Raw genomic sequence first — 72089 nt, 5'->3', positions numbered from 1 at the left:
AACCGGTTTGTCTTCACCGATCTCGACCGGTTCCGGTTCATTTTTAACACCGGTTTCTCTGTTCTCCGTCGAATTAGACTCGTTAAATGACCGGTTTTCGCGGTCTGACTCCTCGCTGGACACGGGCTTCCCGGTGGAATCCTCCGGCTTAACATCAGCACCGCTGTTTTTGTCGTTTTGCGATCTCTCTTCCTTTACATCCTCCAGATCTGGTTTCTGGCCATCGTCTAAACTCTGCGCCTTCAAACTCTGTTCTCTCTCTTCCTCCATTTTTTTCACTTTCAACTCCAACGACCTGTTCATATCACATCACAGATCAAAATCTCTCAGATCCAATTACTGAATTATTTTTTCCACGTAAAAAAAATTCACATACAACCGAAAAAATCAAAATTAAAAAAAAATAAAAAAATAAAAAAAAAGGAAACAGAGAGATTTTACTGGATCGAAAGATCGTAGCGTTGAACCTCTTGTTGAAGCTCAGCAACCCGTAGTTTTCTCAACTCCTCAATCCAAGGAATCGTTACATCTCCATTTCCATCTACATCCTGTTCTATGATTTTTTCATCATAACTATTGTTATAGCTATTCATGAAGCGGCGGCGGAGGTCCCTGTATTTCTCCTTACAAATTTGAGCGGTCAATAAAGCCGGTAACGATATACGATTTTGTAGTTCCATGGCTACAGATTCCCAGTCCTTTAGCCCATGCCTTTTCACAGCAGACGCTAACAAAAGCTCTTCCCATGTACTCCATATCGTCTTCTTCGTCGTCGTTGTAGCTGCTGCTGAGTCTTTTTCCATTCTATGTTCCTTTACACATAGACGCACACACATATATATAACAACATAAACATACGAAAAATGGGAGTTATAAATTAAAATTACAGGTAATTAAGCCTAGGGTTTGATTAGGTATTTTTATTTTTATTTTTTTTGTTAGGATTTTAGTTTTCGTCTTGATTAATTTTAGATACCCGTCTTTAATTTTATCTTTTTAGTATGTGTTTTGAGTTTTTTGTGTTGTGGGTTTTGAATGGGTAGACGAATTGAGGCATTTGGGCATTTATAGGTGTAGTAAGCCATGGGCCTTGATCTGAAGCAAGCAATTTTGATCTATTCAATTGACCATTTTGCCCTTTAATTTTAGATGAATTCCTCATTTGACCTTTCCTTCAAATTGTATCGGAAGCGGGTAGCACGTGCGACTTGCGGAATTGGTTTTTACTACTTTCGCGCTTTATTTATCGTTTAGATAAATTTTTTAATAATAAAATAATACTAAATCTTTTTCTTCTTTTTTTTTTGTCATGGAACAAATTAGATTTTGTCCTATTTTGATTCATTTTTAAAAATGGTTCTTTCATTCTTTTAACAATATATAAATATGTAACATGTTTAAGCTCATGAGATTTGTGAGATGATATACAAAATATTCAAGGACATGATTTAAATCATAGATTTCGCTATTATCCTTTGTAAAAGTATAATTATAACTTTGTGTTAGTGTAATTTATCTCATATAAATACTCCATCTGTTCCATATTAATTGAACTTGTGAGGTATTGCACAATGCACACTTATTAAGAAAAATATTCAAAGATATAATTTAAATATTTTCACTATTTCCCTTAGTGAAAAAATATATATATAACTTTTATCTTCTAAAAATACTCAAACTCATTAAAGGAAAGGGAAAATATGAAAAAAGAAAAGCAAATACTCATCTTAATTTTTAAATAATTTGATTATTTTCAATAAAAAAAATCAAAATTTTAGTTATATATTGAATAAAGGGGTATCAAACTTCTACAAAAGAAAGAGCAAATATGGAAAGAAAAAACAAAACACTCTTCTTGAATTTTAAATAATTGTTTTAAACTTAGTATTAAATTAAAATAGAATAAATATATTAATCTTGTGCTTTAATTGGACTACATCCCCAATTTTAAAGACCATACTCATCGCTTCTAACCTTGGACTGCTGTATTTATGTTGGCATTTATTTCAAGAAAATTGGTAAAAAGTAATTTTTGCATATCATATGGGTGACTTCGTCATCATAAAATTATATGATATATTTTGAATGGTAAAAAAAAAATCCCAACGAAAATTCTTATATTAACATATAATATAAATAATAAAGAAATAAAATAATTATGTTCTGTCTCTTTCGATATATAAAGGAGAACTAAGCTCCAACATCAACGCTAAAAGCATGAGTTGGGTATATTATCAAAATGAGTAGCTAACATAATTATTACAATAATTTTCAATTACAATCAATAATTTTCAATTACAAGACTATAAATAAAAATTATATTGAGACGGTAGAATTTACAAATTAACCATAAATAAATTTCAAATGTCGACCCACTCATTTATTCCTGAGGATTATATGACTACATTAGCATTTTCTCATCAAACAATAAATATGAAGAAATAAGAGTGTATAAAATCAAATTAAAAATTGAATCAAATTGTAAATCGAGAGTGGTTGGTTTGACTTGGTTTGATGTTAAAAAAATTTGATTATATTTGAGTTGGTTGGTTTTAACTAAAAAAAATTACCTGAGACCAAACCAACCCGACATAATATATATTATTTTAAAATTTTATTTTATACATAAAAATATTTACTTTGATATAATCTTTAAATATTTTTTTATACTTTTTCATAATTTTTATCTTTTAATATATTATTTTAAGTTTGAAACTTAGAATTTTGAACTGGTTCCGTAAAGAATTAAAGATTATAGTCCAAAAATATTGATTATCATAAAAGAACTTATATCAAAATCAAATTAATACTAATGCAAAAAGAAAACTAATTTAACCCTAAAAAATGACAATAATACTGAATATTTGTTCTTTAGTCTTGCATTTTAGACAATTAAAATACATAATATAATTTTAAATTTAGTCATATAACTAATACTTATTAAACTTATTTTAGCATGATTTTAGTACTTTTAATTATGATCATTTTCATTATGACTTGTTAATTTGTAATATTTATTTTAAGCGATTTCATTAATATTATATTTTTGTTGGATATTTTAGTGTCATTAATCATACGTTGTTTGTATTATATTCTTAAGAAACGGCTTAGTTAGTTGTATTATAATAGGACTGAAAAAATATTTGAAGTACAACTAAATTATATATTTGTATGAATACTTAAGTGTAACAATTCGAAAAAAAATCGAAAAACCCCGAGGTTGAAAAATTCAAATTTTATTGATTTGATTTGATTTATAGATTTAAAAATCCGATATAAATGATTTGATTTAATATTTGAAAAAATTAAACCAACCAGACCATGTACACTCCTATGAAGAAATATTGAAAGAATTATTATTATTATTATTATTCGTACGGCAAATTTACTAAAAGCAAATAATAATATTTTTTTTTTGACAGAATAGATCATGGCGAAATCTATTATATTATTTGAGTAAGACTGTATATATAAAAAGAAAATTATGTTTTGAAAAGAGAGCTTTGAAGATAAACGTCAAAAAAAATACCCAAGGAATTGTCATAGCAAAATAACTAACACTTGCTATAAAAAAAAAGGATTCACTAATTGAAGTCAATTAACTCATATATATACATAATATTTTTATGTAAAAAAATAATCTAAAAAGTCCTATTTTTTTAAATATATATATATATATATCTAAAAAGTCCTATTTTTTAAAATATATATATATATATATATATATATATATATATATTGATTTTATGTATTTTTAATAAATATAATGGACGAATCGTTCTTACGTCATATGTTTCGTATAGGAAAAAGGCTCAAATATGCCATCGAACTTTCAGAAAAGACTCATTTATGTCATCAGTTAAAAGTTTAGCTCGTTTATATCATTACGTTAAAGAAAAGGCTAATTCATGCTATTATTTTTTAACGTGATTTTACAAAATCATTTTTGATACGTGACCAATTATAATTTGGACACAGTCATCAATTTTTTTAATTAAAAGAAATTATAATTAGTTACGTGTAAAAAATGATTTTGCAAAACAAACGTTTAAAAATAGTGGCATGAATAAGCCTTTTTTTTTTTAACGATAATGACATAAACGAGCCAAACTTTTAACTAATGACATAAATGAGTTTTTTCTAAAAGTTTAGTGGCATATTTGAGTCTTTTTCCTTTCGTGTATTTATCTTTTAAGGAGTCTAAATTATTTTCAAATTTTAATTTATTTATCGAGTAAAAATGTAGAAAATATATATTTAAAGAAAAAAATTTAAAAATAACGTCAAATGTATGGACAAGATAATATAAAAGCGATTAACTAACATAATTGTCACCTTGATTTTCATTTTAAAAAAATTTCACGTTAACTACAATTATATTACGTTAACCTCATCCATCCATTTTGGTTCCTCATTGTACCTTATGGTACACTAACACAGACTACAAGATTGTCATTATAATTTTAATACCTTTCGTGTCCATTTTATATGTCATTATTTTTTATAAACAGATGAATCATAATATTTGTTATTTAGAAAATTTACCTTTAAATTACTATATTTTGTCTATTATATTCTTGACAGACTACTTAATTAATTTTGAAAATGTAATCACCATTTATTATAAAGTTGACTTAAGAAAATATTAAATAAAAATAAAAAAGTAAAAATAAATATTTTTTTAATATAAATATAAAATAAAAATGTGACATATAAAATGAAACAGAATGATCAGATACTTTCTATAAATTACTTGCTGAAGTATTGACATTCATTGAATTATATTTTAGAATGTTAATTATGAGGTTATGCGACTACACAGCCGTTTTTACTCATCAAAAAATGTAAACATATTTTCTAAATATATTTGTTTATTTCCCCGTAAAATCAAATATCTAGAAACCATGTTTAAAATTTAAAATTATAATTTCTTAACAGATGTTATACTATTTTTATTTTAATTATTACTTGATTCAACTTAATAAAATTGTTTATAGCAATATTGATATTATCAAATCAAGTTCTTTAGATATTAACTATATATCAGTTAGTTTATAGTCGATTTTTTTATGATTTACTATTAGGATAGAATCAATTGAAGAAAAAATATCGAACAAAATTAAAAGACGAACAAGATTCAAGTCAAAATTATATTTACAAATGATTTTGACATGATATTTCAAAATTAAAAAGGCATAGAAATATAATAAAAAATTAAAAATTACGTGATAAAGATATTAGTCTTTCATATTTACAGAAAACTAATTGTGAAAAATTGAAAGCTTCGCTCAATCATTGTGTGAGAGAGACACGTGATGAAATATAATAATGGATTAAAGGACAAATATATTTTTAAGTTATCGTAAATGATATGTAAATATCCTTTATTATATTTTTAGGATGTTGATGTCCTTACCATCCAAATTTTGAAGCATATATACATTTTTAACTAACGGCGGGACACATATCACAATATATTTTTTTTTATAACTAAAATATTCTCTAAAGTTAAATCACTAAGAAAAGTCTTAAGTCTCTAGATGGTTTTGAAAAATTACACTGTCCAATAAAAATTATTATCCAATAAAAATCACTGTCCAAAAAAACTTGTATTTATATTCACGTTAATATTTTATTCGCTCTCTTTCTTCTAATGATTTGATCTTTCATTATTTTTTATTATTCCATTTTTCTCCATTTTCAATATCTCACCATGTTCTTTTTAAGGAGAAAAAACAAGATATATTCATTAACTTTTAAAAATATTTTTTAGTGTAATATTTCCCAATTTATTGATTAATTAATGCCGCTACAAAATAAAAATATTTTATAATTTCAATAATTATATTCCACGTAAAGAATAGAACTACTAGTTTTCATGAAATTCAAAAAATTTCATCAATTCATTATTTTCTAGTTAAATTAATATTTTTAATAATATTTATTGTGGAGATGAAAAGAGAAAAAAATAATTAATTTTATTTTAATATGAGAATGGAGAAAGTATTGAATTGCAACATCAAAGAAATTTGAAAGCAAATTCCTCGTATAACCGATCATGTTTAAAGTTGCCTTGTAATATCACTTTTGTTTTTTTAGGATTACAATATTATTGAGTTATTTTTATTATCTTCAAAATATGAACCTCTTTACTAATAAAATGTCATGCCACTTTATTATTTTTAAGAATGGGATGAGAACATTTACCTCACTCTTGAATTTTATAAAAGTAATAAAAATTTAAATTTTTAATTCAATAATTTTTTAAAAATTGGTATGCAAATATTTTAAAAGTTAATTATATAGAAGTAATTATCTTATTAGTTGAGTACATTAATTTAATGTTGTTAGTAGAATTTTTTCGTTATAATATAAAAAATAATATATATATATATATATATATATATATATATATATATATATATATTGGACCTTTCTAATGTCATCATTCATGTTTATCGTTTTTCTCCTTTCTTGATATTTTTCTTTGTTTTTCCGTATTTTATTAATTAAAGTAAAATAACTGAATCTAATTAAAAGGAGAATGCATGACTGGAAACTGGAATTTAGTGTGACTTCTCAATTCTTCACTAATAAATATAATAACAATTAATATAATAACTTATACATAATAAATTAATATGATTGTTAAAAAAATCTAGTTTCATTAATCATTTTATTCAATTTTTTGACATTTTTCTTATTTCTTTTTATTTATACAATTTATTAGAAAGTTAAAAAATTATTTCTTGATATCCATTTAAATAAAAGAAGTTGATATTCATTTTCATAAAACTTCAAGGATTTGAATGAACTCTCTTGTGAAAATAATATTCATAAATCTAATGTCATGATCAATAATCTCGATCAAATTATCATAATAAAATAAATGTCAGTGGTCTATTAGATTATACAGGTGAAAATGATACATATATAGAGGTTCAGAGCTTAGACAATTTATGGATACCATCGAAAGAAAAAAAAATTCCAAAGTAATTGATAAACACGATGGATTAATGATTTATATCAAAGAGAGATGTTTAAAAATGTCAGCATCAGTTGATATAATATATACTGCAGTAATTTAACACGAGTTAGTTAATATAATAATTTATATAACCTGCTTAAAATAATTTTAACTATGATAAAATAATAGGAATAAATAAATACATGTTTTTTCAATAAATTATATAATGAGACATATATGTTACGTGAAATTTTGAGATTATACATAAAAAGAGAAATAAGCAAATTAGATACTTCAAAAAATATCCCTACAATTCAAAATAATGCCATAAAATTGAAAAGTCCGAAGAGAACCAAAGGAAATGACATGGCATGATTTTGAAATTGTTGAAAATTTTGTTCTTGAAGAGCTATCTCACTAGTTGCATTTCTTTTAAATTAAGCATTTTGAGAAAAATAATTATGATTGATATTGAAGCGAACATGTTAACTGCATTAGTGATTTTCCTAATAAGAGATCTACACAAGAATGTATAATATTTAGGACACAAATAAAAATAAAGGACGAAAAAATTATTGGTATAAACATGAGAGGGGAGAGAATCGAGAAGTGAATGAAATGAATAATGAAATAATGTGTATTTATTTATGTCATAGACTTATAATTTATAGTTTTTAGAAAAGTCATGTAACTTATGGAGGAAATTTACCACTTGAAAAAAAAATGAAGTTTAAAAATACAATTAATAGTTTTTAAAATAAAATATATATGAAATGATCATATTACGGTAGATTGTTCTCAACTTTTTAAATCAAACACATATTTAGATTAATATGTTTGAAATGAAGTAAAAGTACAAATTTAATTATATATTTTATTGAATAACTACTTTTTAGTTTACTTTGAATACAAATATATCATCCTATTCATTTTATTTATAAAGTTGCTTTTTAATATTTTTTAAAAATATTGAAATTAATTTTATTTAGTCTTTAATTTAAATCTAATATATATTATTAATTTTATTATACTTGTTTCTTTTCGGGTACATTACTTAGAGTCAAAACAAAGGTGAAAATAATTAACTATAGTAACAAACTTTAATGTTAAAGTAGACTTTTTTAGTAAGCATAATCAATATAAAAATATTAGGAATTAATTAAAATAATAATTAGATAGAGTAATGAAACTCATAAAAATAATGAAGTTAAAACAAAATGTGTTGATAGAAATAACATTAATCAAAGAACTATTTAGCTTCTTCTTATTATTCTTGGTAGATTTTTGTAAGTATGAAATTACATTTTTACCCTTGATTAACATTTACTTTCATATACAAAAAGATGTTTCTAGAATTATTTGTTTCTCTTGCTATCTTTATGAATAGATTTTTATAAGTATAAAATTATATTTTTACATTTGGTCGTCCTATCACTTCACTCTTTCTGTATAATAGAAATATTACGAAAGCGTTTGTTTTAAAATATGAAAAGACTGTATTTAGTATTACGTATATCACCTTTAACGTCATGGGTTAAACAACTTACTTTTGCTACAATTTGAAAAAAAATTAGGTTTGAAAAAGTCAAAGCTAGACATAATTTTAACTTGATTTGAATTGACTAGTAAATAATAACAAATCCTTATAAATAGTAATACTCCTAATCTGGAGTGTAAATTTATCTATAAAAATCTACTAATATTATAATAAATAATAGTTTCCACTGCAAACTTTACATAACACACATATATATATAATAAAGTGATTAAAAATGCTTTTAAACATAGTAAATATTATAAATATTCACAAGTAATAGAATCAAAACAGCACATTCATAAAAAGACGAAACACATGCTTAAGAAAATATCATTAAGGACTAAAGTCATAATTTGAAGGATTAGAAGTGATATTAACCCTTCTTTCGGTTTTATTATGTTTTAAAGTTTTAATAAATGGACTAATCACAAAAACACGTTAACTATAATGAAACTATCAATTACAGCTACGTAGGATCATGCGATGATCACTGAACATGATTCTTTTGGCTTTTTCTTTGTAATATATCTGAACATTTTTTGGTATGTAATAATATGCAAATTTATTTAGATATACTTGGTCAAAATAATAATAATAATAATAATAATACCCCCTCAGTTGTCTCTAGTTAATTTTTGATACTTTTTTTTTTTATATTAATTAGTATTTCACTTAAAAGTTGAATTTTGAATTATGAAATAATCTTTTTTCTCTACTAAATTAATTTTCTCTTGGCTCCGTTCGAATATACAATATGAAATGATTATGCTTCAAAATTATGATATTGATTAGAGTGATAGGAAGTTAAGTTTTTTTTTTAAAACATAAAACATGTTGTCGAAAAAGTATTAAAATTATCTCAATTCTTATACGATCTTATCAAAGAAGCAAACTACAATTCATTCGCAAAATGTCGTAACTCGTTAGGCGTATTAGCATATATCCATGTTCCTGTTATAAATAAATGTTAGTGATCATGGAAATCACAATTTTGAATCCCTCAATTATACTTTTTTGGGAATTCAAAATTTGAACCATGATCTCTAATCAAACATAAATCTAAAATTATAAATATTGTTGATAATATATGTAATATGGGAGTTTTTGTGGGACACTAAAGGCAGTGTGAGTGACCTTTTGCCAGCTCCTTTTTACTCCCTTATTCGAGGAAAGACAGTGGAAAATAGGCTCCACAACATTCATTTACAAATGAAATATAGAAAAATACAATCACTCTTTTTCTTTTCACTTTTATTTTCCCTCGTTCGCCTCGAATCCATCGTATTAATTCCACTTCCTATTCGCGGTATGCTCTTTATGATCTCGGCTTATGATTCAATTGCCATGTATCTACTCTTGAAAACGAGTGATTTTAAAATTTTTAATTTTTATTAGCCTTAGAAAACCGTAAAATTTATTAAACTTAAAGTTTTATCTATAAAATAAACGGAATCGAAAGTTGAACATCAATTACTATTTTTTTTTTAAGAATAAGTCTTATTTTGAGATTTTCAATCTTTATCACTCAAATTCATGATTTTAACTGTTGTCTCTTAACTGTTCTCTTAATAAACATTTGTGTGTCAAAGTATGTTTGATTATAATCTAAATTTCGTTGGGCAAATATTTTTTACCCTAAAACTCAAATTCAACAATTTCAAGAGAGAAAAGATGAATATCACCTAAATCACACAAATAATATATTAACTTTAGATCGCAAAATTAAAAAAATATATCAGAAATATATCAGAGAGGTGAATTCTATATGTATATCGATTAGATAATTGTATATTAAACATATGTATTTGTATATTTGGCGAATTATACATATATAAACGTGACTAATTATATAAACTCGAAGTCAACCTACATAATTAATGTATAATATTAATCGCGAATGATAATTATAGTAAATTATAGCAATATTGAGTGATTAAATACGTTATATAAATTTGCTTAACCGCGTAATTTTTCCTTTAAAATATGTACTTTTCCAAAGTGATTCTCGTGAATTACCCACATTTAATTTGGGAATGTTAAACTTAGTCCAGGCCCTGTTTGAGGAAACGAAATGTGAATCTACGTTTAGTTTGCATTTGTTTTCTTTTAGCCCATAAAAAACTTAACATATTATATTAATAAATAGAGTTTTTTTTATTTTTTCTCTGTAACAATGAAATTAGTAATTGCTATTCTTTTTAGGACGTTCACAAGATAATTTTTGCTTCGAAGTAATAATTTCGAGTTTCGAATCACATTGAAAAAGTAATTCATACTAGACAAATCTAATACAAATCCAAAGAATGACAAACCCCTTGTTGAGAAAATTATTCCCAAGTTGGTTATTACACAAAGGAAAATACTATCTCCTACGGCCATCATGCATCAATTTGTTAAAACAATTATTTTAAGTGAAATTTACATAAATATATTATAATAAAAAAATATTTATTATTTTATAGCAATAATATTTTTTTTATTTGATTATTTTTAATTCATTCATAATACAAGTTTAATACATATTACAAAGATAAATTTATTATTTAAATATAATACAAGTTTTAATGATAGATAATATATTTATCACACATTTTAATACACTTATAATACAATGTGACAATTTTTTATCAAACAAACATAATATATTTCAAAAATAATTATAATTCAAATATATTGCATACATAATTCATTTTAAATACATATTTCAGATTTATCACAATATTGCTATAAATGATAACAAATAATTTTTTTTGCTAAAATCAAAAATTATTTTAAAAAATATATTAATTCATATAATATTTCCTTATTTTTAATCCACTCTATACTTGCCAGTTGCCTCACCTTAAATTGCTTTAAACCCTCTCTACCCTACATAATTTAAAATCTCCATTCATTTGTTATCCCTATTTTTTTAATATAGACTATTAAAAATATTTAGGCTCAAAGAAAATTAGAGGTTTTCATCCTTAAAACAATCCTTTGATGTTGTAAATAGCTATAGGTAGGATTTAAGTTTCAAACCATAACTAGTATGTACACTTACTAACTTGTCTTTCTCCAAAACTTTAGTTTATTTATTTATTTTTTCCTAAACTCATTATAACTTTCACTCTCTCCATTTTTAAAAAAATGATCTAGTTTGATTTGGAATAGAATTTTTTTTTAATTTTTTTTAATCTTGTAGTTTTAAATTAAAGTTATGTCAAATGTACTAAAATATCTTTTAATCTTGTGGTTTTAAACATGTCACGTGAAAAGTTAAAGTTAAAGTGTTGCAAAAAGAAGAAGAAAGGGTCATTCTTTTTTAAATAAACTAAAAAAGAAATAGGGTTATTCTTTTTGAAACGGAGGAAGTAGAGCTGTCAATATGGGCTAGCCCACTCCATCCGGGCTAACCCATATAAGCTTCGACATTTACGGATCAGGTCGAGCTAGCCCATTTTTAGTGTGGGCTAGAAAATGGCCAACCCAACTCACAAGTATATTGGCTACAGACCACTTAATATTAAAATTATATTATTTTTAGAATTATTAAATTAAATTATAAATAATAATTTAAAAATATTATCATATATATCAACAAAACAATATTACATGATGTTAATGTTACTAATTTTTGATCAAATGCACAAATAAAATTACCTTTATAATATTTATTAAGTTTTTTTTTCAAGTAAAAGTATAAATATTTAAATAGAAATATTAACGTAATTGTTTTGAGTTTAACTCTCTTTAATTTTAAATTTTGATAGTATATTATATTTTTAAATTACTTTTTATCGACTCACGGACCGGTCCTACCGATGTTTCTCAAGCCTCACAAATCAACAGATTTATTCAGGCCGAACTAATTTTTTTCTTTCAAATGGACTTTAAAAATCATAATCCAACCTTATTAAATTTCGGATTAGATCAGACCGACTTAACAAGACTAGCCTATATTAACGGTTCTAGATGGGAGTATTATTTTTCTTAACCACGACGCAGTAAGCTTGATAGGAAATCGTGATTGCCACAAATTTACGGCTCATAATAAAATGATGGTATACTGTGCGACTGATCATTTATTAACTAGTTGTTATTTAAACACATAATTTCAAGGCATTAATCACAGAGTATTAACTGCACAATTCTTCTTAATCTCTCCACTGCTACCACGCTTTTCTACTTCTCTCTCTCTCTATTATTCTTCTCAATCTCGTCATCAATCTACCACCGGAGGCCGGTACTAGCTTCCCGGCGACATCTCCGATTTCATCTCCTCTAGTTCCTTCCACAGAGGCTCTTTCTCCGACTCCAAATTATCCAGCTCTTTCTTCACTGCCAAACACGCCCCAGCAAAGTCATCACCATCACCCCCCCGCGAATTTCGAACTATCCCCGCCTTATCCTTGCTCACGTGTTTGATTGCCAATGTGCTAACCGTCATGTACGGCATTTTCCCCATCGGAAAATCAGTCCCCGTCGCCGGAAACTTCAAACTCCATCCTACCTTCCCCACCACCTTATCCACTATCGGAAACACCGTTCTCGCGTGTACTTCCCCACCTAATAACCCCTACGCCGCAAACAAATTAGCCCAGGTCACTTTCCCGCTCTCATCCTTAGGGATAATATTGTTGCTCTGTACGTCGCCGTTTTGGATTTTGCTCGAATTAACCGAACTCCGGATTGAAAAATCACCCAATTGAGGTTTAAAGTGAAGGAAAAAGCTAGGGTTTCCATTACCTAGAAAATTTAACTCCGCACTCATTGTCATGGGTGCTTCAATAGGAGAACCAAGAGATCCGACTCTGATTTTGACAACCAAACCGAAAGGCCGGTGACTCATTGGGCCGGTAAAACAGCTTCAGAACTGGACCGGATTGGAAAAAGGTACTAAATCTCAAACGTAAATCTCTGTGTTTGACATCATTACTGCTAGTTTCAATACAAGACCGTAATGGAAAACCTAATGTGTTTAATGGGATTTTGACTTTCACAATTGGGTTTTGATTTTCTAGAAATTTCAATGAAGCTTTCATTATTTTTGCAAAGATGAATTCTCCTTTGAGAAATGTCGTAGAGCTTTAATGGAGGCTCTTGCCATTTCTTTTAAAGAAGCATCACACATAACTCATATCACTTCATTTTGATTTTATTTTATAATTGATTAGGAATAAGTTATTTCAAAATTATTATTTCGTTGAAGTAAAACAATACTAGAATAATATTTGAACAAATAAGTTTATGTTTTTTATCTCTCATATCAAATAAGTCCATAATTAATTATAAAAATTAATGACTAATGAGCATATATTTGTTGTCACAAAAATCTCGTAGGAAGCATATTCTCTAAGATTCGATTTGAAGATATACCCCTCTTTTATTATTTTTAGACGGATCTCTCGCTTAGAAAGAAGAATTGCACATAAGGGATTGGTGGTTAGTTTTGTTGGGTTGGGCTGAAAGTCTAAACCAATGTTTGTGGGCCGGGCTAATGCTAAAGTGATCACATTAGGAGATTTTTGTTCTAGAGAGGATTACATACATAGATATAATTTCTTTAAAAAAGGGTATACACAAATAATTTATCTCTGAATTGTTATTACACTTTCAATATAGAATAGGCATAATATCTTATCGGTTTTAAAAAATGACAGTTTTTCCTTTTAGTTTTTTTTATTAAAAAAATGACCTTTTTTCTCTTTTTAGGCAACGCTTTAATTCAGTTTTTGATATGACATTTCTAATGCCACAAGATTAAAGAACATTTTGATAAATTTAACATAAGTTTAACTGTTTAATTTATGATCACAAGATTGAAAAATCTTATTTATTTTCTTAAACTCCTTACCAAGTTAAACTAGGTCCATTCTTTTTTAAAATGAAAAAAGTACTACAATTTCAAAATAAGTTACCCTACAATTGTATTTGAATCAAAGGTGAATAAGTTTATATAGTTAACTAATTATAAATAAATTGACAATTTTTCATATTTGAATAATTTTTTTAATTCAGAATGAGCATATGTTTGATACACAAAAATCTCATAAGAAACACATAGAGGGTTTGGCTGTTGGTTTTGTTATAGGTTGGGCTGAAAGTTTAACTAATGTTTGTGGGCCAGGCTAATGCTAAAGTGATAACATATGACTTCTTTTCTAGAAAGGATTACGTAGATATACCTTTTTTTAAAAAGAAAAAGTAATAGCATAGTCTATCCGTCCACTTTTGTTTGTCATGTTATAATTTTTAAAAATTAATTTGATTAATTTTTAAACTTAAATTAAACTACATTAATTCGATGTTTAAACAAAAAATTTAGATATTCAAAGACTATAGAAAAGTACTATAAATTGCATTTTTTTTATTATCAATATAATGACCAAATGTATCTTAAAATATTAGTCAAAGTTCTTTAGTTTGATCCTAAAAATAGAAATCCTGACAAACAATAGTGGACGAAAGAAGTATTTATTTTTAAAAAAATTACATAAATACACAACTTAAGATAACATAATCTCTTAATTTTTCTATCATTTAAAAATTTACAAAAGTTCTCTCTAGCATACATTCATCCCATCCTCTCTCGGATGCACACCTCCAATCCTCTATTATGTAATGTATCATTTGTGATGTATCAAATATTTAAATAATATATCCGAGAGTAATACAAATTAAAATGACACTTATTTTAAAACAAATGAAGTATATAGATAAATCTTTATTAAAGATGAATTTATTTTTTAAACCACCAATCTAAATAGCATAATAAAAAAATAATTTCAATAGCACGGATGCACTTAATATTTTTATGCATTTTATCAAATAAATATGAGCATAATGTGCAATTTCAACAACATTCACATAAAATCGGAAAAGAAGAAGAAGCGAGGATTTGTTACTCCCTCTATTCAATTTTAAAGTATTCTAATTTTAATATTAATTATTTATTTTAAATTATATTGTATAATTATTAAATTTATATATTAATTGATATCACTGTTTACCCTAAAAAAGGCAATTGAATTTGTGAGTGAGGATGTTAAGAGAATTAAAGTGATCAAATACAGTAAAATAACAAATAATACTGAACGTAAAAAATAAAAATTAAGCTGAGACTAATGACTCTCATAAATACATCGTAGCTGACATGAGTTACTTGACAAGATAGAAATAGTAGATTTTTGATTTAGCAAAACAAATTTTATTATATATTCTGTAAGGACGTGTCCTTACATGGAAAATGTTGCATGATATATATACAAAATTTGCAACTATTTCGCGTATATTTCAACTTTAATCGCTTTATCAAGTTAATTTGTTGTTGAGTTCTGTTTAATTATTTCTGAAGCAATATCGTTTGTCTTTAATATCATATTGCATGATTTATATATAAAATTTGCTATTATTCGGTGCAATTTCGAACTTCAACCACTTTATCAAGTTAATTTATCGTCAAGTGTTATTTAGCTATTTTATTAATTAATATCGTTTGTCTTCCACGTGTTGTAATCTAATTTGCACAGATTTACACTACATTTATCCTATACATAAATATCATAGTAACATGTAAAATTCATTTGTTATTTTCTAACCAAAAAAAATATGACAAGTAAAAATAAATAGAAATATTATTTTATTAAATTATAATTATTTTATTTATTTCTCAGATTATAATTATATTCCAATTTAATTCTAAAATAGGTATTTGTCAAATCATCAAATCTTTTAGACCTTTATTGCTTACTATCAATCATTCATTTTGGGATTTTATTATTTTTGGCTTTGTGATATCTTTTGCATTATTAATCTAGTCATAATTTGTCTTAGTATCAAATAACTCTTTAAATAATTTAATTATGTATAACTTAGATTTTTTGGAGAACATATTATTTTTAATATATATCAAATCAGTTCTTAAATTAGAATAATATCAATATAACTAATATGTATTTCATTGATTTTTATATTAGTTGAGATATGAAATAACTAATGAGACGTGTTAGATATATATTATTTATTTATTTTATTTGGCTAAATTTCCTGCTTAATACGTATTGCACTATGATATTATAAGTTTATAACAAAGGCTATTATATATAAAAATAAACACGACTTAAGACAAATTATCTCTGATACACTAAAACAACAATACATATATACCAAAAAACATACTTCCTTTGTTTGAAAATAAGTGATTTATTAGACTTTTTTTCGTAGTTTAAAATAAATAAGTTGTTTAAAATTCAAGTTATTTTTTGCATTTATATTTTTAGGTCATAATTTCAAGAGAATAAATTGTTCACATTAATAAAAATAAATATTTTGAATTATTTATATTTTAATAATAATTTGGAAAATGGTATTTAATTTACTTGGTAAATCTTCATTGATTTACTAATTTATTAATTTTGAAATGGAGGAAGTATTTAATTACATATGATTAATTCTTGTCAATAGTCATTAGTAATACCTGTAGTTCACTAATTACAATTTGTTTTATTAGGTGTCAGTGAAGGAACAATTACAAATACGAAGAATACACATTCAGGTGCGGATCTAAAGCTGCAAAATTTTGAATCTCAAACTTTAATCGCCCAATTCTCTCTGCCCAAACCAAAACCCTAGCATTTTTCAGTGGTTTTGTTTTGGTTAAATTCTTTCATTTTTTGGGTGTATTTATCTGCTTCAATTTCACTCTGTAACGGCCGATAATGGAGTTTGGGAGGAAGAGAAGAGGTGGCGGTGCTTTCGGTAGCAGTGGAGGCATGAAGAAATCAAGAGATGGTTAGTTTTTTCTTTCTACGTCTACTTCATTTTCTCGAATTTTACGCCTTTTTGTTGTAAAAGCGACGAGTTTTTCATAAAAGTGATCATCTTTATAGTATTCAGAGTTGTTTAATGTTACAGTAAAGGTGAGGTGATTTTGGACTAAAATTGGGTTATTTGCAGCATTGTACTATGTGAAACTGTGAATAGTTGGATCTATTAAATATATTGGTAATTGCTAATGTCACCGGAAATTATGAACTAAAGAGAAATATTTAATCTTTTGTAACAGAATCAGAATCCTTTACGACTGGTGTAGGAAGCAAATCAAAGCCATGCATGAAGTTTTACAGGTTTCATGCTTCATCTATTAAAAACAAGTGTTTCTCAATTTGGTTCATTTATGTTATAATGTTTTGTAATGCTTGAAACCATAAAAAGCTTGTTATGGTAAAAGAAAAATCCAGATGTTGTTGGAGCACTACATATTATGTCATCATGAATGTAAAAACGAAGCCCCAGGGTTTAGTTCAAGTGGCAAAAATTGAGGGACTTGTGAGTTGTGATTTAGGTCACAGGTTTGAGCCTTGTGCCTGCAAACTAAACATGCTATTCAAGTGGAGAGGGCCTGTTATCCCCTGGTTTTGAAGGCTGCTGTTGGTCTTAACTGTTGGCCCTAGACTATTTCTCGCTCATAAAAATAAAAAGATAGGAAAAGGGAAAGAAATAAGCACTCTTTACCTCTGCGTCTCCTGATATTTTCAATCAGCTGTATTTACTCACAGGTTCCCTATAGAAAATTTCTATACCATTGATAAATGTCCAAGTCGAAGTGTTGGATCAAGCATTGTTCATCTAAGATATGTCGTGGGAAGATGTTTTTCAAGTTTGAGGTTGAGTGTGGATGTGTGTGAATAGAGCCTGAAATTGGTACTCGTCAAACTTCCCATATTTTCTATATAATTTCTGTTAAACCTAATCTTTATTCCTGTAATTCTCTAAGTCCCCATAGCTAGTATGCCTGTGTTGTGACATGCTAGGTTTTAGCTACTGGACTAAATTAGTGACAGTGTTCTCTAATAGAACCATAACTGTCTGGTAGCCAACTACACTGACAGTACTGGAAGTCATGAATACATCTGGTATTCTGGGGGTGGTATATGAACTTAGTACAATTGTTTTCCTTATTTTTAATTATTCAGTGATTGTAGTGTTTTGTATTGTTGGTTGAACTGATCAATTTTATTAATACCAAAACAAGTGCACATTACAAAAGCAAGTAAGTGCTGACCACATCTCATACTAAGATTATAGTGTTTTGGCTAACTGTTCTTTATCGTACAATAAGCATTAAAAATCCAACTTCTTCAATAACGACAAGAAGATCAAACACGAAACTTTCTTTTCGTAGCCAGCTAATACTGCTAACTGAAAAGTCCTTAAATGGTATATGGACAAAAAAGATTTTGTCGTTATAATGTTAACTTTATCAAAAAAAGAAGAAGAAATATTGTCGTTGTAGATATGGAGTCTATATGAAATGAGTGTAGGGTTTAATGGTCAACGGATGTAGGTAAGCTGAACTTTTGTCTGGTAAATACCATTATTTATATCATTCCAATATGGGGAACATTATTTTTATTAAACTTAATTAGGTCACGTATTTACAAAACTGCATGTCAATGTTGGACAAGTGTATTATGTTTAGAACCTCTTGTGTTACAAACCATTAGTTATCTTAAGTATTGAAATAAACTTGTTCTTTATGGAATTGATATAAAAGTCACATAGACAACCTTACCTCAACTATTTTTGAGGTTATGGTGTGGTCGACGTCATCATTGCTGCTAGTGTACCATATATAATAATTATCATCAAACATTTCTTAAATGTTACGTATATGCCAAACATGCAAACCTGGAAGCATCATAACTTTTTTTTTTGTGTGTGTGTGTTAGACTATTCTCATTTGAAATTGTAATTTTAACTCGCCTTTGTGAGTTGTGGTTAATAGATCTGATTGATGTTTTGAGATGGAGCTGTTTAGCATCAAGAATTCAATGTAGATGTAGAATGAACCCGGTAAATCTATCTATTTAGTTCAGGCTAAAGTTCCTCATGTACCTTCTCTTTCCAATTTCAAGTAATCAGAAAGCATTTGATCTATGAGCTGATTTACCTGGCATCTGGATTAATGATGCTGGTGTTAGTTTCTCTTGCATCATGCCATACAACTATGGAACAAGCTCATTTGATATTCATATGGTTATTGTTTAGTGAAAAATATTTTTAGCATTATTACTTGGTATATTAGTTTTCAATCATCTCTTGCAGTTCAGATAGTAATATTTTCTTTCTAGTGCCATGATATTCGTATATAGCAACCACTCTATGTAAGTAATAGTAGGTAGTGTTTGCTCAAACAATGTTATGAGCTTGTAAAGTAGGAAGGGAGAAAGCTAATACTTTAAACATGCTAGCGTTTAACAATATTCATCCCAGTGTGTTCTCTTTTCTTGGCTCCATTTGCCTGTCTCTTTGGTTGCTCAGCTGTGCATACACTAACATTCATTTTCTTGATGTGGTGTAGCACTTCTGGATGCTCATTTGGGGCGGGATGTCACTTTCTTCATTATGTTCCTGGCTACACTGCTATGAGCCAGCTATCAAACATGGGCTCAAACCCAGCACCTCCATTTGGAAGGAACAGTGCATCTTTTAGTGATGGTCCTGGCCCAGCTATGAAATCAAAGTTCTGCAGCAAGTTCAACACTGCAGAAGGGTGCAGGTTTGGTGATAGGTGCCACTTTGCTCATGGCGAGATGGAGATTGGGAAGCAAGTGCGTCCAGCGTACGATGATTTCCAAGCCAAAGGTCCTCCGAGTGGGTTCTCAGGTTACCTTGAACCGTCCCAACCTGGTCTAGCTGCTACAAACTTTGGAGCATCTGCAACAACTACCATTAGTGTAGATGCATCTCTTGCTGGAAACATCATAGGGAAGAGTGGTGTGAACTCAAAACACATATGTCTGGTTACTGGTGTCAAGCTCTTTATAAGGGAGCACGAAACGGACACTAACAAAAGAAATGTTGAACTCCAAGGAACCTTTGATCAGATTAACCAGGCGAGAGCCATGGTGAGGGAGCTCATATCGAATATCAGTACACCTACAGGCGGGCTGAAGAATGCTGCCCCATTTTCTCGAGGTCCTCCTGGCCCACTTAAAACAAAGATGTGTGCGAATTTTTCAAAAGGTTTGTGCACATTTGGAGAGAAATGCCATTTTGCTCATGGGCCCAGTGAGTTGCAGAAGCCATTGACTTGATTTCATGGCATTCATACTGTGTATTAGCAAAAATATTGCTTGCTTATAATAGGAGATAGTACAAGGATAAACGTTGAAAGGATACTGTCTGTTCTGTGTTAGTGTAATATGTATCCGTTTAGGATGAGGGTTGCCCAGGTATGTCATATCTGTATATTGGTGACTGGAAAACGCATGTCCTTAGATAGGATCTTGTTACTGCCGCTTTAGAATAATTGGGCTTCAAAATTGAGAAAATGTCAAAAGTGCTCAGTACAATCCTTTTTATCTCTCTTTTTAGCACCTAACCATGATGAATATTTTCCCCCTCTACTATTTGGGAAAATCAAGTTACTACAGTTTCCAAATATATGTTTGAATTATGAAACTATTTTGCGAAGTTAAACAGTTTGATTATTCGAAGGGAGTAATTCACTTTACGATGGTGGTCCTTCCTCCCTTTTAGTTCTGGATTTGCCGAGTCGCATGATACTATCTGAAAATCAATTATTGTATCGAACAAATAATAAGACAGAAAAAATTGCCAAATAATTTCAAGTTTTGGCTCATCAATGTAACATGTGAACACAAGTCACTGTTACCTTTATCCTGTCAAGCAATGTCCTAGGCTAATCTAATAAAGGATTTGCCTCATCATTTTTCAAGCTTTTATTTGTCAATACAACATTTAAAAGCTAAGTTTTAGGTGTGTTCTGACTCCTGCACTTCTCCACAGACACAAGGCGATTCAGACAAACTGATTTAACCTGCAATAGTTGAAGAGGGGAAATATCACCCTTGAGCTTTTTAATCCAAGTAAAATTGGAAGTAATTTGGAAAGTTAACGCACTTTTACCCCTTTTCAGTTCTACCACACAGCCTCAAGAGAAACATTAGTACTTACCATAAAACACGCGCCAACTTCCCTTTTCCCCAAGCTGGTCCCTTGAACGAAACAGCCTTAATCAGCGTATGGATAAGATGAGCTGCTAGATTTTGCTTGAAGCCTCACCCAACTCTTATCTTCTGTCCTTTGAAATATACGTGGCTTTTTGAAAGGGAATGTTTCCCTCCAATCTGGGTGTTGGATTAAATAGCCCCACTGCCTGTAGAAAGAATTTGTTAAAATGATGTCTCACGTGGCTGTCACGCTGACAAATCCGTGATCCTGGAAAGGGATTGAAGTGTCGTAATTGTGGAAATGCTGAAGTACCTTCTTTGGTTATCCACGAAATCTGGAGCCTCAGCAGAAGGAGAGGTGGAACACGTAAGAAGGATTTCCTGGTCAGTTAAATTCTGTAGCATAAAGGCAATATACATTTTGTGCATGCCCCTATGGTATAAAAAATGGAGTCCATTAGTAGATGAGTTTAAAACATCAAAGAGGCCTAGCTCAAGTGGCAAAGCAAAAATAAAAAAGTGTGTAACCAAGAGATCGTGGATTTGATGGCAACGTTTCTTTTTTAATACGAATTGTGCCAATTACCTAGGTTCTATAAGTTGATAGTTAATTCATATCCCTTTTTTTTTCCCCAATGAAGTTAGTTCAAGTTCTTGTAAGCCCACTAGTGTCGCTGTTACATGATTGTGTATCTTTAAATTGTTCTCACCATTCATCTAAATAAAATTGAAATAAACAGAAGAAATTTAGATGACAACTTCAATGAATTAAGACAATAAACTGAGAAATAACATGACACGATAATATATTTAAACACCCCGAGGTAATGCCAAAAGGAGTTAGTAAGAAATCCAAAGTAAGCAGTTTTACCAAGTGCATGGAGCAATCACGAATTGATCAGTCTGAGTATCATATGTCTCAAGTAATCTTCCTTTCCAACTTGGGTCCTCAAAAGATGCAGTCACTCGTATTCTCCTAACAACCTCGTCGGGACATCTTGTTGTTGCATCAAAGTTTGCCGGGATAATAGACCCAGTGGCAGTTTCCGCCTGAGCAAATGAATTTGAAAAAGAAAAAAGAATTAAGAATCTTTAACCAAGAAGATCTGTAGAATACTGAGAAAATTCTGCTCCAACAAATCGTTTCTGTTGATTGAGGCACACAGAGAATGGGTAGGTAAAACATAATAGCCTGCCTGTGTCCAACCGTACCATTAAGAAATGAAACGAAAACCCAATACCTCTTTCTCCTGGACACGGTAACTAATATTTACTTTCCATCTATACGTGTGTGCATTTTAAAACCAATGTAAGTAGTCGCAATTCTCTCCCTTTCATGCATCATGAATACCAACCACTAGATTGGCATCCATCCAGAATTAATGATCAAGAGTTTCTGTTATATACATCTGAGGACCCAATTTGAACAATGAGCCTTACTGGCCTAAGCCTGCAATCTCTTTGTCTGCTCCCACGTTTCCCTAATACTAAGCAGAATCACGTCAAAGACAGAAAGTAGGATGACAAGTAAAATGCAACCTCACACTTGTTACTTCACTGCAAATTTGTTAATTTAAGCATGCATTTCATCTAAGATAGATACACCACCAATCTCCAGTTCATTAGATAACAGACGTTATTTACAGTTGTGCCAAATGACAGGAATGTCAAACAGATTGATTGCTGATTACAGATATTAACGGTGAGCATCAAGCACCAATAGATATACAAAGCCAAAAGAATTCACAAGCAAGGAGCTCAACTTCAACCAATTCATCTCACCCTGCAGATGACCATTTGGTTTCAAGAATCCAATTGATATGACCGCCATAGAATTGGTGTACCAAAAGTCAAAAGTTCATTTATTCAAAGTAGAATCCAAAAGTCTTATATTCCTAGAGTGATGTAATACAAATCAATCAACATCTGTTGGGATGTTTAGTCAGCAGGTCAATTGTGAGTTATTGAGTCGATCACGTAATAAATGAGTTCCCCTCCCTCAATGAAAAATAATGTCACACTACTATGATTAGTCAAAGGAGATGAACGCTGATCTTCGCCAGCACAGACATTTAAGCAATATTTTTTTGAATAGGTAACTTTGACATTTAAGCTATATTTGCAACTAAATATGGTCTTATTTGGCATTTTCCAACTGGCTATTGTTTGTCTCTCACCTGGGTTAGCAGTCAGTAAGAAGTTCCAGGTGGTTCTCATATTTCCTTAAGGTTCACCATGAATAACCCCATCTCTCACTCTCAGTTCGTAGAATTAAGTAATTAACTAGAGCAACCTGTCCAATTAATGTAGAACAAAAAAAACTATCCAGATCTTTTATCTATGGTTCAAGCTCTATTCTTCTTTTATCTTATTCAGTTTCACATAATGGATATCAAAAACATGCTTCCACTGTTCCACGGCTTCCTATTAGTTTCAAATAATGGCACCAACTGGAATATGTATATTATGTTCCGTCCAAATTCAAAATCCACGTCTGGTTGTCATAGGCACTAACTCAAAAGTTGACTTCCCTTTCCAAAAGCTGGAGATCACTTTAGGATAAGAGTAATATAAAGGATATTTAACTACTGAACAACTTCCATTAAAAAGTAAGAAAACAAAAAAGTTAGCTCCTCCAAAAGAATTGAATTTCGCAACTGTCTCACATAATTGTCTTGTCTTTCACTCAAGGTCTAGATACAGGCTTTAACCAGTACATCTAAGGAACTCGGATTTCTTAGAGATACCTCACAAGTTATGTCTACACAAAAAAAAAATCAGAAAATGTATATGATTTATCTAGTAGCTCAGAAGTGGTATTGCAACTTGGAATGTTGAATTGTAACTACTGTACTGGAATGACAATTCCCTAGCCAGGAATTGAATAGCGACAGTCCTTTCCTACTTTTCATCATTATTGATTCAAACCCCAAACCTTAAGATTGGGGGGAGGACTTTTACCACTAAGTTTTCCCTCCCTGATAATGAACGATATAAACTAATGTGAAATACAAAATACACCTTACCAGGAAACCAGTGAAGATGGGGTATGCAATTCCTTCAGAATCTCGTCTTGTATTATGCCCAAGAACATGGAGTGTATGAATCTGAAACTTCATATTACTCTTTGCCAGGCTGTCAACTATTTTCTTACACAAAGGAAAGGAATAGCCCTCCAACTTTCTCTGACTTTCTGTACTACCATTAACATGCTGCACAAGAAGTCCAACAGATTCAGCTGCATTATCTAGCCTCTAAATGACTCACTATCTCTTTTGAAAATCAAAGAATAAAAAGGATCTTGGCCTGACTTCAGGCGAGGCATCATCAAAACCACCAATTAGATGAACCTGCATATTATGCACTTCCAATGTCGGCATCCACAGTAAAAAAAATAGATAACAAAAAAGAAGCTAGTTGCAAATGTTGTTTAACATAAAGATTAGAGAAGAATACATCCAACATGACATCAGAGCTTTGATTGACAACAAAAGCCAACATCTGTGCCAGGCCAATATCAACAGCATCTGGTGAATCCAAGTGAGCAACAGATGTCCTGTAGCAAAGTCACAATCACAATAGTTAGACTTGAACACCTGAATGGAAATTAGTGATGTCTTTTTGTCTAAATAGTTCCTCTTACATTCCACTGTTTTGGTTCCTTATGACAATGCCTACGCAAGTTGTTGCCTCATCCGTCCCTACCACCTATGTTCAAGAACATAGGAGATCTTTTAGAACAGCAGAAAAGAGTGGACAATTTTGAAAAACTTGCTAACAATCTTTAAGGTACTGTAGTAGATCAGCATTGTGTGAGAAATGGAATGGTCAAAAGATTTGCTCTAACATAAATACAAACAGAAACGGCAACCACTCTCAGTGACTTAGAATTGTTTTTACATAAATGACCTATGAAGCGAACTGAAGGAGGAATACATTCAAGAGAAACCACATGACCAACAATCAATCACATCCCTCCAACTTCTGCTATAAAAGTCGAAAGAAATGCTAACCAAAAGAAGAATAACTTCACAGAACTCTTAATTATGACAAGAGAAAATCTTTAGAATATCATCACGAGATGACAAGTATGTCAAGATGATAAAAAAGAGGTTTTTGAAAATGATAAGAATGAGTGTGGAGCACAGATTGGCCAGCAAAAAGAGGTTGGACAGAACCATACCAACAATGGAGATGAATCTTTATAGCTACAAATTCACAGTATTGGGTATAAAGATACTTCAATCAGAAAGGATCAGGAAAGTGTATAGAAGAGAGTCCACATACTTGAAAAGGAAAACAACAAGTCCTAACACGAAACACTTGAATCAGCTAACCGTTAACATAATGGACACTTCAGTTCCAAGATAGAAATGACAACCATTATTCTAATTATTTTGCACGTACCAAGTTTCAGACTAAGAATATATGCACGGTGCATGGTATAGAATAACATAGTGCATTTTACAATCAGGCAGATTGAGGACTCAATTTCCCTTCCGCATAATATCCAACCTGACCATCAAAATGCATTGATTCCCTCGAGGCAATTACACTCTCAACTATTACAACTAATATATGGTCTACTACTTTTCTTTTTCCAAGCATAGTTTATTTTTTTCACATGCAGCAATGGGTCCATTAGATAGTCACAGCCTTCCAAAAACTTTCTAAGTCACAGCCTTGCCGAATTTTATAGTGCTAACATGATATTTATATGAAACACCTCCTCTAACTATTAGACAGACTAGGTATTATGCAGAAAAATCAGACACATTATGATTTGTGGCACAAGAAGTGGGTGATAAAGACAGACGAGACAAGAAAAGCTACTTTAAATTGAATCTCATGCAACTGCAAGTCTAGAACTATGACAAAAGAAAGAAGAAATACAAATTGGAGAATGGTGGGGAACAAGGTCAGAAGTCATTTCAGTAGGATTTTTAAAGAAAGCATGAAGCATGAACATACATCGACAAGTGCAGGATCCACCGTTGCATATTCTCTCTGGAAAATGTAAACCCATCTATTATGTCTTGATATACCAGGACTAGAATCTTTACAGACAGAGAATTTCCTTTCTGAAACGTCATTAAATGAAGACGATGCAGATACCAGAACAGGATGCTTCATCAAATCCGTCAGGATGTCATGTCCCTGTTCATATCAGATGTTCTTATTGAGTAGCTAGATAGAAACAGAAAAGAAGACTTTGTATCCCTTGTAATGCAGAGAAAAGAAATTAGCTCGAATATCACAATAGGTTTTTGCACAATAACTACACAGTGATAGCAATTGATGAAAACTGATCAAACAAACTAGAAGTCTAGAACAAAAGATCTGACAAATTCAGATGTTACAGTCCAAACCAAGCAGTCCCTCTTTGGTCCAATGTACAAATCAAGAAAACAGTCCAAAGTCCATAACTTTTTGAAGGTTTTCTGCTTTTGGTACACATCTTGTATAAAGGGGCATTCTTTGCCCAAGCATTAATAAAATTTGTAACTTCTTTTCTTCATCAAAATTTTCTTTTACCACTTTTTATCATTTTCTCTCTATTTAACCACATCAATTCTAAGGGCAAACGAAATTCAAAAATAATGATTTATCAACTTAGCGCAGATGAACAAATTTAACCCAATCAAAAGGGGAAAAGGTGGAGTCTTTACGATTAAACTGCAACACCATTACTAAAAATCAATCATATACATTGCAGAAGACACGTTATCTGTAGTAGAAAAGGGATTAACTGTACCATCTGCACTATGTGGGTGCAGTTCAGCCCTTAATTAAGATTGGAATTGAACCTGAAGTTGGATTTGAATAAAAAAAAAACAAACAAACGAGGATGACGATACCTGGGAACATGAAGAAGAAGAATCTGTACATAAAGGAGCTCCAGCTACGAAGATCATTATAGCGTTGGCAGAGAGATGAGTAAAGTGGCAAAGAGTAAAACTTTGCCTTCTTTTTTCCTATGTTTATTCGAGTCCTTTTCCAGGTAAAATTTAATACTTCCCTTTATTTTATGAAATATAAAAGTCGGAACTATACCTAATCGTATCATTTAACTTAGCTTTAATAGATATTTATATTATTTTATGTTAAAATGTATACAAATAGACACTTAAGATTTAACAAATCTATATACAACATACATATCTTGGGTTTATAATTCAGGAATGAAGAGAATGATACACATTGTATTGGAGGTGGTGAATGATATAGAGTTTCCCTCACGTGTTTTACTTCATATGATAAGAAAGTATCATCGAAATTTAAAGATAAATTTTATGGAGTCATTGTTAGACTTGTTATATTGTACTGGGTGAAGGTATTGATTAATTAAGAATTTACATGTTTAAAACGTATAGATAGCAACAATAAAATTGCTCACATGGATGTGCATGCATTTTAGAAGAGAAAAGAGCAATAACGAATATATACAAACTCTCGCCACAATGGATAAATGTGAGAAGTGAAAATGAGATTATCTGAGCATGTGTAAAAGATGAGCACAAATGTCCTAGCGAAGAGGTATAAAACGATGATAGCTTTAAGGAAAGGGAAAGATAAATTGAGAAAGAATTGAATGTAGGTAATTCAACACAAAGTGACATAAATATATATCACCAAGGACATGACCGTAGATAGGAAGACATGAATGGCGAGATTAGTAGATTGCTAGTCGATAGTAAAGTGATAGAATAAGGTCCTAACCTAAATTTTGTTATCCGTTTTGCTATCAACATTATTATTAATATGCTAGCATTATCTCATGCATCAATTTTATTAGTACTATTATTTATTTTACTTTAGTTATCCTTAATATCTCTATTATTAGTTCTTTCTTTTCTCGAATATTTTCATTTTAACATGACAGTCTTACTTTTCTTTCGAACCTTTTGAAAATGATTTTGTTATTATTGTTGTTCCTTTGTAAAACATAATGTGCCAAAAAAATTAAAATCTTATTATATTCAAATCATAATTTCAACAAAATTTTATTGGTAGAGATCACATTAGTCTCTTTAAACAAATCTACCTGACGTGATAACAAGCAAAATCTAAACTTCAATTTTATTGATTCAAAACTTATCATTAAAATTATAGCTCAATTTAATTATTAAATTAATCATTAAAATTTTCTAATACACTATAATATTCAGCAAAAGTAGATAAATTCATTTAAGCTTTTACCTACTACTACAACTCCAGTCCAAAAAGTGAATTTAAATTAATTAATCCTAAAAATCACACATATTAAAATTAATTTTCTTTTTTAAATCAAAAGAAGGCTTAATCGGACTTCCACAAAAGTTACAAGGGACTTGAAGTGCAAAATGCAATAATATGGATCATACAAAAACGGTGTCGTATACTCGTCAAAGTTGTAATGTTAATAACTTTTTCCGCACCGTTGCTAAATTTCAAAGTGATAAAGACTTTCAATTCAAAATCAAATTGTGAGTAATCTCTTTCTTCTCCCCCTAATAAAAATACCCAAAAGTTTTCCCCGCCAACACCAAAGCATGGCACTCTCTACCCCACCAGCTCCGCCGGATCCTCCGCCCACCGCCGCCACCAACACCGCCACAGCCGATGCAGCTATAACCACCGGTATACCCACAAGACCAATTTTCTCTAACCCTGTAAGACCACCCACCCCACAACCACATCCCCCTTTTTCCCTCCAATCTTCTCACTTTCCATCTACCCAACGCTTACCGCCCTCATCGAATCCCGGTTACTCTCAATTAGTACTAAAACCTCCTAATCCCGATTCTCAACCTCATCTCCACAGCATTCTCTACCCAGTTGCTTCCTCCGGCCGCGGGTTTTTGTCCAAACCTAGTAATTACCCGAATCGGCCAGTTGTTAGCCACCTCGGGTCTAGACCAGTTTTTGGGGTGAATCAGATGGATCCGGGTTCGGGTCAGTCTGCGGGTGTTAGACCGAGTCATTTACAACACGCTCTTCTTGGATCGTCTCCTACTGTCAATTCTGCTGGTCCTGCGGCTTCGAGTGGTGTCTTGCCTGGTGCGGTTAAGGGATTTCCAGTAGTCAGTTCTTCGCATAACAAGGTCTTTGTTATTATTTTAATACTCACTTTAATTATCTTGATAATTGATGGTTGAATTCGCATTTTATTAGATAAGCGTTTTTTTGGTAACCATTGTAAATTACGAATCAACATGCTTCTTGTATGGAGGGTGTTAAAAGAATTAAGCTACCGACAGAGCTCTAGTTACACATGAATTTCTGCAAAAAAACTCCTACTCCTCTGAGCTAATCGTATACAATTTGTCTACCTCTAGTGTATCTACAAAATCATTAATAGCCTCATTTTGGGCGGATTATCAAAATTCCTTATATGATAGGTTTGAATTTTGTGAATTCCCAGGTGCGTCATTGTAACTTGTTTCTTCCCTATTGGTGCTTTTGTTCAGTGATTCACTTTTACTTATTAAAGCCACTCATTTTTTAAAAAAAAAAGTATATTGACTATGTATTCTTTGCTGCACTCAATAAGTACCATGTTGCATTTATTAAAGCAATTAAAAGAAGAAGGAAAAATCAGAGGAAAGAAACAAGGAAAAAAGGGAAATATTTGAAATAGTAGAGTAACCAGTTCTCCATTCGTGATCATTCTCGGACTAGTGCATCTTTAGGGAATTACAATGAGCTCATAGGGATGTGATATCACTCAGGTGGCTTGTTGCAACTAACTGATCTCGGGGAACTTCATATAAGGAAACACAACTTTTAACTGCTAACCCAGTTCCGATGTTTAGGTCAACCACGGGAGCTTAAAGTAGAAATTTCACATGCTATCACTCATCCCGCCTATAAAAATGGTTGTCCCTTATATTTAGGACTCAGGAATTTGGATCTGATAAACCCAACATCTTGCCAGATTTGCACATTTTGCACTAAAGTTTCTGTTGAAACTGATTTTCTTCTTTGAGCCATCATGTTTATCATGGCTACTGATTACATCAAAGGGGACCATGTGCAGCAACCAAGGAGGGTTGATGAAGGGTATCTGCGGACGCCACCTTCCTATTTGAGAAACGAGAAAACCCTTGGTGTATCATTGAGCTTGAAAGGAGTTGTAGTTCATAATCCATAGGCTGTACCTTTTTGATAATCTTGTCAAGCTTATTGGAATTTCAAAGCCAGCTTCAGGCTTCTTCAATGAGGTGTGTTAGTAAGCTTGTGGCTAACCTGGCAAGTGGGCTGACCTGACCCTAGGCGATGAACCATCTTACCATAGTCCTTTAGTGGAGGCATGAACCCTGTATTAACTTATGAATCTCATGGGCTGGTGTTGTCACTGCCATGGGGGGTTGTAGCTGCATAGTCCTTTAATGGAGGCATGAACCCTGTATTAACTTATGAATCTCATGGGCTGGTGTTGTCACTTCCATGGGGGGTTGTAGCTGCTCCCTTGCATCTCAAACCTCAGCCCACAGATCAAAATGGCCAGAACTGGCCGAAGCCCAGTGCTAACTCCTGAAGTTAATTTTTTTTAGAGAGATAATCTCAAGGTCAGAATCCAAAATTTAAGGCCACATTCAACTATGCAAACACAACTCCTTAAAAAAATGTACACTTCTAATACAAATAATTTAAAAATCGTGAAATCGATGTACTTTACAGTTTAGAGACGCATCAAATTCATTTAGTCTCAAGGGGATGATTAAGTAGTTGAGTATATGAATTACAATCCGGAGATTCAAGTTCAAAACCCAACTACAACATCCAATGTAAGTGCATCTGCTCCAACCTTGGTGCGTAGGATAGCTCGGCATGTCGTCTTGTGGGATGTTACGGGTTGTCCAATGGATTAATTGAGGTGTATACGGCCCGCATCACGGTTTAATAGTTTAATTGAGTAATTTGTCGAATATTCATATTAAGACTATGGATCGATTTGGTTCCGGAAATGCTACTCCATCTGTTCCAGTTTAAGTGTCTTAGTTTGACTTGGACGAAGTTTAAGAAACAAAAGGAGTCTTTTGAATCTTGCGATCTTAAATTAAATATGTATGAAGTCTTTAAAATCTTGTGGTCTTAAATCAAATATGTGTAGTACTTCACAACTTGAGGGCTTAAACTTACTATGCAGAATGCCGGAATTGGAAAACTTACTAAATATAGATTGAGACTCTTTTGGGACAGGCCAAAAAGGAAAGTAAAAACTTAAATTGGGATGGGGGGGTATTGTTTTCTCGTCTAGGACGAGGCAGTGTCTCATAGAAGCTATTTAGAGTAATCCTTTGATTATCTGAAGTGGGGAAGTAAATCCCCAAAATTAGCTAAAAGTATTTTATCATGTTTCAATAACAACAACAACATTCTCAGTGAGTTGTGCAAAAATGGTTGAGAATGATTTTTACGGTCAAATTTTACCTTTTTTTGTGTGGGTTAGTGTTTGAGTTGAGTAAGTCAGAAAATTGTGTGGGTGGATTTATTTAGTTGGGGTTAGAGTTTAAAATTGGATCAATAATAAAATTCCACAGAATTTAAATAAACTTTTTCAAATAAGCATTGAGCATTAGTCATAAATGTATAAATGAGCGAAAAAGGTAATCAAAGGGTATTTTCAGCGAAATAGGTGGATGAAGGGTATAATTAGATCTTTTTCGATAGTCTAGGAGCATTTTTCGCCCTTTTCCAATAAATAAGAAACAGAGTGAAGAGGAATGAAGGCTACTCATGAGTCTCAACCTAGCACGACCACAATTTTTTTGTAACATTCTTATTCTTACGTTCTGTCTCCCATACCCATGAGTTTTGTCAAATCTCATTTTATCGGTCAAATTGATCTTTCAGTAGTAAAAAAGGAGGGAGCAAGCAACAACCAAGGCAGTGGGGAAAGAGGAAGTATGTTATTATTGACACAAAAAAAGTTCTGAGGATATATGTGTATGTGCTGATTACCAAAAATGGTTAACTCTTGGGGATTCCTCGCTATACTGAACTATGTGGGACCAATTTGCAAGTGGCTTGAGAATTTCTTAAAATAATTTTGTCAAGTGGACTGTGTTTGCATTGGATTGGAAGAATAGCATACATCCTACCATAAGTAGTTTCTTGATTTGAGAACCTTCTGTTTTTGTTTCCTTTTTGGAAATAATTTTTTTTTTTGCCTTTTCGTTTCTACTTGAGAAACGAATGCTTCTCTGGATCTGATTTCAGAAGATTGGTGTTGGCTTTGTCTCTTGGAAAGAAATCTTCAAAAAATATTTGCTGTGCCTTACATATGGAGACTCTTAAATATTCTCTAAACGGCTAAACTTCTTTAGTTATGTGTTTTGGAATTTAAATAAATGTAGGGTGAATGGAAAACATAATTTCAACGTAACCCCCCAAAATTTGAGGCTCGATTCGTATAATCAGTACAAGGAAGCAGAGGGGAATAAAAAAGGGTTCGCACATGAACCCCCAGACAAGGCTTGCAAGTATTGGGAAGAGAATTTTCTTGTTTTCCGAAAATAACTTGGTTTATTTTCTGTTAACCGACTATTCTCTTGCTGCTCCAAACAGCCCTTTAGTCCTTGTGTTCCCGCAGCTTGTTTTCACTGTTTTCATGCTTTGTGGCAATATTGTCCTGCAGATTTACTTGAATGACCTATCTCAGTAATGCAGTGCTGCAATTTCAAATGAGAAATTACATTCTTTTAGTGTGTTCCATAGATCTATTTTATACACAATTTTGTTACCTTCCTTGTGTCCTGATTCTGCTTGCTACATTTCTGTGTTCCAGATTGCTTCTACTCAGCCTTCCCTTTCAGATTGTAATGGTTTCAGAGACAAGAGGTAATATAGGTTTTTACTTAGTTTTCCTGTTTCCCTTGTATGTTTAATATGGAAATTCTTAGAGCTCTATATTTTGCTTGCGGTAGGGACAGAAGTAAGGATGAAACTTTTGCTATAATCAGAGACAGAAAGGTAAGTGCCTATTTTGCTGTTTAGTTTGATTTGTGAAATACTGCATGTTTTATTTCATGCCTGATATGATCATCATTTTGACAGATGAAAGTCATCTTAAATCATTTCCTGCCCTAAAAAATAAGCAGAGAAGAAAAACATGTTGGAGTTTGACATATCTGCTAACTATTTCGTCACTACTATTTCATAAAGTTGTGTAGATAATATTTTCTCTAGCTACCAAATCTAAATTTTATGGAGAAGGCCCCGACACATTCTTTTTTGTGTGTGTGATATGTAATATACCTTTACAATGAAATTATAAGAAACTTTTTTCACTTGGAAATGTGTAACTACTATTTTAAATTTCTCTGATTTGTCTCGGTGGTGGTTTTTCATTGTCTTATGTGGTATTATTGTCAAAGGGCAATGGCAAGATAATTTAAGATGTAATGTAACACTAGCCATCTATTTTCCTGATTTACAGCCCATTACTGGTGAGGTGATATTATTATTTATGTCTGGTGATTGCATTCTTACAATGTATATAAGATCTGCCCGAGAGTGTGCACCCTTCTATATTAAGTTGATGTTTGCTTGAGATGAATTATGTACAACTTAACCGCAACTAGAAAAGAAGCATCTACTTCCTTGACTTGACAGAACATTAGGTTCTCTTATCAGTTTTCCCCAATTTCTTCTTTGTTGATGAGCGTTCAATCTGTGAAGCAATTTTGATTAATTCTTCTGCAAACTGGGATCTTTGTGGTTTAGCATGTCCTCATTTTAACATTTCACTGCTTAGCTTTGGTATAGGTGCTTTCCTTGCATCCCCTATATTTTCTGTAGAAACATGTTCTTACTGCATGATATTTACCTTTGTTCTCTGATGTAGGTCCGAATTTGTGATAATGCTTCTCTCTACACCCTCTGTCGCTCGTGGTTGAGGAATGGGCTTCCAGATGACACTCAGGTTTGCTCAACTAGAAATCATTATTTATTGCTCTAGTGCTTTCTTTTTGAAGTATTAATTTTCTTTTGGCAGTATCTTGAGTGACTTAAGGTTTCAGGCTCAATTCGTATACAAAATAACTGAGTTTGGTGATAGATACAGTCAAAAGTGGACAGATTCAGTTTTATATATATATATATATATATATATATATATATATATATATATATATAAAATTTTACGACTGGTGTCTGGGCCAACTTGTCCGCATCTTGATTAATTCCATGGGACACCTCCCACCAGCAATAGGCCTTGGGGGACAGAGTTACCTATTGCTGGTGGGAGGTGGCAGGTGTCCCATGGAATTAGTCGAGGTGCTGACAAGTTGGCCCAGATACCACGGTCATACAAAAAATATATATATTATAACATGCAAAAAAAGTCTTATTTTGATAAGATTTCTCATAGGTCAACTTGGTGGCCACACATATCAACCTAATTTGTTTTTGATCGACTGAGCTAATAAATGGGCAGGTCAATGAACAGCCCAAACTTGGACGGATTGGGTGGGCCAAGTTTTCATGGGTTAATTTTGCCAACCCTACTATAGATGACCTCAAGTGATGTTACCTAATATATTTTATAGAAAGCCAAGGACGAAAACTTCCCTTTCCGAAATATAACAATCATAGAGAAAAAACCAGTCTACTGCTCATCTTCCAAGATGACAAAACATTGAAGACTTAACTATACTTGGAAACATCACGAACCTCTTTATGGAATTGTTAATTAAGAATTATTACTTGTTACTTCTTCCAACATATGCATTTCGAGATTTGTAGTTTAATTCCATCTCCGTCGACTGTAAATTTACTTGAGAGTTTGTCACCTTAGCTCTGTTGTTATTGTGACAATGTCGAAGAAAAATGTAAGTTCCCTTACATTATTGTGAAAATAGTATTAGGTTTGAAGAGAAACATGTGAATGCTAGAGCACCGAGGGAAGTATTAGCAACTTTAGAATTTATAAGATGTTCAAAATTGAATGAGTTTATTTGGATACCTGAGGGTAGAGCTCTTAAAAGATTTCTCATTAAAATTTAAACATATACCTGATTCTGCTTAGATAGTATAGCTACATAATTTCAAGTTATATTACTTTATTTTTGACCTGATCTGAATGTTCAAAACCAGTACCAATTCAAGTAGTTGCAGCCAAATCTCGTTCCTTTTAAGTTCTTAACTAAGGATTATAGTTGTTTTTGTTCCTTTCTCTTTTCTTTTTATTTGAAGTAGTATTTTGAGGAAAAGGTAGTTTTGTGAACAGTAGAGGGTAGAGGAGAGGGCATTTGATGAAATTGAAACCGATTATGATCTCAAACCAGTTCAGATCACGATTCCTTCTTGCTTCTCTATTGCTGATTCTCCTCCCTGGTCTTGCATTTGTTGTCTTAATTATTTAAATTTTCTTGAAAATATGATGCAACTGTGGTGCTAGATGAGTTTCTTAGTGTGGTTTTTGAAATTTTGCAAGAAATACTTTCTATGTTTAAGTAGCATTTATTCCCTTTAATGTTAATTTGCTTTACATTTCGTTGGCAGTCCCAATACATGGATGGGGTAAGATCTCTTCCTAGACCCTTGGCACTAGCTCCACAAGATGCTGAATCTCCTGTGAAAAAGGAGGGAGATAAAGAAGAAGAGGAAGAGGTGAGCACTTGAATTTATCTTCTTAGTGAGTGAAAGTTTGAATGTGATTGTACCAGAATGATTAGATGCTTGGGAATAATTTAGCCATTGTTGTTTGTCTTGTAATCTAAAGTACATGGGGAATGATTGCTATGGGCGAGGGAATTGAACTCATTTTACTAGTAAATCATGGTTTATGTTTATGTTAATCATAATTGGGGCAGGATCTTTTACTTCATTCTTAGATTCCTTATTTGAGGGAGGGAGTGGTGAGGTGAGAGGGAAGAAAGTAGGTGTTCTTGGTGCAAGAATGCCACCTACAATAAATATATTTGTCAGGGTCCTCACTTGTGGAAGCCCTGAATCAGCAGGTGTTAATAGTTGCATTTGGTATCCTCACTTCACTACATGACAAATCGTTCTAGTAATTTTTAATTTCAATTTTCCCATCTAATCTTCCGTTTCCGCATCAATTCACTTCCATCCAAATCTTTCTCGATTTCTGTTTAGTGTTACTGTTGTTGCTATCCTACAATCTATCTTTTGAAAGGATATGAATCTATCCTACTGTACATCACCTTCCTACGTGTGATTCGCTCTAGAATCGGGAGTACTGACCATATTTACTGCTTGCTGATCATTGAACTTACCAGACTGTTATTGATGTCTTGTATAAGATTAATGATTTGTACTATGCCATGGTTTACTTTCTCGAACTTTTTACTTTACCATCCATCTAATTGTAGGACTGCAGTTTTTCATCTATGCTACTACTGAAATTGGTGAATTTCCCATCCCTATCAACTTTTAGGATAAAATAAGGTTTTGAACTTCTATATTAAGGAAAGGTTTGTATAAATAAAATAAAATTCACCACATTTCAAAAAATTGTACATAATGAAGTGTTATTTGCATATGGACATTTTTTTTTATTGTTCCAAGTTGAATGCAATATTTTGTTCCTGAGTAGTATTTTTTCCCCAACCAATCTTTTGAATATGCTCCAATGTTTTGAATTGCAAGTATGGAAGTATGGTATGTTTCATGTTATATTGAAGTCCTTCAGTTCCTTAATTGGCTGTTAACTTTCATCAAAGGAATGTCTGTCACCCCTAGAGGATGACCTAGTGGTTAAGGCATGGACGTAACAGTCTGAAGATGTCAATTCCAGCTACTAAACGTGGTTCGGACCCATGCCTGAGCTGGATAGGCTTCCCAGCGGATTGGTTGGTGTGCATGATATAATTTTTTTTATCAAAGGTTGGAAGTTTTCTTTTAATGTGAGCAGCTCAATCAATTAAGAGATGGATGAGATGTTGGGTCCCAAGAGGCATTATCCATTTGTATCTCCTCTCGTGAAGTTTTAAGACTTCAGAAATTCTACTACATTCCACATGAGCTCCATATTAATTTTGTTGCATCTCCCTATTAATTTATTTATATGTAACATGATATATATGTTTTAAGGTTGAGCAAGTTCAATTGTTTCAAATTTGATCTGAATATTTCCTCTCAGCATGACCACAAAGGCATTGATCTCTTTCGAAAAAATAATAATTCTGGGTGTTGCTTTAACCATATCTCAAGTTCACTGCTTTGTCATTTCTAATTTCCTGGTCTGCTATTATGTGCTAGGATTCACATGTCCTGGATTGGAATGTAGTCTGTAGAGATGTACCTACTTATTCAATGTAGTTGGGTAGTTAGAGATGGCAATTGGTGTTCAATTATAGAATTGAACAAGTGATTCTTTTTGTTTACTTGCTTGCAGGCTGGGGAATCTGTTGAGCATTTATCTCCGAAAGAACTTTTGCAGAGACATGTCAAGCGTGCTAAAAGGATTAGATCACGGTAATAAAAATTTTCTGGTATTCGGTTTTTTGTTATTAATGCTATAACTATTTCCTTGTTGATAGAGCTCTTTCCAAACACACACACACACACACACACCCCAAAGGTGGAAATGTGCCCATAGCTTCACTTTGGTACTTGGTATTTGTTAAGATCAGGGAAAACCACGAGTGTAGCAGGACAATAATGTTTTTCTTTTACCCAAAATCCCAAGGTTATTTCACTAGGGACTAATTTCTTTTGATAAATGGATAAAAAATTTGACACTTAATCTAAATAGAAAAGGAAAAAAAGTAGTAGGCCCATCTCAAATCATGTGGTTAACTCTTCCCCTTTCTGCACCCTTAACTTGAGATGCTAGCAGAATTAGACACCTTAAGAAAGAGATTGAACAACAGAAACCTTGTATTCAATTATTCTACTGCACAAAATCTGTGTGTGGCTGGTATTGGCCATCTCGATAATGACCTCCTTCAGCCCAGAAATTAGGAGATCTGGCCGACAAACTGATCTGGTCTTCATTCCAGCTACAGCTAGATACTGCATCTGATGCTCTGATAATGAACTGTGATGAGATTCATAGCCGTTATTTTAATCTTCATTATATCCCACAGCCATTCTTCAAGCAGTTATTTCCCGTCTCTTTTCCTTTCCTTTGTCTCCAGGGTAGGGGAAGGGCTATATGTATTTGATGACTAATCGGAAATTGGTTGAGGACTTTTTTACTGGTGAATAAATATAAGTGACCCATTGTTCTTGGAAAATCTGCAGATTAAGGGAAGAAAGGCTTAGACGCATTGCAAGATACAAAACCAGGCTTGCGCTTCTCCTCCCTCCAATGGTAGAGCAGCAATTCAGAAACGATCCAGCTTCTGGAAACTAAACTATTCAAGATTCACCTATTGGTCCTTAGGCTTTCTCATCGCACGCTGCTGGTGCGCTCATATTTCATCTTCATATATATCCTCAAGGACTTTGAGGAGTGCTCAGGTTCGATGTTGTTGACATTGAGGCCAAAATTGTGTAATAGGGTGCAATTAGCGCCTGTAGGACAGGCGGGCTTTGTAGGGTAATTTAGTGTTGTTGCTTGTTAGCTAGTAATTATTTTATCTGCTATGTCATTCAACAGTATCACCTGTGTCGCTATTAGAATAGGAGGTAATGATATAGCTAGGCTAGGAAATAAATCATTCACTTAAAAAATTTAATAGTTCTGGTAATGTTGGCTGTGTATTTTAACTGAGAATTTTGGATATTTAATCTTCGGTTTAACTTGCCCTCCACTGGATATATTTTTTTACAAAAACAATCTTCTGTGTGTTATTATGCTAAGTTGGAGGTGGCTCATCTATCCATCAACAATCTTTTGTATTGTTGAGAAATAACAAAAACTCGATAGAATAGTCTTACATATATACAAATAAACATCGTTATAGAATGAAATATTGTTATAGCGAGATTTGACGATACAATTTGATTCGAACATAAACGGAGTTACTTACTTTTCACTGCTTTCTATTAGTTAGGTACTTTTAGAAATTTTTTTTTTTTTGGAGAAACAATGAAATCCTCTTCCCCTTTTATGTGGTCCAATTAATTCTGGCGTGGTGACTATTTTCTCTTTTTTTTTATACAACTACACTATTACCATTTTGCTCCTTCCAAGAATCAACAAATCTTAGTCCCTTTCTATTTATTTATTTATTTAAGAAAAATTGCCACAATAAGAAGTTGACTTATCCTTGATTTGAGTTATTTCATTCTCATTTGGTTCAATTTGAAAAAGTAAAGATTGAAAAAAGAATGTGAAATTGTTATCATGACTGGAAAAATACAAAGCCACCACTTTGATTACTATTGCTAAAAAGAAAAATATGTACTACTACTAAAAGATAAAGACTGCCATATTCAACAAATTCCTTCATCAACAAGGCATGTTTTCTTCTTTTTTTTTGTCATTTTGACATGTGAAATCTCCTAAAAGTCTTGTGAATCCAACTTATACTTTTTCCCCTTCTCAATAATTATGAGCCACTAATTATAATTTTTTTTCTTCAACAACCAAAACACAAAGAACCCCACAAGTATGGAGCGATCACATTTAGGTGAATTCAATAATTTTTCAACTTAATCGAAATTATCTAACTTTATAGTCTTTAGTTTAATCCTACGAAAACAATCCTGAGATATCTCGATTTTAAATCAACCTACCCCGTAAATTCTATCAAGAGGTACAAAAAATCAATGACAACAATATGTTTACCTAGTAAGCATTTTAATTTGCCTTTTAATGAGGTCGTAATAGGGCAACAAATTTTAATTCAAAGATGGTGGTAGAAATGATATCACAAAATCTTACCCAACATACGCATAACAATTTATATATAAAAAAAAAACATATCAAAATTTTTGTTGAACTTTTCAATATTTCGTACGCTCATATTATATACACTGATAATATAATAATATATTTTATTATTGTTCTTACTTTACTAGGTTATATTCCTTATTTCTCAATGTTACTAATTCCTTTTAATTTATTATGAACGATTATACACAATTATTTTTTTTAGGTAATTTAATAATATATTTTTTATATCGTCGGTGTAAAAAAGAAGAATAATATTTGTAATCATAGTATAATGATCTCAATCTAACCACTCCCACAAAATCTTTGACATTGTTGGCAACAAAATATTGTTTAAAAAGTATTTGATTGTTGGGTGGCTGCAGACAAACAAAGTTCTTACCTTAAATCATTAATTTCTCATGTAATTCAACGGATTATTATTAATTATTTTAGGTTTGAATTATGTCTCATTGGTCAAATAAATTTTCAACGTCTAAGAAAATTATATTCTTCTCAAATCATTACCCAATAGCGTGTAGAAAGTGTCACCACCCCATTAATTAATTAATTAATTAATATGTGTGTCTGTGTTTAGAGAAAGAAAAAAATAGAAAATGTTATTAATAATTCATTTGTAAAAAAATAAAATTGTATGATTTGGATGGTTAGAATAATTCCTTTCATAGCTAGAATTTTTTTATTTAATTTGTGTCCATATTTACTTAAAATATCTAACATATTTAATTAAAAAAATATCAATGTTTACCAAATTTATATCAATTTGTACAACATAATAATTAATACAACACAGGCATACTCAATATGGCAACTCATGCAGGCCCAGATAACTTAATATGTCTCACTCTTTTGTAGATATATTTTTTTTAAAAAAAAAGGGGGAAAAAATTGTAGATAATGAAATGTCGTGGAGAATTTTCTTTATGTTTTTTTAGTAATTAGAATGTTTGGTAGTATGACTATTGTTTAAGTTTATTAGGTACAGCTCAACTAATTTGATGTATATTAAGGGTGTGTTCTGTATCATTATTTAAAATCGAAAATAAATTACTTAAAAAATATAAAAAATAATTTTTTTAATGGAGTTTTCAAAATAAGTTTCATAAATAGTATTTTAATTTTATATTGGTCGTGTCCTCTGACCTATAAAGTCCCACCCTACATCTCATATTAATAATCTAAATTATATAAAAATATTTTTAAAACATTTACTTATATAATATATAAAAAAAGATTTATTTATTGTGAAAGATTTTTAATCGTATCAAACAAACCGTAACAATAAGATAATATCAAATCTAGCAAATCATACTTGTCAAATCAATTGATTTTAATCATTTGTAGACTTAGAAGAAAATCTTAAGAATTAAGAATACTAGTTAGTCACGAGGCAACTAAATATGACTTTAAAAAAAATATAAAAGGAAATTATTGAAGTGCTGATTTACTAGATACAAAGAATATAGGATAACCTCAAATCATAATTTTCAGAAAGTCAAAGAAAATGTATTAATCATTTTAAAATATATTTTATAATTTAGTTGGACGAACGATATATATTAATGAGTATTTCTACGATTATTTTTAGGGCAAAATATACCATCTTCGGATCAATTTGTTATGACCAAAAATGTTAAAGTTAATTTCTGTTGTTTGGTCCATAAGAAAAAGAGGAAAATGAAGATATTATTAATATTATCTTTAATGGAGTACTATTAAAAAGGTTCACCAAACATTATCCAACCAAATGGTAATATATTAAAACAATAATAATAAATATTTAGTTACTAAATACTTGAGAACTAAGAAAACTAATTTCACGAGGTGCTAAAATAAAGTAAAACCTTTTCTTTTCGAAACACGTCACTACATAAAAAAAATATTATTAACCACTAATTCTTAATTATTATTAAATATATATTTTTAATAACAATCAACATTCTTGATATATGTCTCTAAAGCTTTTAGCAATATTGATTCTAATAATACTTACTGTTATCAGTAAAGATTTTAACGCTCTATTAATATCTATATTTATTATCGTTTAAAATTATTTTTATCGTAAAATATTAAATTGATCTAATTAATAATATGTAATGTGTGTATATGTCATAAAAACAAGACTTGTTTTTTTTTTTCAATTGATGCTACCTAAGGTTTATCCAAAACTCAAGGCTGCAATTGCTTTCATGAATTTTCTACCAAAAAGGTGATGATAAGATGATATAAAGTTTATCATCAATATATAAAAAAAATTAACTTTGTACTATATATTATGCCACTTTAAGTATTGCTTTTGCTAATTTTTTATTTTTTTTTTCATTTTTCTCCGATGATGTGGGCAAAGATTTGTCGTATGTAAAGATTGAAATATTATTATTTCTTTCTTAAACATTTCCCTTTTACTAAGTCTTTGAAACACAATCCCTTCTTGATTAAATTATATTATTTTCCACCTGAGTTTCAAATTTGTCGAGTTTGCAAACAAATCCACGTTTCAAGTGTCCTTAGTGTGACTATTATGACTATATATATATATATATATGAAAAAAATAAAATTTATAATCGCTATTCTTCAAATATTTTAAAATAAATATATATTATATTAGATAAGTTCGAAATAATAAAAGAAAATTGATCGTTGATCTCCTTTCTGAAATGCATTGTTGCACCAATTTTTCAAAAAAAAAATTAGTTATTGAAATGGTAAATATTTTTTAAAAAAAAAAAGAAGTATCTTTAGATTGATTGACAAGGTAAATTGGAGACATCTAAAAACTCAATGGAGTCTTACTAGGAAATCTCTTGCACCAAATTGGAAAAAAAAAATTAGGTAAAGAAAAGGATAAGTATGACCAAGTTTTAATGGACCCAAAATTAAAATCTTTTGAATATTAGTAAAAAGTTAGTAATGGAAAAAGAAGTCATCTACAGAAAGATTTTTCTTGATTTGATTAATAATAATCCTTGTCATTATTATTGTCTCCTTTTATAAGCTTGGTATAAGAAAAGGACTACTCAATAAAGCAACAAAAAATAAAATTTTTTTTTTTTTATATAAAAAAAAAAAAAAGAATGTGTAAGTGTATCTATTGGTTTGAATATGGTTAGGCAATGAGTGAGATAGACAAAACAAAGGTAACACAAATCATTGGATGACATATATAATAATAGGAGTTGAACTTTCTACTTAGGTGATTAGGTCATGTCATTGTCCCTTTTTTGGCCACATATTATTACTATTATTTATAATTATGTGTTAATTAAAGGATTAATTTGTGGGGTTAGAGAAGAGGGCCATGGTCGGTCAAATATTATACATTATAAATTATGAAACTTGATTTTGTCATCTCCCACATATTTTTTATTTTTTAATGTGTGTGTGTGTGTGTTTAAATTCTAATGTTAAAAATATTTATGCCATTAAGTTTTTCAGATAATATAGTATAATGACACTGCTGTTTTTGATGTATTTGGGATTATCATTGAATTATGTGTATTATTTATCTCCATTTAAGTTGTTCTCTCAAATGCCACCTATTGTGTCATTTGTATAGTTATTGTTACATTAAATATAATATTTAATAATTATTTTAAGTGATAATTAAATATTAAATTCTGTGTACTACTTGGTTTGTTGTGATAACATTTTTTAATTAATTTTTTTTTAGTTATTATTTGATAATCTTATTTTTATCATCTATCCTATTTTATTTTATTTTTATATGGTTCTACTTTGCAACCTATTATACTGAATTTATTTTACTTAACTTATGATAATTCATTTATGACTTTTCTTTATTTAAAACAATTTACTTCAACCATTTTAGGTAAATTCTACATTTAAGTATTATAATAGGTTACCCATTTTAGTTATTTTATCGACCCACCTCACTTGGACCACCAGCTAAAACAAAATTACACTGGGTTGCATTGCATTTATATATATATATATATACATATATATATATATATATATATATATATATATATATATATAGTCCTAATATATCATTTTCTATAACGTCTAATAATGTTTTTAAAGGGAATAATTGTTGTTTTTTACACTCCACTAAATTAAAAAATAGCTGTTTGTTATTTTATCTTTAAACAGATACATCCTTCAAATAATCCATAAGTTATTACGATGAATTCTATTATAATTTAGTTAAATACAATATTTATTAAATTAATATAGCATTAAATAAAATAATTATGTAATAACTAATAACCATCCAAACAGAGTATAATTGGCTTGTACAATTACCCTTTTCATTTCTAATTAGGAGGCCCACATATATGGCAAGAAGTATATGCATCAAATTTATTCGCATTTTTGGAAAGAAAATTAAATATTAAGTTAATTACATAGAAGAAGATTATAAATCAATTCTCATATAATACATTTCTCAACTATTTTTTTAAAAAAGTATTCACATGTCTGAAAAAATTGGTGTATTATGAAGGGGGTGGGGGTGGGGGGACCAAAAACATAGAATTCTATTTGTTGGAAATCAAATATAATTAGTCAGACATTATAATGAGAAACATTGAAACTTTTTATATTAAAGTGGTTAAAATGGTAAATTTCTGAATTTGCACTTAGTTTAAACTTAAATTAGTTGAACCAGAATTGGATCTGTATTTTAACATATGAATTATTTAATTTGAATTAAAATTAGTTGAGGCGATGAATTTTGAAAAAAAAAAAAAAGTGGAATGCAATAAATGGAGATGCAGAGTGAATTTTAGTGGGGTATTGTTAAATATGGAAAAAGGAAAAATGAAAGGGACGATTCTATTTATTTACAGATGCAAGCAACATAATTATGAGGTTGACCATACATAATGATAAGCAAGAGAACAATAAGGATATATGAGTAAAAGACAATTTCATTCATTCCTATTTGTTTCTTCCATAATTCTTCCCACCAACTATAATTCGAATAATAGATATTTGAAATTTTAATTTAAAATTAATATTATTATATTAAAATCAAGTTATTATTTTTTTGTTCTATATAATATAAATTTAAAAAGTACAAATTCATCATTTTGTGATTGATGTACCATATGACTAATCGATAATTGCTAGCAATTTCAAGTTCATGTAATCCTATACCAAAACTAATATTGCTAAGTTTATTTATCCCCTAAAATGAGGCAGGACCACTATTTTCGTTTGTTATATTAATTTTTTTTTTTAGAAAAAAGAACCAATCATGTTTGATGAGAGGTGATATGCCAATCAATCATTAAGGATCTCAGTGAAATATATATAACAAAAAAAACTCATATTTCAATTCAATCTCCACTCTAAATAGAGTGAATATTTTTCTTTTCTTTAATTATATATTACGCGATATAAATTTAAATTAATAAATAACCTTTTTTTTTTTTTGACAAAAAGGTCACGTGACGACGGTGAAGGTGGAAATGATTCATAATTGATATAATGTGTATTGTACTTGGGTGGTGTGTACTCATAATTGGGTGGTCATAAAGGGTACCTAACTTTAGCAGACACTTTGATAAATATTGCCATCTTTGTCCCCCCTATTTTTTTTCCTACCCCCACGCGGACCTTATTATAATAATAATAATAATATTTGCTATTCAATCAATGTGTTGTTTTGAATGGAAAGAAATCATTAAAAGGGCAACAAATAACAAGAGACATATTATAGTCCCCCACACCAAAATACTCCCAAAGCATGCCTTGAACCAAGGGACAAATATATGCCTCTCATCATCAACCTATCACAAAAATAATATCAAACTTGTACCTTCTTTATTTTCAGAAAAAAATAATATCAAACTTGTAACTTCTTTATTTTCAGCTAATCGAAACAATACGCACAATATAAATTTCACTCGTACAAACGAGTCTCTTACTAATAATTGATCACCGAAGGAATAATTCAACTTGCGTTCACATCTTATAAATATAACATTTAAAAGGAATTATAAAATGAATATTACTTCGTTGGTTGCGATTTTAAATAGATATTAATAATGTTATGGTGTTTTTTCATACACTCGAAAATAATTTTACTAGAGCCTATATAAAATAAAAACGTTAATGAAACTCGAAACAATTTCAATAATATAAATTAGAGAACAGATAAAAACAACCAATATAGAAAGACCAAAAAAGGATTGTTCTATTTTTTTTTTCATAATAAAAATAAAAAGGAAATTCTTCTAAACCTAGTACAACTACAAACCTTTTTCTCATACTTTTTCCTTTTTCTTTTTTCACATGTAAATGGACCAAAATATTCTCAATATGTTGAGAGGGTAAAAAAAACCATAAATAATAATCCCAACCAGACACCAAACAGATAAAATAAAAAAACCCACCCTACCAAAATCTCTGAGGCAGAAAAAACCAAACCAATGATTAGTATATTTACATCAGAGAAAATTAAAATTCACATTTTTTTTTCATGAAGCTGCTGATTGGTGGGAATGATTTGGATTATTATTAGTAGTAGTAAATGGAAAAAATCTTGGTCTAGAGTTAAGAAATGGAATTGCTTTAGGAATTGAGTCACTTGTAGTGGTGGTGGCAGTGGTAGCGGTGATCGGAGGAGCCGTGGCGGCGGAGGTGGTGGTTGTGGTGGAAGCCACCCTTTCACAAGAAGGACACATAGTTAATGTGGTGGCTGGAAGTTGCATGTAAAAAGGATTAGAAGTCTTTAAAGCTCTCAGTTCTTGAAGTTCTTTGTGTAGCCTTCTGTTTTCATCAGTTAATGTCTCACAACATCTTTTTAAGTATTCACAATCCACTTCTGTTTGTTTCAATTTTGTTCTGCAATAAAAAGTAAAACAATTACTATTTCAATTAACAAAAGAAAAAAAAATCAAGAAAATGAAATGACTATAATTTAATTTTATTTTTTTTTGCATTTATTGTGGTTGCATACATATAAAGACAAGTGCTTGCTTCACATTATCCAAGAATATTGAAAGGAGTTTCTGCAAAATTGTACGTATTCAAGTGGGGGAAATAGACCACACCCAGACCCATTTATTAAATTCTCATCTGTCACAAAACAAATGTTTTCTTTGTTGCCTTCAATTCTCTAATTTTTTTCAAAAAATTAAATATCATTTTTTTAAAAAAATAAAATTAATCATACTAATGGCGTGTATAGTTAATAAAAAAAATAAAAAGAACTACCTTGCTCTTCTATTTTGAAACCACACTTCAACTTGTCTTGGCCTTAGACTTAGCTGTTTAGCAAGTGCCAGCTTTTGCTTCTGTAACCACACAATAAGAAACAAAACAATGAGAAAAATATACTTTTAATTTTTTTAAAATGACAAAAATTTATATTTATTTTATTTATACTTACAGGATTTAGAGTATGGTGTTCTTTGAAGCTTTCTTCAAGATAAGCTGATTGTTCTTTTGACAATCTAAGTTTTTTGCGAGTATTAGCACCATTTTCATCGTCATCACTTGCTCTTGACGACGCTCTTTCCGGTTCACCGCCGGCGGATTCCGAGTTCCGTTTATTTCCGACGCCAACAATATTAACACAGCTTTTGAAAAGCCCAAAATCCATCCGAAACGACGACGCTACACTATTCGGAGATGAAACTTCATCCATACCCGCCGCCGGAAGCCGGTTCACGTCGAAACCTCTCGCCGCCGGCAAACCTCCGTTTCCCGACGAACCATTTTCAGAACTCCCTGCAAAAAAAAATAGATTTATTTCAATACTATCAAAATAATTCCTACAAAATGGAAGTCATTCGTAGATGGAGACTTTTATTGACTAAAAACTCAAAAAAAAATTAAACTAAATCATTAGAACATACATGAGGGGAAAAATCACAATTTCTTTTTATTTTTTAAAAAAATAACATGTATTAATATGTTGCATGTGTATATGTTAATTTGTATACTAATACAATAGATCCAAGATTCATTACTTTTAAAAATTTATAAATATGTATTAACTTACCATTATCAGATGACCAATGATGTGATTGAGGCAGATTAGTAGGAGGATTAGGAAGAGGAACAAGAGGAAGGAGATCAAGCTGAACAGGTAGAGTATTATTAGTGCCTTCTTCAGAAGTATTATTTTCTTCATCTTCAATATCTTGTTGTACTCTTTCACTTGATGAGTTAATTCCTAAAGCCATGCAAAACCCTAAATTTTTCTTCTTCTCATGATCATTACAAGTAGAAATAACAGTTTTCTTAGACAAGAAAAATGATTTTGGAGAAGAACTTGTGTTAGCATCTCCTAAGCTTAATCCAAGCTCCATACTATCATGTGACTTAAAGAAACAATTTCTTTTTTTTTTTTTTGGAGTTGAAATAAAAGGAAGAGGAGAAGAGAGTATTTGTAAAAGAAAGAAAAAAAGGGGGAAAAGGGGATTTTGGATTGAAAGGAGAAGAAAGAGTCTTTATAGAGATTCTATCCAATATGTTGAAAATTGATAATTAAATGCTAGAGAGTAGAGAGAGAAAGAGAGATGATGTTTAAGAGTTGTTGGGTGGGGTCCTAATTTTGAACAAAAGAGTAGACCCTTATTACTCTTTTTTTCTTTCAAAAAGAAAAATAATTAATCTAGTTTTTAGAGTATTATATTTTCTACTTTTTGATATTTTGATACTTTTGTCTTATGGGTAAATATATGATAATGTCTAGTCAAAAAGAGATATATACTAGATGTACCAATAATTAAGACCAGCATTATGTTGGTTTGTTCTCATGTTTTATTCTTTTATTCCTCAAAACAATTAAATATACTTCTTATTCATAAAAGGAATTAACTGTAAAATTATAATTACTGAATAACATAACCTGCTCCTAGGATTGTAAGAGAATTAGTTTATTATTAATTAAAGACTACAAATTGAAAATAAAAGAAACTTAATAAGGTTTGTTTTAGATTAAATAATCTAAAGCAAGCATATGAACGTATTGCAAAATACATTAATAACAAATAAGAACCACAAAAATTATATTAAAAAAAAAAAAAAATCTTTACAAGCATGTATTCAAACTTTTTTTTTTCCTTTTCCAGTAAAATAGGAAAAATAAAATTAAGGAATGGTGCATCATAGTGTCAGATACACGATATACCTTAGCCATGCGGGTCATCAAAGCTTATGTTATTTATATGAATCTAACAAGTAAATCTTTATGATTATCGTAATCGATTATTGGTATTAATTTAGATACTGTGATAATTATGATTAAAAAATGTATTCAGAGACTCTTTATAAAAATATATACTTTTATTTGTTATAACTCAAATTGATCTCTTCATATATTTACTTTATATTTTAAATTTATTTAATAAAAATTTTGATTCGATTAAATCAATATATTATTCCAGACATATGTCGATGGGAAGATGAAGTTGTTGGTGAAGTTGGTCTTTAACATTATTATTATTATTATTATCAATGGACCATATTGTTTATTTGCATTGACTTGTTAAAGAGTATGTTTGAACCGACAATCTCAGGTTGACAACACACGTGAAAGCCCTCTATTCATGTTAATAATAATAACTATTTTGTTTATAAAATCTTTTTTCTGGCTTTTTAGAAATTACTCCATCCGTTTTAAAAATAAAGACTTAATTTGATTTGAAACGTAGTTTAAGAAGAAAAAAATTTTAATTTTGTAATTCTAAATTAAAGTTATGTCAAATGTATCAATAAGTTCTTTAATCTTATGATATTAAACATGTCATTTTTTAAACAAACTAAAAAGTAAATATAGACCGTCTTTTTAAAACGGAAAGAGTATTATTATTTGGGAGAGGACCTGTAATGAAAGATTTAGAGGGACCGGAATGCAACTCTATTTTATGGACATTGCGCGTGTTTAGGCTTTTTATTAGGTGGGGAATTAGGCTACACCTATAATATATTTTTTATTTTAATTATATGTGTCCATTATTTGAAATGAAATTTTAGTTAACTTGAAATTTGCATTTTAGAAGACTATTAGTTTTTGTCTTATTTATCAAAGACTGAAATTTTTTATTTCATTCCACTGTAATATTTAAGAGAATTGTCAGCCAATATGAATTTACTCAATTTATTTGAATTTATCTTGCACTGAAATCTTGATTGGTTAGAGTTTAGACTAATAAAAAATATTAAAATAATCAGTTTGACTAGATTGAATTATCAGTTACATATATATAAATATGTTATAATTGATTCGTTTGATCCGACTTAACGTTGCTCATGCCTTACAAACTGATCGATTTATTTAAAACAAGCTAAGAAACTTATAAATTAAAATTTTATGGGGATAAGTCATTACTTTATTTATAATACCTCTCAAACTTGGAATTTTAATGATAATTGTTTTTATTTCAAGTTGATGTAGAAATTATAAACAATTTATTTTTTTTAAAAAAATCATTTACAAATGCTATTTACTACTTTTAAGAGTAATATGTACGTTCAAAGTACTACCATTTGATGCTACTGTATGCTCTCTTTTTCTTTAATTATTTATCTATTTTTTTTTAGTTATTCCTAATTATTTATTAATTTTCACAAATCAAGAAAGAATAAAAAATACTACCTATTATACATAAATTAATTACTTTTCAAAAAAGTAGATTTTTTTGAAAATGTTAAATTTTAATTCATCCACTTTGAAATTAGTAGATATAAAATAATAAATTCATTATGTTAAAAATTATTTTTTTAATAAATATATTGATTTAAAAATAGATAAATAATTAAATACGGAATAAGAACGAACTTCCGCGACTTCAAGTTTTATGAGCTTAGCAATGAGTCAAAATATCCTTAAAAAAATAATCAAAAGAAGATATTGTGGTCAACAGGTCAACATACAAATGAAATAATATAATTAAAGAAGAAAGGACCCTGGTATTTTTCTCAAATATGAAAGAATAAAAAGAGAAGAATTATTCTATAGAAATTTTTAAATGAATATGTCATTATTATTAATGATTGTAAAAAAATATATAATTAATGAAGAGAGGGAAAAAAAAGGTTTGATTATAGTAGTAGTAGTTGGGGCGCCCCTCATAATGGAACATTGGAATGTTAGAGACAAACTCTTTGAATACTCACCTAACAATCATGCCAAAATACAAAAGTACGTGTAATCACCCCACCCCCCACCCCCCACCCCTTTCTCAAGATAATATCTATAAAAAAAATTTTTATCAAAATAATAATTTAATACGATATTAAAAAACTATTTCAAATTAATTATGTACGTGATTGTTGATCATGGTGTAGGAGGTACATAGTTATCAATGGTGATGTGACTATCAATAGTAAATTATCGTGGTAATTAATGATGTAGGAAAAATTATTGATTAAGACTGATTAACGATATATGATAATAAAGAACGATGATTATTATTATTGATAGTAATTTATTGTTTTAATAGATGATAAATGATGTGAATAATAGTTATAATTGATCATGATGATAATTACTGTTTGCTACTGAAATTTCTAGAGGTGATTGTTGATATAATGTTGAAATATGATGGTCAATTGAGAAAATGGATGTACACCAAAAGCTTAGGTAAAAGTTTTAGTTTTGACTTGACTATTTCTTGGTCTTAGTAGATTAATTTGACCATTTGAGTTTAAGAAATTTAATGACCATCCCTATATACTTAATTATAAAAAGGAAATATTTTTTAATAGAAAAATTAGTATAGTATTTAACCTATGTTGTTTTATTTTTTTAATATTATTATCCTTTTAATTGTAATACATTTTATTTATAAAAAAAATAAAAATATTATAAACCTTTTAATTTCTGATCGAATTTTATAATCATCTAACATTATCCATTAAAACGATAGGATTACATGGCCAATAAGCAAATAACCCCTTCGATGGTTTTGGGGGTGTGGGGTGGGGTAGGACCCTAAACTACTAGTGTTAGTATTTTTTCTTGCGTTTACTATATTAAAGATAAATACTTTATTTTTGTTTGTTTTAATTTTAAAAATTTGAGAAATAATGTTGTTATTTAGTTTTAACTTATTAATTACAATCATTTATTCTATTTATTAAATTCAGGTTATTTAAAAAGTAATATAATAAATTTAATTATTTTAAATAATATATTTTTTAATTTTGTCATGTAGAATTTCATCAATATTGTGATGGATATATATCTTACTCTTATATAAATGATTAACAGATGCCCTTAGTAATATTTTTTTTTATATATATACCCTTCGTAGAAAAAGTTAATTTTATATTTATATTTTTTACTTTTAATTAAAAAAATTATTTAGGTATATATATATGATATTTTAACAAAGTTAAAGGTATATTTTAATTTCTTTTAAACATATATTATTTTTTTGAATTTTCTGATTAGCATTATTTGAGTTTCTTATTCATGTTGTATTTTCATTCTATAGTGTATATAAAAAAAATGGAACTATTTTTTTTTCTGGTTGTATTATAGTTTAAAATTATTTTTCCGCTATATTGTGATTCAGTTTTTACATTTGAAATAAAACAAATGGGTGAATCTACGATAAATTTTACCAGAAAATTAGTAAAATATAAATTAATATAACCATTAAAATAATAATGTTAAATTAGTTCATTGAAAAAAATTGAGGAATCTATAGTTTTAAAATATTTTTTCACTTTCATTAGATGAAAATGGTATATAATAGATTCATTTGTATAACAATATGAGCATATGAGTCGGTCAATTTCATAAAAAAAATAAGCATATATGAGTCACTTTTATTAAAAAAAGTATAACAACACTAAATAACCAAGTTGAAAGATATATCATACAACTTTTTTAAAATTAATATTGAACAAGTAAATAATATTTCCTTCGTTCCTTTTTATACGTCATATTTTAGATTGTAAATACATTAAGAACTCAAGTAACTTTAGTTTTTTATCCTTCATGTTTTCTTAAGTCAACTTTTCAACAAATGATGAATATATATGTGAGATTTCAAAAATTAAAAAATGAATTTGAATAACTATTTAACTTTTTTGAGCTTATTTCAAATAAGTATTTATAGAATAGTGAATCAAGAGAATAATTTGAATGAAGTACTTCAATATATATTAATTACTTGCAAGTTCTTTTAGATTAATCTTTAAGACTAATTAACTATTCTATCAAGATATAATAAAATAAATATTACTTTTAGAAAATAAGAAAAGAGTAATTTATTAAACAATCAAAAGTTGTTAAAATTTTGAGTTAGATGAAGAAAGCGAAAGGTATTTATTTCATCTGTGATTACCGAAAGTGAAAAATGTCATGTAAGCATTTATGAATTGTGCTTCCCTTCCTTTAATGCCTCTAAATCATTGGACCCCTTTTTCACCATGCAAATATTCAATTTTATTTAGTTCAATATTTAAAATTTAACTTAATCTAAATATTTAGGGACATTTTTTTTAATCTAAATTTTGATACATATAATTATGCAATACTTTCTATATTTCTAATAACTTGATTTGTCATTTATTAATTTATTAAAATAAATAAATAATTAGAAATAGCTATAAAAGAAAAATACAAACTAATAATTAGAGACTGAAGAAATAGCTACTATCCAACGAAGTCGAGATGAGACCACATTTACCTAACAAAACCAACTTTAGAAAGAAATTAACATTCCCTTCGTAGACAATTGTTTTCTATGTCTCTATTTCTAATTATATGTCCACTTTTGAATGACAAATATATTAAAAAAATAATTATTAAAATAATTAGTTTATCATTTTATCTCTATTAATTATGAAATGAATTAATTAAAAATTTAAGATATTCAATAAGTATTACTTTTTTTCAAAGTAATTAATTTAGAGTATAAAAACATTTTTCTTTCTCAATTTATCAAATTAAAAAAATAATTAAGAAAACCTACGAAAGAGAAAATGCACGAGTAAGGATAAAGGGAGTATATAAATATTAATGGACGTGAAAAAAAATAAAGTAAAGAGGAGAATAGTACTCCATCTGTTCTTTTTTATTTGTTCACGTATAAATTGACAAACCTATTAAGAAAATAATTTAAAATCTAGTGAGTTTAATATTTTATTCCTATTAATTATAAAGTGGATGAAAAAAACTTTATTATTCAAAGTAATTAGAAGATATAATAGGTTAAAAAATTATCCTTTATTAAAACGAACAAGTAATTAGGAATAATTATTTAAAAAATGAACAAAGAATTAGGGACGAAGACACTAATATTCTAAGAAAACGTGAAACCCAAGATAGATTGTAAAGAATTTAGACAAGTGATGGATGAAAATAGTTTGACCAAAAAGGATAAAATCATGCAAGATATCACGGGAATACTTAAGCATAATTAGTGCCTTATGTTTACAACTTTTAATTATCTTATCTTGAATTCAACACCTTTTCTCCTTCAAAATTGTCATCATTTTTACCCTAATCTCATGTTTATTAATGAACCACACCGCCCTTTCACTTCTTCTTTTGGAAAAGAGATAAACCCACAATTCATTACAAAATTAATTGTCATCAACACTTTTCTATATTTATTTTTTTCCAAGTAAATATGTCTTTTAAATTTTATTAATTTTACTTTAGAAATTGTGCCGGGGATGACATTAAAAGCATTTCCACAGAATTATGCAAAATATAACAACTTTGATAGATTTAAAAAAAATAAAAAATTAAAAGCAATCATAATTTTGAAGTATATGCTCCTTCCTTAGATTTTTAGCCAATGATTATAACTTTCGAGAATTTCATTATTAAAGATAAAATTAGTTTAAAATATATTTACTTATTTTATTTTTCTAATATTACGACCACTTAAGGTAATAGGAAGAACGTCAAGTAAAGTCATTCAAAAGTTTTTATTTAATTCCACAATAATTACTTTCTATGATTCATTAAATTGCCGTGCTAATTAAGAATAATTAATTATTCAAAATAATTATACAAAATCCACATAAAAGAAGATTTGAATAATCAACCAATGAAGGCATAAGAAGCGTGGGTTGATGTTAATTAAACTCAAATAAACTTGGTAATTTCAGAGCTGTGGTACGCAGAATTTTTGATAAGCGGTATCACCTTTTTGAATATTTAATTTTTGGTATATAATTTTATTAAATAGACACGTGTTTATAATATTACATAATACATTATAACAAGAATAATTTTTTAAAAATACAATATTTATGATCAAACATTAATTTAATGTAAGTAGTAGCGTGTTGTTCTTTAATATAATTTCTTCACGTAGTATAATCAATTCTTTCACGTTAAATTTGAATTTTTCATTCATATGTTTAAGAAAATAAACTAACATCATTAGTTTAAGTCATTTGTTGACCAATTTGATTGGTATTTATAGTTGATAAAACATAACTGATTTAAAGTAATAATGGAAAGAATAATCACTATATAGGATACAAATAATTTAAAAGATAATGATATAAATTTTAAATTATTAACTTATATAATACATTATCATAGATACAAGTAGGGTTGTTTTTGCAAAAAATAAATCTATAGGTTAATTTTTGTATTTAAAACATTTTAAATCATTATTTAAAATTTTTAAATCATGATTTTCGAAAAGTATAAAATTTCATCTCATATTTTAAAATCATAAAATAAAATATACAAATTTATATTATTATTTTGTATCATAATTTTCTATCACATGTTCAAACGCGGTAACGATACTACTCCTAATAGGCCCCAAAATAGAACAGCGGGGAGCAGGCAGAGGTCAAATCAAATCCGATTTTACTGTGTTTTTTTAATTAGTCCAACAACATTTTACTCTTAATTACTACTATACATTCTTCTTCAATCCATAGGTTTATATGTCTTTCTTCTTTGATTTTCGAATAAAGTTGTCTTTCCATCAGAAAAATATATGAACGTACAAATATATTTTATTTTACTTACAAAATGATTACTCCAATGAGTTTTCATCATTTCTATTATTAGATTAATATATATTCCATTCCACTCTGTTCAAACAAAGAGGTTTTGTTCCTTATACCATTCACTTTGGGCCCGTTTGGATGGGCTTAATAAAAGTAACTTTAAAAAAGTACTTTTGAAAGTGCTGAAACTTATTTTTAAAATAAGCAGTTATGCGTTTGAATAAAAGTGCTGAAGTTATTATGCCAAACGTGAAAAGGAAAAAATAGAAGAAAGAGATATTAGGGTTATATGGGTAATTTGAAGATCGTATAAAAATATTAAGGGAAAAAACATAAAAATGTGGTCAACTTAAAACAGCTTATAAGCTAAAAAAAAAAACGCACCCCTACCCCAGCTTTTAACCTTTGGCTTAAAATAAGTTTTTTTTAACTTAAAATAAGTTATTTTAAGTATTGCCAAACAGTTAAATAAGTCAAAAACCAGATTGTAAGTCAGTTTGACCAGCTTTTAAGCTGAGCCAAACAGGCTCTTTATTACTCAACTCAATTTTAATAAGGAACAAAATTAAAGAAATATCATAAAATTTTATAATATTTCAATTTTATTCTTAAAATAAATAAAGTTTTCAACAAAAGAATCAGTTCTGTAGATTTTCTTTTATCAAATAAAAGGAAATTTGTTTGACTAAAAAAAACATGTTATATAAATTAAATTAAAAAATCGTTTGATTCACGAATAATTTTGTATTCTGGAAAGAAATTAGAAAAGGATGAGCCTATCTTAATTTAATATTAATTTCATTCGTGACACCGAAAATAATTTTGTGATTATTTTAGTTAACATCTCCTAGGTTTCAATTTAAACTATAGTTATATAGTTCATTTCACATCTATTAAAAAATAATAAATAATATACAGTTTATCAAGTTATATTTATTTATTATGAAATGTTTTTTAGAATGAAATATTATTAAAGAAATCTTTTTTAAATATAAGGATATATTCAATATAATTACTAATTTCTGTTTAAATTGCTAAAACCATATGAGGCCTTATTTTATGAAATAGTTTTTTTTTTTTTTAATTTATGACAAACAACATTTATTTTGAAATACAAAGTGATCGAAAATACAGAATTAGTACCTTTTTAAATGCTGGGCAACAAGTATGACTTGAAATATAAAGTGATACAGGGATTATTCCGATGAGATCTACTGCATTTAATTTTCTAAAAAAGGATTTATTTGATATTTAAATGGGAATTTGATTATTTTAAATTTGAATTTTGTATAGTGTAAGACTTATTTATTAGGGATAGATATGTTTTATCAAATAATTTTACATATTCATGTTCGAATCAAAGACTTTCTATTAAAGAGTTTTTTTTTTTTGATGGGAAAAGGCTTATTTATGCCGTTGAACTTTTAGAAAAGACTCGTTTATGCCATCCGTTAAAATTTTGACTCATCTATGCCATTATCGTTTAGAAAAAGGTTCACCCATTATTATTTAACGATGATTTATTAAAATCACTTTTTACACGTGGCAAGTTCTGATTCAGCCACGTCATTTAAAAAAAAATCAAAATTCTGAAAAAATATTAAATAAAAAACCAATCCAAATAAAAACTCACCCGTAAAGACCCACCCAAATTTTTTAAAAAAAATCCCTTATAACCCATTAATAACCCAATTTTTCATTCACTTTTAACCTAAATACCCTAACTAAGGATAGAATTGAAGAAGACCAACTCCTCCTTCTCCAAGAATTTACTATTCTTTCTCCAATCACGTTTTTGAAGATTAAAGAGGTTAGTTGACATATTACTACTTCATAAATGAGGTGTGAAGGAAGAATCGTAAATTTGTCGGAGAAGGAGAAGAGTCTGTTGTCCTTAAGTGAAGAAACCTCCCTTCTTTGTTAGAGTTTTCACATTGAAAAATTGAAGGAAATAAATGGATCACTAATATGAGTTAAAGGGGTTTTTTTTAAAAATAGGGATTTTTAAAAAAAATTTGAGTGGATCTTTACTTGGGTGGGTCTTTATTTGGGTGCGCTTTTTATTTAATAATAATTATAAAAAAAAAATGATGTGGCCGAATCAGAATTTGTCATGTGTAAAAAGTGGTTTTACAATCACCGTTAAAGAATAATGACATGAATGAGTCTTTTTCTAAACGATAATAGCATAGATGATTCAAACTTTTAATGAAATGATATAAATGAGTCTTTTCTGAAAGTTCGATGGCATAAATGAGACTTTTCCCTTTTTTTATTGAGAGTTGATAGCAACAAAATTTATGTTATTGAAAAATAAATTGTAATCACAAATAAAATAGTGAAGGGTATCATTGTAAATTAATACATGTATTACTTATGCAAACATTACTAATACATTCTATATAATATTATTCTTATACACTCTACCAAAGATAAAATTTATACGTGCATAAGGTAAAATTTATCTTCAAAAAACTTAACTGAAATGAATACATTTTATAAAACACGTCTGGTAAAATTTCATAAATCTCATTTCTATATATCTACTACATTTAATTTGCAACAACTTTCTCCTCATGAAAATCTTGTGACTTTTGTATACGAAGATGTCTTGACACAAATAACTTGAAACACATCAAAACGCACACATTAAACTATCACATGAACTACTAGGTTCAAGGCTGGTTATTTAATATTGTCTTTATCACGTAATTTATTTATTTTTTGCGCATATAGTTTTATTTATTTTTGACTAGCAAAATTATTTTAAGTCAATAATTTATAAAAATAAAATATTATATTCTAGATTTGGTTTTACTCTACAGTATAACACTTCCCAAACATGAACGTCAATAATTAAGTAATGAGCTCATTATTATTTTTTCCTTAAAAAAAGGAGAGATTGTCGGTTTGGAAAAAAAATTAATAAAATGATTGCAAATAGACAAATTGATGCTATCTCCAAATATGAATGGGTTCATTACACTGCCATCAACATAATGATTTTTTTCTTCATCATAATGCATATAAATTCAACATAGAATTCTGCCATCATTTGTTGCTGTTCCACTCAATAACAAATTTACAATGTATCCTATGCAGTAGAAAAAAAATATCTGACTTTGGAGTTTTTAAATTTTAAGTGGGTACGTAATTTCATAGTCGTTAATCAAACTTCGCATTGAAGTTGTAGTCAATTGATTTATAAAAATAATTTTGTTGCTTTAATTATTTTTATTTTTCATGTAAATGTACAATATAATAGAAAATCAATAAGAAATAAAAACATCATACTAAATGTATATATGGAGATTTGAGTTGTTTATGTTTAACTTCTTCCCATCTTTTGAATTTTTACCAATAATGAGAAATGGACAGGTTGATATATGTCTTTTTGTAATTAAATAATTTGATATACAAGAAATCATAAATATCACATGATACTAATATCTCATACCAAATTCAAACTCGAATATATTAATTTTAGAATTTATTTTAGAATACTATCAAAAATATAAATTCAATTTAGTTAGATAATTTTTTTTCAATATTTTATGAAGTCCTTTTTATAGATATGATTCCCATATAAATTTAAGGACTTTGTTATATATATATATATATAGTTTATAAAAGTAAAAACTTATGAAAATAAAAAATATGAGATCAAACTATCATTTTAATAAATACATATTCGTATTTAATTAATAAAATAATATTGATCGGTGATTGAAATTCGGTAAATATATCTGCAATGGTGAGGTATTATGTCACGTAATATTGATGAAATGTCAATGACACGTGAAATTGAACAAATTTAGAAGAGAACGGGTGTTTTGACCGTGTCAAAAAAAAATATACGTTTTAGGCTTTTGAATTTAAGGGGTCTCATTTTAATAATAATGGGCTATAAGTAATTATTTTTTAATAATATTAAATACTATTTATAAAAGAAATTAATTTTTCATGAAAAATAAATAAAATATTAAAAGTAACCTGACAGATTTGAAATACTATATATTATAAAAAATAATTTAAAATAAAAATAATTATATTATTAATTAAAAACTAAAAAAATTAATAAAATAAAAATTATTAACAATATAAATTATAAATCTCATTTAATTTTCACTTTAGGCCACTAATATGCTTATGAATCGAGGAGACACATATTTAATCCAATTAACTGCTGAGTTATTTGTTTCACATATTAAAGTCACAATTTTGACTTTTCCCCAAGAATAAATTCTCTGAACTATTGTTGGACACAATGATGGAAACTTCTACGTTTCCATTGGTAATATTTTAATTTTCTATTAATTATTTATACATTAATTAGTATAGATGTTTTAATAAAATATATATTATATACTTCCTTTGTTATTAATTAATTGTTCACATCCTTTTTTTAGCGTTTTTAATTATTTATTTATTTTGATAAATTAAGATAAAATGTTTTTTTATCTATTATTATTTTGAAAAAGTTAAAAATTCTTGAACATTTTAAATTTTTGATTTAATAACTTTTTAATCAATAGAGGTAAAATGATAAAATTACTATGCATATTATTATTTTTAATAGGCGTAACAATTAAAAAATACATAAGTACTTAAAAATAAATATTAAATAGAGTATGAAATGAAGAGATAAAAATGAACTAAAGGAGCATTAGTTTTGATTAGAAGAAGAGGTAAAGTTAAAGCAATTTTACCCCATTTCAATCAGAACGCAATTACTTTTTTTTCAACATCTTTTGGAGAATTATATGATTTTGTTTGGCATTTATTGAGGATAATAAATGGCTCATTCTTTTGAGTTGATGAAACTGTAATGATCAGGTGTGTTAGGTTAAATAATTAAATGCAAAATTTGCCAATCACTGATAATCATCTTTATTTGCATGTGTGCCACGTAAATTCCTTCAGGAAGGAAAAAGATAATTATTGTTTTTAACTTTTACTTGTAAGATTAATTATTGAATCTCAAAATTGTTCTCTCAATACCTGAAATTATACATTTAAGTAATGCAATTTTTGAATTAAAAACTCATATTAATCAGGCAAAATTTATTTTAGGATGAAAAAAAGAAAAACTTACATTTTAGAGAAGTTCAGGGTTAAAAATTAGATTAGTTGAAAAATGAAGGTCTCTTAATTATGAGACCACATCACCTTTTTCCTACTATTGAAACAGTGTATGGTTTTTCAATAATTGCAAATGATACCAAAAGTATGACATGCATGTATACATATTTAATAAATATGAAATTATTACTTTAATTTTTTTTAAAGCAGCTGTGTCATTTACTCTTCAACTGTTGCTTTTTAATGAATTTTTGGAGCGGATATCCAATTTATTAATTATTTTTTTTAATTGTGATTGTATAGTACACTTTTTTCCTCTTTTATTCTGTTGCAATATTGTTCCCTTTGAATGTTCGAACAATCATTTGTCAAGCAGAAAAATATCAGGCGTTTTGTACCGTAATGAAATTGTTTTATTTTTTTCACAAGTTTCAAATTTATTCGTATATAAAGAAACTCTTGTTTGGAGTGACTCCTCTTGTATTGATTTTATAATATTCGATTTAAATTTAATTGAACTTTCTATATAAACTCTAAACTACAGAAAAGTGAATAAATTATTTCTTTTATCTATTTAGTTTTCCTAACAAGTAAAAGAGGAAGATTGTTAGACTCTTACTTAATAGGAAAACTTAGTTGAAGAAAAAGTCTATATCTTCAAGTTAACAGGATAAGAAAGCGTTGCTCTGATAAAATGTTTTTACTTTTATTTTCACTTTTAATTTTAAGATTGCGCGTTCAATCTTTTTTAGGAGTAACAAGTTGTGAGCTCGCTTAATAGTTGGGTCAAATATTACAAAAATAATATACTCGACCAATATAAAACTTCACCAAGCAAAAGTTTGAAGAAGATAAAGTACAAAGATATCTTTAAAAAACTACATAATACATGTAAGGAGTAATAATTATTTAATTCTTTTTTATAAATACAGATTTTAAACTTCCCAAACATATAATTAGAAGTTGATATAATAACAGAGAAGTTGAATTAAAAATCTCAAATATGCCACTATATCGCAATTCGATCTTTATTTACGAGGATAAAATACAATTAAAATTTTTTTAATAGATCTTGGATAGATTTTACTTAATAATTTTGTTGTACGGAATTCGAGATAATACGAGAAAATATAAACGCGAAAAACAAGACAACAGATTTACGTGGTTCACCAATAAAATTGGCTACGTCCACGGGGAAGAGAGGGAGCAGTTTTATTATGGAGAGGCAAAAACAGAATACAGAATAGGGTTTGCCATAGCGTCTATATATAGTGCTAAGCTACGCCCTAACAGGCTTGGACCCAACATACAGAATTGACAGATAATTAAGAGCCCAATACAACAACATTGTATACCGTTGGGCCGGGGGCGTCTCCGCACCCCCCCGAACCCCAGGCCAGGGGGCGCGTCGCCCTGCTGAACTCCCGACTCGCTGACCGAACAGTGAGACCTCCGTCCTTTCTGTTGTAACGGGTTCGATTCAAGACATTCAACAAATTTGTTCGACAAAAAATGCCTAAAAATTAAAAGAAAGGGGGTAGTAGAAAGTTAACAAAATGAACCTATTATTGGTAACATTATTATATTTCATTGGGCCAATAACATTCTGTCACTAAAAAAACTGTTTAATGATTTGTAGCAGAGTCCCACCCCCTACCACAAGATCCTAATAGCTTCTCTGCTACAAATCTTGAAGGAGATTAATTAGAGCCCAGAAAATCAAAATTGACATTTCTATCCCTAGTAATAGACAATACAGGGCACTGTTAGTAGGTTAATACCAAGGTTAAAAACGGAATTTCAAGTGTTTTATTGTCAGGCATGCGTGATTTGACTTTGCATGAAAGAAGATTTGAGAGAGAGAGATGACGTTTAGTTTGACTTGTGAAAAGAAAAAGCAAATAAAAGGTTACTGCGTTTGGGTGCATCTATATAATATATTTATTTTTGAAAATATCCATGAAGATACGAACATCTTTTTTTACTTTATTATTATTATTTTGTTTTTTCCAATGAACTTTTTTTTTTTTCGTACTTTCCAACTCCTTTTCATTTTTTGGCGTTTGTTTAGAAAAAAATATGTATTACACGTAGGTCTCATTTGTCATATTTTTTAATTAAAAATAAAAGTAACATGTTTAAAAGTAAAATATTAAAAGACAGTTTCATATATTTTATATATTTCTAATTTTAAATTGGATTTTTTTTTTACTTTACTAAAGAGTTTGTTAAATTTAAATTAAATATTGCGAATGATTTTTTTACAAGTTTTTTTTAATAAAAAGATGGTTTAACTTATAGGCAATAAATTATGTTAATATAGAATACTGTTATCCTATATTAAAAAAAGACTCATCTTTATACTGTTGTAGTTCAAGTGGCTCGCGCAAAAATGAGATTTTATTTAATTTATTAAATTTTAAATAAATAATATATATATATATATATATATAATTTTTAGATTTTAAAATAAAAATTTGAATAAAAAACATCGAGTTTAATCGAAATCATAATAAACGTTTTTCCTTGCCCTTGGCTAGGAGAATTCCCTTTTATATATGCGCGAACGGCAACAACTAAAGGATAAAATTTAGATATTTTTTACACTCCATTTTTCACTTGGCCAAAATTTATTTTCAGAATGAACCCACATTTCATAGCTTACCCTATTTTAGCTCATTAAATTATATATGTAATATTAAAAAAACACTTTTGGAGAAAAAATAATAATTCCTTTATTGTTTTTTGTATGCTTTATAATTTTTCAGTGATTCATGTTTATCATCACAGATTTAAATATTATTGAGTGAATTAAAATTAAAAATCTAAAATTTCATTGTTTGATTTAAAGAAAATGTGAAAACTCATTTCTTGAGATTTTTGACAAATTGATGATTGAATTTTTTTTAATCTCATTTCAAAATTGTGATTAAAATTTAAAGTTAATTATTCGATGATGATTGGACTATTTTTTGTGAAGTTTTGTGGTTGAAATTTATAAGATTGTTGACAAATTGATGATTGTATTTGTTTTATGTGTCATTTTAAAATTGTGATTAAAATTTAAAGTTAATTATTTGATGATGATTGGACTATTTTTTGTGATTGAAATTTATATAAGACGAAACTTAATTTTCATATACTTATAGATTTTCTTTATGAAAATATAAGAATGTTTGTAGATACTTTATATACGGTTAGACAGAGTTGATATATATTATATACGAAAAGTATATAATAGTGTACTATAAAGTTATATATACTGTATGAATTAGTATTATAAACAAAAGAAAAATTAATCGTGCGAGTATAAATGAAACTATTGCGAAATGAATTTAATATATTATTTTTATTTTTAATTATTTTTAATCTATTTAAAAATGGACGTCATTCTTTTTCTTTTTGACATTTTCTAAACTCAATTTCACATGATATATTCAAAATCATAAATTATTATTTTAAAATTTTAATAACAATTTTAAATAAAATAAATAAATTTAACTAATATAATATGTTGTGATATATACATGTTTTTTTAAAAATAAAATTCCTTACAAGTGATTTAGGGTTATCCTTTTAACGGTTGTTTTCGTTAGGAGATATTTTTAATGAATAATAAATTTTTAGGACCATATTATATAATATATATTTTGGATTAAAAGAAAAAGAAGTTAGGATAGTGACTGAGAAAATGAGGTGGAGGTGGGGAAAGTCACGTGAAGTTCATTAATAAAGTCAAGAACAACACGTGATCATTAGAGTAAAACAAGCAAACCCCACGTGAACTCAATGGAATATGCAAAATCCAAACATTACTAAAATCTCTAGATTGTGTAAATGTCTGTGGGCCCAATTATGATACAAATTTTGGATATTTTGATACTCGATATTCATATTTGAGATAAATATTTTTATACAGTTAGAAGAACTCTAACTAAAAATGTTTGATAAAAAATAGGATAAGAATGTTTATCAATTTATCATAATTTTCCTTGAAATTTATTTTTTTAATATTCATTTGCTTTTTTATTAAAACAATGTTTATTGATCATTTATTTGCTTTAAAAATTCATTGACGTGATGAACAAAAAATAAATAAACTTTTTTTTTGAAAAAATGCTCTTCTTGTATACGGTATATAATACATTAAATATGTTCATACAAACGTCTCATGTGTTATTCTATGTATATATTTTATTTAATTTAAATAAATGTAAGAGCTATTTACGTACATTTTTATAATATAAACATGAGAAGCTAAATTAGAAAGTATATATATATATATATATATTGGTAATAAATAATAAAGGGAAAAAGCAAAAGGTGTGAGAAGAGAACTTTAATAGTATTTGATGCAGAGAAGTATGAAGGAGACAGCTCTCCAACATTTGCAATCATTAGAATATTCGGACTACTAATTTAAATTCTTTTAATTCCTTTTTCTTCATAATATAATATATACATAAAAATTACTTGTCAAATTAGAAAGTATATATATATATATATATATTGGTAATAAATAATAAAGGGAAAAAGCAAAAGGTGTGAGAAGAGAACTTTAATAGTATTTGATGCAGAGAAGTATGAAGGAGACAGCTCTCCAACATTTGCAATCATTAGAATATTCGGACTACTAATTTAAATTCTTTTAATTCCTTTTTCTTCATAATATAATATATACATAAAAATTACTTGTCAAATTAACTACAATAAACATAAACATATAACATGTTCAATAATTATGAGAAAAAGAGTTTTGATCTTTTCTTTAATGATGAAAAAATATATTTAAAGAATCTTGTAAAATTGATGGTCATTCTCAGTACAATTTTAATTTCAATACAAGTTAATTAGAGGTTTGACCTTTCCTTCTAGATAGAGTCTTCATCCTAACATGATGATTACATACATAGAATGTACATTCATTAATAGTTGTTTGTTTGAGGTTTGCAATTACCAAAGCTCGATAATTTCAGATGCTCAGACTTTTTTAAAATATTATTTTTTATTTATAATTATTTGTTTACTTTTAAATTAATATATCTATTAGAAGAATTTATACTTTATCTCTATTATTTACGAAGTAGATGAATTAAAAAATTTAAAATTTTCAAAAAGTTTTTTCTAAAAAAAATTAATTGAAAATATAATAGATAATTTTTTTTCATGATTTCTTAATCTGTCAAAATAAACAAATAATTAGAAATAACTAAAAAAATGTAAATATAAACAAATAATTAAAAAAAAAGAGTATTGAGTGCGTAATAAATATTTTAAATGATAATATATTTTTTTTAAATCCAACTTAATACGATAATATTTTTTTAAAATTCAAGCAACTTGTAATTGACGTAAAATTAGGTGAATAGTGGAATTATAACCCCAGAAATTAGAAAAGTAAAAGTCAAAATAATTAGAATAGAGAAGTCAGGTCAGCAGTGGTAAGGCACGCGTGACTCTCGGTCAATCCTCGTTATTGCTTTGTCTCTTTTTAGCGGAATTCATCAACACATGAATCATCATACGTACCAATAAAAATTACGACGGAATGAATAATGATAAAACTTAACACTGATAGAATATGATAAAAATAAATTATCAATTTACATTTTATTTTTAAAAAATTATTGGACTAATATGTCTGGTTAAACTTCAAATGATGAGTCTCGAATATGAAAACCTTTTTTATAAGAAGCTTGATACGTTGTTTAACATGACAACAATAATTCTTTATTTAAAAAAATTTAAAATTGAAATATTTGATTAAAGACGAATAATGATAGAGTGAAGCAGAGATGGTAGTCCCCGTGTGAGAAGTGTGGTGGGGTTAATAATCACGTGGATAGCTTTTTGTACAATCATCAAAAGAAATAAAAAAGCCATTTTTACCTCTTTGTCAGTCTCCCTTCCCCCTCTTCCTCATCATCACTATCATTATATATAATTATATGGTCCTCACTACATTTCTCCCTTTTTTATGTCCCTACATTTTTACTACATAGAAAGAATATTTCTATCTCAAATCAATTTTCTCTTTTTGGGTGGCCTTTCATTGAGCAACATATTTGTTTATCTAATTTAACCTATGTTTTGCTAAATATAAGTGTATAAGACACCTTAATGGATTGTGTAATATTTAATCAACCTACAAGATCCAAACATATCACCTTTTCTTTTTGAGAGCTCGATTAAATCCGAATTTACATCAAAAAGTTTCATATTGGGGTTAACTGTTTCCTAATAAAGGCAACACAACACCATAAGTCTATAACTACAAACTCAAGAACACCAGTAAATAATGAAAAAATACTTGCTACTAAACTACGATCCTTGTTGTTCAAACGTATCGCTTTGATAAAAAGGGAAAAGGATATACATTGATGCATTATCTATTACTTTTTAGATGATTAACTTTTATAGATAGTATAAAAGAATTTTTACATTATCAAATCAGCTTATAGATCACAAAAATCATAAAAAATACTAAGGATAAAACAAATTTTATATTAAAAAATATCTACATTTAAATTCAAAAAAGTATATGCGACTCGATTCATCGAAAACTCGTAATGCACATGTACTATGTGAACATGAACAACGGAGAATAATAAAAAGTTGGGTCACTTGTATAGTGGATGATGATGACATGAATATACATACATGTAAAGGGAAAAACAAGTTGACGATCACAATGTCTCTTTTTGAAACAAACAAAACCAACAACTACAACTTCTTCACAAAGATATCCAATATAATGTTGCTTATTGGTGGGCAAATTTTATCCAAAAATATTACATGTCAACTCTTTGATGGCAACAACCCATTATAAATAAAAAAAAAAAGAGCTTTCTATCTAAGTTATCGATCGAATAAAGTCGATGGGAATAAAGTTATATTAGAAAAAAATTTGACAATTATTGTTTGGATAAAAAGATTAGATGTTTCCCATAATCATGAGATTGGGCTAGTTGTTGTTTGTTTCATCTTTATAGAGCCAACTTAGAGATATGGCCCAAATGATCCTTTTATTTTCTACAAGTTTCGATTAGTGATTGAGAAATACTATAGGTGTTAATTACTTAATGAAATGATTAGTTACAATAATTACGTATAACTTGCCAAAGAATACTTTTGTACAATAATATCTGACGCTTCATGAAATTGTATTTAAGATACATTGTTTTTCTCACTCGTATCTCTCCCTATTTTCTTCTATATATATGAGTTTCACAATTTAACATATCAATGTATCTGATAACAAATTTTATGAGTGTATCCAATAGAATATGGAAACATGTATATGATTATATATACCTAAGCTTGTATAAAATTTAATGAGTCTATCTGTGTTTAATATTATTTTGAGAGCATGTATCTGATTATATACGCGTAAGCTTATTTCGATTTCTCTCAAATTTTCCACCAATCCAAGAAATCCCACCTCAGACACTCATCATAATTATAAATTTTTTCACAAGAACGTTGATGAGAAGGGAGAGAAAGAGGCGAGCGAATAAGAGAGGAGCCAATATTTGGTGAATAAAAACGTTGGATAGACTTTGTAATTTTTAATAATTATAACTAAATTGAGTAAATATTCTATTTAGGTTGCTTAATAATGTAAAGTTTTTTCCTTATCAATACGTTTTCATCTATTTGCATCTATTTTGTTTCTTCAGCGTTAATTAGTAAGCAATACTTTGTAATTATTTAATGTAAAGTTAGTTAATAATCCAAATATAGTTTCTTTTTTGAGTGTGTTCTGTAGGAACAAAAATAATTCAATTTTTAAATATATTTTCTTGTGTTTGTAAGCAAGCAAAAAATAGTTCTTTAGAGACGTATTTGTATATAATTAATAATAATCTAGACAAATATTATGAGGATTGGAATGGTAAGCAGGAGTGAAAATGAAGCGTGTTGGAAGGTGAAGAGGACATAATCAATATGAAATAGCACTCAGTAGTTATTATTATTATTTTTTAAAGAACGTGTTTTCCTATAAAAAATATTTTTCAATTCTTGTGACCAACCAAACAAAAAATTGAAAAAATTGATTGACTACCTAAACTTTCACCTTGTTGATAAGAATTCGATTCCTATCCCCGTAACCTCTCCTCCATTTCTCATCCCCTACCTCCAATTCTTAAAAAAAATATCTTCTTCCATACCCAACACACCCTTGTTTTTATTCTGTAAGAGGATACAGTACCATCGATCAGGTGTTTGTGTTTTGGGAATATGTGATGAAGTATCTAGTTAATATTGTACTCGAATATTTTCAATGTAACGGTCAAACAATAAAAGCTACATATTATTCCCAGGAATTCATGGAAAAATGTTCAAAAAGAACATTTCCATAGTGGGCATTTTTCATAAAGAAATCGATACACCATTTAAGGAGTATTTTTGTGCATCTAGTCTTATAATATTCTAAAACATGAATTGCCATTCTTCCCTTTTTTTTTTAAACCATGCTGACTAAAATTTAAATTCGCATCGAGAAATTCGACGAAGCACTCCGTAACATCAGTCTTCCATCTGCTTCAATATAAACTATTGAAACATTGACACAGCCCAAGGCCAGGTATTTAAGAGTAGATATAAACATCGACAAAACATAATCATTTATTCTACTCATTAATGCAAAATATTCAAATTCTTGAGAAAATATATTTTCAAAATATGTTCACATTATTTCATCCATTCACTAATAAATCTTTTTAGAACTACAAATATCCAAACATGTTCTCCTTTTGCATAAATTTCTTCAAACAAGTTAAATGTGGAAACAGCTCCTCTCATCTCTCATTTGGTTTGCCTAGAAAATGAATCTATCTAATTGAAATGTCTTCAATCGAAAACCTCTCTACCTCCACAAAATAGTGGTAAGGTCTGGGTACATTCTATCCTTACCAGACCTCACCCGTAGGATTTCACTAGGTATTGTTGTTGACAATTCAATTGTAACCTTGATACAGAAAGGAAACTAGACGGGATCAATGGACGGAAAGTTGAAAGCACACAATTATTCCTAGCTTCTAGTGTTGAAAGCAGAAGCTTTAAAAAGAATAACTTACTAAAGTTTCACTGTTTATAAACTTTAAAAACACTTCCGTTACAAAGTTCCACTGTCCCAACACCTAAAACTGTAGCAGAAGCAAATGTTAATCCTAGTTGCCGAGTTAAGTTAAAGATGGCTGTTCGACATGACAGGCAAAGAAATAGTTCCTGTATCACATGGTAATATCACAATCAAATATTCTTGGGTGTGCAGTTAAAACGGAACCAAATGATATTATCTATAGCTTTAAAAGGTTGACAGATTGCTAAGAAGAGTATACTCAAAATATATAACTCTGATTGCAGAAGTTTTTTTTTCTCAGGTGGCCAAAATTGCATCTTGTTTGCCTCCTGGTCCTCATGAGACTCATGTTTCATCGGTCTCAAAATCAGTAGGACAAGGTCCTTCATCCAGTTGACTTTCAGAAGAAGCCTCTTGAAGCAACTATTAGGTTTTGTTGGTCAAAAGGATTCTGGTTTAGTGTCTCGGCTACGGGAATCCTAAACAATCTCTAAGGACATGATTTTGTCTGTTTTTTTTTTCATTGTCCAACAATTTGACATGCTCGAGGGGAAGCAGATCATTCCATGATTTACAAGCATTCTTCTGATGCTAACATATTGTCTTAATATTTTATTTTCACAATAACCTATTGTCTTAGATCTCTATATTGATGATATCAACCTAAAAAGAGATAATCATGAAGACATTCCTTACCTAAAAAGCAACTCACAATACATATCCAAACTAAAGACCTAAATACACTATTGTACTTCACAGGTATTAAGGTGGCACAATCTGACTATGACACAGTCACTTTGCAAAAAGGACTAGGCATTGGATATACTGGAAAATACTAGTACGGTCGATTGTAAACACACATATAACCTATAGACTCGAATCATGTTCATTGACAAAAGGGAGCCTCTAAAACAACCCGGTCAGTAATGACTACTTGTTGACGAATTCCTTTGTCCTATAATCACACAACTTCATATCTCTTTTTCTATTACAATAGCTAATCAACTCTTCTAACTCTCTGTGAAACTGAGAGTCATTTGAAATGTGATGATTAACTTTATTAGATGTATCAAAGAATCTCAGGAACAAAATATATTGCATCAAGACAGGAAAAATGCATATAGGTTCTTTGGAGCAAACAGGACGAATCTCCTTTTAAGAGATGATCAACTTCAGGCTATGTATTTTAATTGGAATTGATCTAATATCTTTTGAAAAAGAGAAATAAGATTTGATGATCAAATGATAAGCAGAAGAAAATATGAATGAAGAAGCAAGATATCAAGTGGCTCTAGCAGGTTATAGCTTAAAGAGCTTCTGCACGAGATGAAATGTAATAGAGATGAATATATGAAACTGATTTGTGATAATCAAATAGGTTTACCTATCACTTCCAATTCTACATTTCAAGAAAGAGTGAAACACTAACATAATGTAGCCAACTTTTTAGACAAAAATTGTGTCGAATGTGTATCTACTAATTCTACACACTGACCTGACCAACTAGTAATCTAGTAGGTATCCTCGTATAATCTTCCTGATGTCCCATAATTGATTATATAAGAAGGACAATATAGATACTTTCACTTCAACTTAGTCAAAAAGATTTGCAACAAACGCGTTGATATGTGAGGATTTGTAAGCATTGTATCAGTTTTATGAAGTCATGGTTTAGTTTAGTAGATATATATTATTATCAAATTGACCTTGAAAGATTTTGTTCAATATTTATCTTTTCCTCATT

General features: G+C 29.0%; 5 protein-coding genes across 6 annotated transcripts in view; 2 read left to right on the top strand and 3 right to left on the bottom strand.

The window, feature by feature from the left end:
* Nucleotides 1–1117, bottom strand: part of LOC101251918 (uncharacterized) — a 4493-nt gene extending 3376 nt beyond the window's left edge. Inside the window, exons 1-2 of the mRNA XM_004229304.5 lie at nt 442–1117; nt 1–295 (exon numbers count right to left, since the gene is read on the bottom strand). The exon at nt 1–295 is cut by the window's left edge and continues 351 nt beyond it. Coding sequence (XP_004229352.1) covers nt 1–295; nt 442–836 — 690 coding nt within the window. The 5' untranslated portion in view covers nt 837–1117. The remainder of the gene's footprint in view (nt 296–441) is intronic.
* An 11361-nt stretch (nt 1118–12478) lies between these two features.
* Nucleotides 12479–20842, top strand: LOC101251616 (zinc finger CCCH domain-containing protein 31). The gene is made up of 4 exons (XM_004229303.5): nt 12479–13379; nt 16996–17276; nt 17551–17611; nt 19849–20842. The coding sequence occupies exons 2-4, from the start codon at nt 17204–17206 to the stop codon at nt 20582–20584; spliced, it is 870 nt and encodes a 289-aa protein (XP_004229351.2). The 5' UTR covers nt 12479–13379; nt 16996–17203; the 3' UTR covers nt 20585–20842.
* A 214-nt stretch (nt 20843–21056) lies between these two features.
* On the bottom strand, nt 21057–27505 carry LOC101251321 (protein N-terminal asparagine amidohydrolase). 2 transcript variants are annotated; one of them, XM_019215427.3, is made up of 10 exons: nt 27322–27505; nt 26435–26620; nt 25107–25171; nt 24920–25019; nt 24775–24813; nt 24490–24675; nt 22335–22513; nt 21777–21896; nt 21468–21669; nt 21057–21330 (listed from the first exon to the last, which is right to left on the bottom strand). In XM_019215427.3, exons 1-9 carry the CDS (start codon nt 27376–27378, stop codon nt 21525–21527), a joined length of 1077 nt encoding a protein of 358 aa, XP_019070972.2. In that variant the 5' UTR covers nt 27379–27505; the 3' UTR covers nt 21057–21330; nt 21468–21524. The 2 variants fall into 2 exon arrangements, with proteins under 2 accessions (XP_019070972.2, XP_019070973.2); XM_019215428.3 differs by lacking the exon at nt 24775–24813 and having other exon boundaries at nt 27322–27478.
* A 1351-nt stretch (nt 27506–28856) lies between these two features.
* On the top strand, nt 28857–39174 carry LOC101251026 (proline-rich receptor-like protein kinase PERK12). The gene is made up of 7 exons (XM_004229301.5): nt 28857–29547; nt 33237–33289; nt 33376–33421; nt 34296–34373; nt 35954–36061; nt 37812–37891; nt 38663–39174. Exons 1-7 carry the CDS (start codon nt 28996–28998, stop codon nt 38772–38774), a joined length of 1029 nt encoding a protein of 342 aa, XP_004229349.1. The 5' UTR covers nt 28857–28995; the 3' UTR covers nt 38775–39174.
* Nucleotides 39175–46342: 7168 nt separating this feature from the next.
* LOC101250729 (homeobox-leucine zipper protein HOX11-like) lies at nt 46343–48786 on the bottom strand. The gene is made up of 4 exons (XM_004229300.5): nt 48236–48786; nt 47621–47961; nt 47446–47525; nt 46343–47073 (listed from the first exon to the last, which is right to left on the bottom strand). Exons 1-4 carry the CDS (start codon nt 48543–48545, stop codon nt 46707–46709), a joined length of 1098 nt encoding a protein of 365 aa, XP_004229348.2. The 5' UTR covers nt 48546–48786; the 3' UTR covers nt 46343–46706.
* Nucleotides 48787–72089: the final 23303 nt, after the last annotated feature.

Source organism: Solanum lycopersicum, chromosome 1 (assembly GCF_036512215.1).
Source record: "Solanum lycopersicum chromosome 1, SLM_r2.1".
NCBI lineage: Eukaryota > Viridiplantae > Streptophyta > Magnoliopsida > Solanales > Solanaceae > Solanum > Solanum lycopersicum.
Note: the sequence above shows the minus strand (reverse complement) of the source record. Positions and strands in the feature narration are given on the sequence as shown.

Excerpts from the sequence above, each read along its gene's own strand:
- LOC101250729 (XM_004229300.5), bottom strand. The coding sequence starts at position 48,545 with ATGGAGCTTGGATTAAGCTTAGGAGATGCTAACACAAGTTCTTCTCCA. Across the intron at positions 47,962-48,235 it reads TCATTGGTCATCTGATAATG|GGAGTTCTGAAAATGGTTCG; the intron begins GTAAGTTAATAC and ends TTTTTTTTGCAG. Across the intron at positions 47,074-47,445 it reads TTTCAAAATAGAAGAGCAAG|AACAAAATTGAAACAAACAG; the intron begins GTAGTTCTTTTT and ends TTTTTATTGCAG.
- LOC101251026 (XM_004229301.5), top strand. The coding sequence starts at position 28,996 with ATGGCACTCTCTACCCCACCAGCTCCGCCGGATCCTCCGCCCACCGCC. Across the intron at positions 29,548-33,236 it reads TCAGTTCTTCGCATAACAAG|ATTGCTTCTACTCAGCCTTC; the intron begins GTCTTTGTTATT and ends TCTGTGTTCCAG. Across the intron at positions 36,062-37,811 it reads ATAAAGAAGAAGAGGAAGAG|GCTGGGGAATCTGTTGAGCA; the intron begins GTGAGCACTTGA and ends ACTTGCTTGCAG.
- LOC101251321 (XM_019215427.3), bottom strand. The coding sequence starts at position 27,378 with ATGATCTTCGTAGCTGGAGCTCCTTTATGTACAGATTCTTCTTCTTCA. Across the intron at positions 25,172-26,434 it reads TGGATCCTGCACTTGTCGAT|GTGGTAGGGACGGATGAGGC; the intron begins GTATGTTCATGC and ends TCTTGAACATAG. Across the intron at positions 22,514-24,489 it reads CCATCTTCACTGGTTTCCTG|GCGGAAACTGCCACTGGGTC; the intron begins GTAAGGTGTATT and ends TCATTTGCTCAG.
- LOC101251616 (XM_004229303.5), top strand. The coding sequence starts at position 17,204 with ATGGAGTTTGGGAGGAAGAGAAGAGGTGGCGGTGCTTTCGGTAGCAGT. Across the intron at positions 17,277-17,550 it reads CATGAAGAAATCAAGAGATG|AATCAGAATCCTTTACGACT; the intron begins GTTAGTTTTTTC and ends CTTTTGTAACAG. Across the intron at positions 17,612-19,848 it reads CCATGCATGAAGTTTTACAG|CACTTCTGGATGCTCATTTG; the intron begins GTTTCATGCTTC and ends GATGTGGTGTAG.